Source organism: Cuculus canorus, chromosome 5, assembly GCF_017976375.1.
Source record: "Cuculus canorus isolate bCucCan1 chromosome 5, bCucCan1.pri, whole genome shotgun sequence".
Lineage (NCBI taxonomy): Eukaryota > Metazoa > Chordata > Aves > Cuculiformes > Cuculidae > Cuculus > Cuculus canorus.
The window spans coordinates 31,738,054-31,810,142 of NC_071405.1; the positions used below are offsets into that span (position 1 = coordinate 31,738,054).

The 72,089-nt window shown below is 41.4% G+C and overlaps 2 protein-coding genes and 1 long non-coding RNA gene across 4 annotated transcripts; 2 read left to right on the forward strand and 1 right to left on the reverse strand.

The window, feature by feature from the left end:
* The first annotated feature begins 11,244 nt into the window (after window positions 1-11,244).
* On the forward strand, window positions 11,245-21,904 carry LOC128852374 (uncharacterized). Its single transcript, XR_008450184.1, has 4 exons — window positions 11,245-11,346; window positions 11,550-11,767; window positions 13,158-13,336; window positions 21,797-21,904. It is a non-coding gene; the product is annotated as an uncharacterized LOC128852374 (long non-coding RNA).
* Window positions 21,905-24,667: 2,763 nt separating this feature from the next.
* C5H14orf180 (chromosome 5 C14orf180 homolog) lies at window positions 24,668-33,857 on the forward strand. Of its 2 annotated transcripts, none has more exons than XM_054068406.1 (4): window positions 24,668-24,897; window positions 27,141-27,267; window positions 29,172-29,198; window positions 31,942-33,857. In XM_054068406.1, the coding sequence occupies exons 1-4, from the start codon at window positions 24,844-24,846 to the stop codon at window positions 32,139-32,141; spliced, it is 408 nt and encodes a 135-aa protein (XP_053924381.1). In that variant the 5' UTR covers window positions 24,668-24,843; the 3' UTR covers window positions 32,142-33,857. The 2 variants fall into 2 exon arrangements, with proteins under 2 accessions (XP_053924381.1, XP_009557409.1); XM_009559114.2 differs by having other exon boundaries at window positions 24,670-24,897; window positions 31,939-33,857.
* A 2,180-nt stretch (window positions 33,858-36,037) lies between these two features.
* TMEM179 (transmembrane protein 179) lies at window positions 36,038-54,617 on the reverse strand. Its single transcript, XM_009559113.2, has 4 exons — window positions 54,217-54,617; window positions 50,445-50,582; window positions 48,911-48,989; window positions 36,038-46,708 (listed from the first exon to the last, which is right to left on the reverse strand). Exons 1-4 carry the CDS (start codon window positions 54,516-54,518, stop codon window positions 46,529-46,531), a joined length of 699 nt encoding a protein of 232 aa, XP_009557408.1. The 5' UTR covers window positions 54,519-54,617; the 3' UTR covers window positions 36,038-46,528.
* Window positions 54,618-72,089: the final 17,472 nt, after the last annotated feature.

Consider the following 72,089-nt stretch of genomic DNA (forward strand, 5'->3'; position numbering starts at 1 on the left):
ATATTATGTGTTAATCAAAAGATTCAGCTTTGGATCAATACCTCATGTCAGAATTGCACCGCAAAAATATCTAATTTCAGGGCAACTTCCGCAATCTTTGTTATTTGATCAGCACTGATTGTGTACATTATTGCAAGACAAAAAAAGCAATCAGTCAAGGCTTTATCTTTGTTCTCTTGCTCACATTGTTATCGCTTTATATCTCAGTGCTTTCATGGCCCTCATAACAGTAGCATGTGAGCATCTCATAATCTTTAATGTATGTGTCTTACAATAATCCAGTAAGGTGTGACAACATTATTATTCCCATTAGAAGACTAAGCACCATGCAATGAAGTTTCATATCCACCAAAACTGTTTAACACCTAACACCTGATAGCTTATTCCCTGGAATAACAAATATTACACCATAAGGAAAGTAATATCAGTGGGACTTACTCTGTAAAGCAGAAGTCAAGTGCCTGAAAACACTTGTGGTTGCAGATGGACATGACTCTTCCAGGCTTCAGCATGAGGAAGCCAAGAATCAGCCCAATGCCACATTCCAGGTCAATGTCTTGTCCACCCAGCCATCACTGGAGAGAAGGATTAGGAAAATGCTCCAGTGTGAAGGAGAGGAGACGGGATGTGGCACTTGCTGTGCTTCTGGTGACACCCAGGGCTGAAGCAGCGTCAATATTGCCCATGATTTTAGTTAAAGACTGATGATCAATTTTTGCCCAGCTAGCATTCCTATTTGTGTGAAATCTTTGGAGGACAAAGGAAATTTCAGCAACTGTCACCATTATTTTAAAAAGTCTCCTCCTGCTCTTCCCGAAGTCTCACATTGCCATACTGTGCTTGCAATGTTGCCACTTCACTGCCTCACTCTTCTGAGACCATTTGGTTTCAGATGTGAAGCAATTATACAAACTAAGCACCAAGGGAGGGGGGCACAGGAGCAGGGAGCAAGTTCAACAAGTCATACCTGAAACAGGAGTACAGATCCTCATTCCTATAAATGAAAGGCAGCAGGATACTCATCTAATGGGACACCAGAGCTACCTTAACCCCCAGCTAAGCACTGTTGTCATGGTTTGCATAAACTAGCACGGCAGAGTAGCCCAGTGTCTGTCCCAATTATTTGTATGGCATCCATTGTAATCGTAACTGAGAAGCCTCATGATCTTTCATGTATTTGTCCATATAGCAGACAGTTAAAGAGGCCTAATTATGCCCCCTTTTTATAGGAAGGAGTGCTGAGGATAAAGGACATTGAGAGTAGGTCTCCAGCAATAGATTCAACACACAGGCAAGTTTGTTTTTTCTAAATTGGACCCTTATAACTATAATTTCAGGGGTGGGGGTTTTACTTACTGAAAACCTACCCAGCACTCCTCGTGGAAAATACATTAAGATTTATGCTTGGATGTAATGCCAGTAATGCGAGAAGCATGGAAATACCTTAGTTGGATAGATATTGGAAGAGTCTCCTTTCCAGCAGGCACGCTATTAGTAGAGCCCATACTGTTACAGCCACCCAGAAGAGATTAAATCTATAACATCCCTAATCCACCTCCGACTGAATGGAACAGCAGTTTGCCCAGGACAGAAGTAAAATTTCCAGTAAACTGGAGAATTGTTTCCAAAACTTCCAAAATGCCCAGACACGTACTGCATCTCAGCAGAATCAGGCAACATTCAATCCCTTTGCAGCTGAAGATAAAAAATCCAAAAATATTGTCTCAAGTGTTCCAAATTCTTCTTGCCGAATGAAGGTAGATTCTTAGTTGTTAATTATTTACTAGATATCTAGTCCAGATCACACGTCTGGCCTGAACATTTCCCTTAAAGCTAAGCTTGAATACTGTAAAAATACTCAGGTCTCCTTGATTGAGCTATATTGTTTAAGGTGATAAAATGAGAGTAAAAGATGTAATTAATGGGCTGGTTGGTTACATGAATATTCCTCCCTGAAGTATTATGGTGACATTTCTTCCCTTCATGCTTGAATGATTTTGTTGAAGTAGTTTACTATTGTCTTATACATTAATTTGAGGCTCGAGGGATGAAAAGAAATATTACAAAATTAAATTGATTTCCCATTCAGGGCCAAAAAGCTTCCTGCAGCTGCCTTACCTGCTCTCTGAGGACTTTACAATATGCTGAGAAAAAAAAAAAAACCACATTTTGAGGGAGTCTCAAGTATAAATCCAGGCAGTATTTCACTGAGTTTTTATAAGATCTTATGAGGAAAAAAACAGATATGAATAGGGACAGCAAAGTTCTGGATGAATATACCAGGACTATAGCTAATCAGTTCTGCACACATAAGATGTAAGCATCTCACCAAGCTGGTGCATGTATAGAGTCCAACCCTAATTAGCTGTGTGAATTCTGGATTACTGAAGAATCACGTGTTGTTAATTTAATAAATCTTCATTAATGTTGCAAACAGCAGTGACCACCACAAGAACCATTACAAATTGACCCTTTTCAAATCTTCATAATCTTGCACTGCAGAGATATATCTAATAGGACTCATGAAAAGTAAGCATTGATTGGCAGGACCACTAGAATCCTTAGAAGGGCTGTGTTGTGGAAAAGAATCACTGGATTCCTGATCTTCAGAGCAGCAGCTGATTGTTTGTTGCTTCTGCTATTGAGAACAATACTAGCAGGAAAATGTTTAATATCAAGCAGTGCATAAGACAGCAAGGAAGAGTGTGAGGGTACATTTGCAGGTAAAGGCCTTAAATATGGCACATTCCACAGTCAGTTCACATTCACTTCCATGTCACTAGTGGGGATTATACACCACATATAAATATGAACATAAAGGAATTAAAGAACTTTGAGCTGTGACTGACTCTTGTTAAGACTTTGGGGTTGTTTTTCTAATGGCTTATGTTTTGTAAGTCATTAACACCTGTGCCAAATGAGTGTAGGAAAACACAGGCAAATCAACAGTGTATTACATACGCATCAGTAATTACATTACAGTGGGGAACTGGGCCTTGGGATTTTTCAATTATTTTCTGTTGCAAATGATGTTCAGACATCATCTGGGAATTCATGTTTTGGTCAAGCACTACGTATTTTGCTCAGTGTGGGTCAGTGTTATAGAAATAATCAATTAATATGCATTTTTCTGGTCTTAAAAAAAATCTACAATCTCTAATTCTCTATTTCTGAGTTCAAGCCAAAAAGCATTTTATCAGCTCACTACATAACATTAACATCATCTGACTGGAACACCTATGTCACTGTGAATGCTCAGATATTTCCCTGGACATTTCATTCAATGCACATTTTTCAGTATGTAGTTTGACTGCTTATAAACTGAGTTTCCAGTATTTTCTTCCATAGAATGGGTAAACCTATTTAATCTTTCTGTATTCAAGAACTACACAAGGATATAAGCAGTTAAACGGCATCTAAAAACCCTATCACATATCAGGGGAGTTCTGGCAACAGTTTACCTGAGTGTTTTAAGGTGCAAAAAAATGTGACCTATCGTAGCTCTCTCAGCAATAAATAAATTGAATTATCTCCCAGTTGCCATGATCGGGGGGAGCATAAAGAAGTCTATACTCTGTACTTGCCAATGTGCAGTCACTTGCCCACCTGCCAGTGTCTGAGCCCTTTGCTTCAACTATTACCTTTAGTTCTCCTGCACCAAAAAATCTCTTCGGTGACTAGGAGCCACAGGAGGTTGTTTCAGTTTGTTCCTCCACTGCTTGCTTTGGTTTGTCATGGATACGTGAAACCCAGATGCAGAGACATTACTATGCAAGGATACAGGACAGAGGGCAAGCACTTCTGAACGGGCTGCAGCAGAAGTTTGGGAGGCTCTTCATGGTTCTTTGCAGTCTGAATGCGGTAAGGAAGCATATGTGTCAAAATAGATTAGTGTGTCAGTGGTTAAAATGATTGTGGCATGAAGGAACTGAGGGCTGCTGAAACCAAAATAACAAGAAAGTGTCTCTGAAGGCACTCCAGACGCATCATTTTGACAGATGATCAGCGCCTTGTTAACTGTAAGTAACAGGGGAGAGTGTGCTCTTCCACAATAACCTCCCTGGCCTGGGACTAGGAGTAGATTTAGAATGGACTGAGCAGAAATTTTATTTAAAAACAGCTGCCTTCCTCAGATCAGAGGAAGTTTTTGGCAATTTGAGGCTGCACCAGTGCAAGCAAAAGGGATGGGACTGAACATGCAAACAACATATCTTCTGCAGCTTTAGACCTTAGCAGTCCTTGTGGGGCTGGATACAGGTGACCCTGTGACCTTCAACATACAAATTCCTGCTCCAACACACTGACAGAGGGTCTGCACCCTCACTGGAAAATACCTTGATGCTCAGATTGCAAGTCTAGTCTTTTATCAGTACTTCATAGACCCATCACAGGCACCTGCTAGAGGCCAGTATTCCTTGGCTCCTTTGCTGACAATGGAGGAGAGATTTATTTGGAAGACAGTTCATTTCATTGTCTGAATTCAACCTTTTCCTCCCATGCTCGCATGAGGAGCACCAGGAGAAACAATTTCCACCTTCAGCATGCAGAAATGTTCCTCCATTTCTGCTTTCTCCAGTTCACTGCCTTCCCAAGGATCCTATTCACAGCTAGTATCAACTTTGGGCCAGGCCTACTTCTCTTTACCACTTAGTCTAAGAACTGTGTTTGACAGGGGCTCATCTGTATTTCTGCTGCATCTCCGACATGTGCTGTACGTTCTTCTACTTTTCCTACCGCCACCTACCTGGCAGATAGGCTCTGGTTCATTCACCCAGAATGCAATAGACTTGAATGTCAGCTGGGATAAATTCCATTGCTCAGACAAGCGCTTTGTGGGAATCTGAAAAGGAAACAGTGAAAAAAAAAAGTATACACAGTTTGTTTTTATTGTGACTTGTGTTTCTGTCTGATTTTTTTGGAGTTGGTTTCCTGACAAAATAGAGTGAAACCACTACATTAGATGTGCAGCATAGCCTGTGCAGTGCCTGGACTGCCTGCTGCTTCATATTTATTAATTGAGAAATCCTTGGGCAAATTGCCATTCAAACCACAACATTGTTGATAAATTCAGCAGTTGGCGGTACTCCAGCAGCATGCAAAGAAGCTGAACGTGACTGATTAGACTGCACAGCTCTCTCTGCAGAAGGTTGATTGTATGGTTTGCTTCCTAATTAAACATCTAAACATCCATTTACTAAGGAAAGGGAAATTGAGGACTTGTCATTTACAGCAGCCTTGTGTGGAATAAGGGAGCCAATGTGAAAATTCCTGGACCACAAACACATTGTGTTGGCTAAGACATCCACAAAAATCTGGTTGAAGCTCACATGTAGTTCGGTGTAATGTATATATCTTAAACGTTGTCATTCTTTCATAAGCAAGAGTGAAATGAAATCAGGTGTGGAAGAAGCACTAAAATCAACTTCTGTCACAGCTTCTGGTACAGACCAGGACAGAGCTGTGATCACGAGCAGGAGATGCCACAGCATCCTGTCTGCTGGCATCATCACAGGGACTGCTCAGAAAGCGGCAGTCGAACGGAAATATCTGTTCCAGTAATTACTCCAGTCAATCCTGAAGGACTGAGTGCAAGAATCTCACCACTTAGAGGAGGAGAGGTAGGGGGGGGGAGAATTTCTTTCGTAATGTCTTTTTTTTCTTGTTCCCTCACTACCTTGTCTCTCCCTGACACTGAATCAGACATTTGCAAGCATACCCAAACACAGAAATTAACATATGGGCTCAGCAGGATATCTGGGAATGATTTCCTCGTTACAGCTACCCATTAGGTCTCATCCTGATCTTTAGCATTTGACAGCATTATTTTTGAAGTGAATAATTAAAAATCAAAGTAAAATGGCACTGCAGTTTCTTCTCTGGAAGATCTGTGGAAGATAAAGGATGCTGCCATGAGAATAAATGGCTACAAACTAGACATCAATAACTGTAAACACGTTGATTGGAAGAAGAGAAAGTCTGGAAAAGGTTTCTGATGGATGCTGAGCACTAAGAGTTACTATGCTGTTGTTTTGTGGAGGCTGGTGCATTTATAAATAAAAATTTACTATGTGATTGCCTCTGACAGCAGACTGGACATAATGGCTAGAGCATCCTTTTTCTTCTAGGTCACCATTCAGTAGATTTCCAGATTAATTTCTTCATCATTGATTTTAAAGACTGTCATTTTGAGGCAACACATTCTCTGTGATTGATGTTAATATTCTTTGTGACCCAAACGAAATAGGGAAAAAAATCACAAAAAAGTTTAAAAATAAGAACCAAAGCAATCTTTTGTTTCATTTTTACTTCACTTGGATGGATGCCTTCCTTGGTATTATTATTTTTTTGTCATTGTTATTATTACTAAGCTCGGCTAAGTCACTTGCACAAGCATAGTACGATTGATGAAAATGAGGGGAATGGTTAATGGAGAGAAAGGCTGAGCAGGATCAACATCACTGATAGTCATGCCAGGAGTGAGGGAGACATATTAAAGAAGGAGTTCGGAGTTCAAGGCAGGACTGGATGAAGGAGGCAGGTCCCGAAGGTGAAGGTAGTGAATACATTTAGGGTGAAAAACTGTTCTCCTGTGCCTTCCATTCCATTGGTTGCTGAACCGCTTAAAAAAATACATAGAAAAGACCCAGAACACACCCTACAAAGCCTGAAACTACTTGATAACTTTCTTCTTGGGAAACAGCTGGTTTGTTTTTTAGCTTATGCCCATGGCAAACAGAGAATGGGTGCCTCAGCCGGCTACTCCAGCAGACTGTCACCCTCCCCACCAGCCATTGGAGGTCAGCTACTCATGGTATTCAAGTCCACAGTCTAGCCACATATTTAAAAGTCAGTTTTCCTCCTAGTGTTTCTGAGATCATATTTATTCCAGTCTGGACTAGAAACAGAAACTTTGCCTTAGCCACTTTCAGAACAGGTTGGAATCCTCTAGCAGACAATGCCTTCTTTAATTACAAAGAAGGAAAACTGCTTCTCCATTGCACTTTTTTGAGTTGTGTGCTTATTCTGTTTTGTGATCATACTCCATTTCACATTTTGCAAGATGGTCTAAATTAGCGCCTCTCATTGCCTTTAACAAAGCTGTGTAGCTGAAGCCAGAAGAGGATTGACTGAATTGCTTCTCAAAAGCCCACCTCTTACTTCAAACATATGATCTAACCTCCATTTTTCAGATAGTTCTTTGTCAGAAAAAAAGGCTACCATATAAACGCATCCCATTATTAGAGTCTCTGTGGTACAACAGATGGTATTTGCAAAATTAAGGGGCAATAAAAGCACCAAGTGATTAGGATAAGGCACAATGACTTCACAGGAAATGTATACAGTTTAGCTCCAAATTTAATGATGAGAAGAATCTGTTGCATATGAGAGATGAAAGGAAATGACAAAAATAACAAAACAAATTATATAGCACTGGATTGTTAAATATTATTACCCTACCAGGAGCCCAAAGCAAGTAATATTAAGAGCGGATTATATGTGGTTTTCTGTAAGTGAAAAGCATACGATTTAAATGAAAAGTCACTTAAAGTTATCAAGTTTATGTAAATAAAAAAAAAAACCAGATACAATAGAGTTTTAAGAATAAGCTTCCTGAAGAATAAAGAAAGCCACAAATGATTCAGTAATTCCGAAGGAGCTGATCAGAACTGGTTGTGCTGTTTAAGCAATATGTCTCATAGGTGGCTAATGTGAGTGATGGTCTGACTGCTGCATTTTAAATTACCACTGCCAGCCCATTGGTTTATATATTTCTCCCTCTGAATACAAATATTTATTCATAAGTAGCTGCTGTTCAGTCAGTCTCCTCCCCCCTTTTTGGAACTCATTAAACAGTACATTTCTTTAGTCAACTCATACCAAACGTGCCCTCTACAAACTTCTGTGAACTTTATTGAAATGTATCAACAGTGTGTCACTATTGACCTGCAAAACCTGAGAGACAATAAAAAATCAGTCACTAAATGTTGCAGTTAGTCACCAGACCTCTGTCAGGAGCAGAAGGGCTAGGGAGTATTTGATAACACTCTGGCTTGAGACAGGCTCCTCTCCATGTTGAGGGCTCAGGTTGAAAACTGTGCTTGGGAACATGGCTTGGTTTGTCGTAAACTAGTGTCACAGTGTTGTCACCTGCATGCTGTGAAATGCTGTTATTCAAGGTAATTTCCTGCATTACAGGTATCACTGACATCATTAAAAAAAAAAAAAAAACCACAAGAAGGCACAGCAAATGAACACCCCCAGTGAACGAATGGATGCACTGCAGAGGTAACTCCAAAAATGCCACCAGAGCTGAACACATTGAAGCCATCAGCAAATAATTTGCACAATGTTAGTGTTGTAGGTAGCAGTGGTGTCAATGATGCAGAGACACTGAGGTGCGGGATCTGACCACTGTCTATCTCGATGCAAGGGCAATGTACACTGTGTTGAGCCCATGGACCGGGAGCAATGCCAGAGCACCCAACAGCAAGAAGACACATCTTCCTCACATAATTCACCAGGCAAGGGAATAAAGGTGAGAAGGACAATCCATCCCTCTTTTAATGATAAGCATTATAGTTATGAGGACTGGAAGGTGATGAAGTAATCACACTAGTGACAGGATGCTGCCAGGTGGTGTTTGTAATTCTGTGACACCATACCCAAATGTGAAAATTTCATTTTGCAACACCATCCTCAGCTGTGGGATCATATCAGGAGAAATAGCTCAGATGAAGAACCTCGCACTGAAAAACAGGGATATGACAGGTCTGGTAAGACTAAGGATTAATGCCTATTTGTTCTCTCTTTAGCTTGCCTCCTGCATTTGAAGAAGAGCTGAAGGCTTCGTAAGATGAAGACTTCAGCATACAGTGCAATTCTGCACAGAGTTATTACCTCTGGTGACTGGAGCAAAAGCATCCCTTGGGATGTTTGACAGAATATAATGTTTGACTTCATGATGGAAACAAAGGAAGTCCTCTCCATGGCAGATTTAGATGCTTGAATTTACTGATAATGCACTCTCCTTCAGTAAATCAAAATCCCACTTCACCCACTCAGATGTCTGTTCTATACGCTGCTGACACACACGGAAACCCAAACCTCCAATAAAAGTAAAAGAAAATGTAAATTATGTTCTGTTAAACAAAGAGAGACTTCAGAAGAGAGGAAAGCATCTTGGTTTACATTTAAAATTAACTTTCTGAAACATAGTAACAGAGATTGAGAGAGATATAAAGAGTTGCCAGTGCAGGGTAGTTCTGCACTGAAGCTTCCATATGGGAGTTAGTTTACACTGGTAAGTCCTCCTTACCTTTTGCCTTGGAGCCAAATAAACTCACATTCAGTGCAAGGTCACTCTGAAGAGATCTCCACGTCTGTGCCTCCCAGCAATACTTATTAAAACGTCATCCCGACTTTCAGGAAAAAAAATTCTCCCCTGGAACATAGGGCAAGTGTGATCCACATGGCTCGGTGAATACTAGTCCTTCATGTTAAGGGGAGAGGAATAGGCACCTATAGGACACGACTCATCACAACATTTAAATTAAGGTAGATGAATTGTCCCTAAAAGTACTTCTTTTTCTCCCTTGATTTCTGGGAGTCTGAGGTGATATACTGAGGTGGAGTTGTCTGCAGGGCAGCAAACATCTGAGCAGCTGAATCTCAATTTTACTGTTAGTGAGAGAAACTCTGCTCTTAGGGAAAAAAATCTTGCGCAGGGTGAAAGCACTCATGATTTTGCTACATACAGATGAACATGGATTTGCTGCTGACTTTGCCCCTTGGCTGAAATGAAGAGTTGAAGCCAGACCTTTTCCATTTTAGGCTGGTGAGCATGAGAAGGAGCAGAAGAGGGATGGAGAGGGTGCTGCATTTGCAGCACAATAGCCCACGTGTGATAGGGATGGCAGGGAATAAAAGAGAAGGCCTGGTCCACGTGCAGTTCCCCATGTGGCACAGCACTTGAACCCCTGCAGCCTGTGATTCCCAAGGCAGCTGAATCTGGTGTGCACTCAGCAACGAAAGCACAGACACTGACTCCTTACACTAACCCAGTCCCACTCACAGGGGGACCCAGTCCACGTGCCTTCCCAGCTGCGTAAAACTCAGGTAGCTGATATAAGGCAGACACCATGGCTGCAGAAATCCTGTCCGGGGGCTATTAGTTTGTCTGGTTTAGAGCTCTTAGGATGGGTTAACGGCTGCTTGGGAACAGCTACCTCTCTTCTGGCTGCTTATTCACCCCATTTACCAAGGAGGACAAATTCCTCTAAACAAAACTCCAAAATACTGAGAGCAGTCTGAATTGCCCTAACTGTTCAAAGAAGACTGAGGTAAAAATTAGCCCATCAATCCAAAACAGAGCAATCCTTGCTTGGCAGTGAAATCTTTTGTCCCTTCGTCTTATTATAGCTTTTGCAGGGAGCTCAAGAGGTAGCAGGGGTTCCCCAGTGCTCAATGAAGGGGTTCTGGAGCTGGAAGCCCAAACAAAGAACACAGATTGAAGGAAATTAGGATGCACTAGTCTAACATGGAATCTTGGCTCTCCCTACATCAGCAGTTTGTACAGTCAGCCACAGCCTGCCTGCACATTCATATAAATCAAACCCAAACAAAATGTTGACAGACAAGCCAAGTTTCATGCACTAATTCAAGAAGCAGTCTGGGTGAAAGGATGTCGGATTAAAGTACCTCCTTCCTCCACCTCCCCATTTTACCCAGCTTTCCCATTCCATCAGCAAACTGAAGCACAGCCAAACTCTCATAACACAGCACACAGTGTGCGGGAGCTGGGGTGATATGTGGACACAGACTGCAGGCCAGACACATACATCCAAAATGCAAAACAGTCATCCCCTCTACGTGCTTGCTTCGTGTGGGAGAGGAGCTGTCGTGCGTGACAGATGAGAGCTGCAAAGCAGGCAGGTCAGCACTCTGGTGAGGGTCAGTGCTATTTCGATGGCTGCAAGGTGCTCTAATTATAGTGTTGGGGAGGCTGGAAGCTGCCAGATTCGATACGGGAATAATGTGGCACAGGACCTGTGGAGTAAAGATACTTGTTGTTTTGTTCTTGGTTGCTTAACTCAGAGACAAAGCTTTTGAGGAAGGAAAAGAGACTTTAAGGTTATAATTGAGCCTCAGGAATTCTGGGCATATATATAATTAGATACAGAAAAAAAATTAAGGCAGCCTTGTGTTTATTGCGCTGGCTCCATCTCCTGTGCTTTTGGCACTGTTGTTTTTCAGCAGAGCTTCAGAGGGTTGACTAGGCTTTTAAATATCCTTCACCAGATAAACAGCTGGGGAAGCCCTGCAGTTCGTTCAAGAGCAGTGCCTTTGGTGGGTATTGCTCTCTCAGGAGGGTTCAGGCAAGTACATGGGTTTATGTATATTGCAGTATTCCTCTCTGCTACCTGCTCCATACTCTGCGCTGCCTTGCTACAAAACTTTTGCAGGGTTGCTCTTCAGTGTTACACGATTTATAGCAGCATTTCCCACGGTTTTTATGCTCTGATTATTTTTGTTGTGCTTTCCCTCAATAGTTGTGAGCTTCACAGCCTGCAGAAGCCTTTGGTTGAAGCATCTCAGAACAGTCACCTGTCCTACTATCAGGGGATTTTGTATGAGGTGAGATGCTGCTGCCTTGCTGAGTGCCCTGGGTCGAATCAACCTGATGCCTCGGTTTCCGATCTGAGAGATGGGAAAACCAGCACAGAGGCAGTTGGGTGAAACACTCCCAGAGGCTTTGATGAACACAGCAGTAAGTAATGGGAAATGAATTCCTCACTATCACAAATGATGCTGGGATTGCTGCCCATTCCTTGCCTCTGCCAGCTTTCCACATGTCTTACTGCTCCTGGGTCTCCCTAACTACTCTAGAGATCCCCATACCCCCACGCCCTACCTCCACTGCTTCTATGCTTCAGCAACTTCTCCTCCAACTAATTCAGAAGCTCAGAGGAACACATTACTTTCATTTTCTTTCTTTTTTTTTCTTTTTTCGCCTGGAAATTCCACCCCTCTCCACTTTCATACCAGCTGCTATTTTCAGTTTGGGCATCCTGGCACTCTCTCTCCTTGCCTGTGCCCACCGCAGCAGTCAGGACACTGCCTGCTCCTCCTGGGCAGCTGTAAGGCTGGGAGTATCAAAGGGTCAGCTAGACCATGAGCACATCAAGTGTCAGATCAGTCTGTGATTTTCCCTATCTCTTCCTGTTTGGGAGAGAGAGGTTCTATTCACCATTTTTTTATGTAGTTATACAAACATTCACACCATGCACTGGGATGATTTTGGTTATTTTTAATTTGAGCGATAGGAAGGAGCTGGGAACCACTATCTGACATAACTCCGGAGCATTGGTGAAGCATTATTAATGTATTTTGATCTATTTGCTCTAATATTATTTGTCAAGCAAGGATCTATCATGTTATATCAGAGACACTAAACAATATACAATAAATGCAGCTAAAATCAAATACACTGATTATCCTTTAATTTTATTCAAGACAGGGTTTAGGCAAATTTATCCCAGCTATAACTCCAGTAACAGTAGTATAAATTGCATCGAAGAGGTAGTCAGTCCATTTTTTGTTCCTCACTAAAAAACAATGTATGGAAACTGCAAAATTGTTGATGCAAGCACTAGTGCAAGAGAGGATGCATATGCACAGCAATCCCTTCTCATTGGTCTGCATGGCTATTGTGCTTTTTTTCCACTCTATTTACAAATTATCAAACATTGACCACAGCTTCATATTTTGAAATCAAGAAAATAAAATCTATTTTTATTACTTTATTAACCTTTTTTTTTATTTAACCTGGTAATAAAACCACTCAACTGTGTGGTGAAATTTCGATTAAAATTTGCCTTAGCTCCAGAAGCCACAGAGGGAAATGCTCCAGTAGTTATCTAAGTTGTTTCCTGTAAAAGCTTTGCTCTGCTATCAGATTCTGTTATGCGGTACATAGATCCCTGCTTTACAGCCAGCATCATTTCAGGAGGTAGTTTGAAAGCTTTCAGGCTCTCTCAGTGACTGCTTTGCTTTTCTTTCACAGCAATTACAGTCCCTTCATTTAATTTCAATGGAAACTTTAGTGTTTTAGACCTTGCCCATGTAGCTGAATGCTCATCTCTGGATCTTATTTCCAGTCCTCAGGAGGACCGGTTTTGATGACCTCGTCTGATTACAGCATCTTTGACAGCTTTAAAGGAATTTGCTCCAGGGAAGGAGACAGCTGCTTCTCTGATGAAGGATTTTTCTGAGCAGGCCTCCCAAGTTAGACATGTCGGTATGAGATGCTGCCTACATTTTTCATCATGACCTACAGGTATGTTTAAAAAAGATTTTGTGTTCTTGCCTGCATAGGCCGGTGTGGAGTGAGTGTCTGTCATAAAACCGCTTAACCTGCTTCTGTCAAAATGCTGTGGCTTCTTGTCTTCTTTTCCCTTACATTGTGTATCCAGCCCCTCTGGAAACTCTGGGCCAGCTCTTTAGTCTGGTGTTAACTGCCATTGCTCCTTCAGGTTGTACAGACTTCAGGGCAGGAATAATCTCTTTACCAGTATCTGTAGCTATTTTACAACTTAGTCTTAAACAAGACTTATGAAAATGAGCATATTATTCATGATCAATAATAACCATTATTACGAGCTGCAATAAAATCTACTAGCAGACTTCTTAGAATTGAATCAGTATAAATGCAATATGACAACCTGTTCCTCTAGAGCCTGTTTTGCCATTAATTTTGAAAACAAGGTAGACAACATTTCAGATCCCGAACAACCCAGTTTACCTCCAGAAAGGAGGTCTGACCTGCTTTGTGCGGATCAGGAAAGATCTATGTTCCCTTCCTCCTGCCATTGTCAAATCCAGGTCCACTTTGCTCATATAAAGGACCTAGAGTGAATGGATTATTATTCAGAAAGGAAAGTTTCATGATAAAAGGTTTACACAAGTTTCTGAATGTACAAAGTTTTCTATATACATCCTAGAGCAGCTACTTCACTTTTTGAGGAGCAAATAAAGCAAAGATTTCAGATAAGAGGGGTTTGGTTGCACATGCCTAGGGCCAAAGCTACTGCTGCATGGACTGTTGGGACAGAGATAAGATTTGGGGGAATTAATCCCCAAGACGTCTCCAGCCTTAGTTTTGTAAAGGAGACTCCTATGTAAGCAGATAGCTCGAAGTACTGAGAGCTGCTTGATACACTGGTGTGCTAGCTTCTCCTCTCCAGGGCCAGCCCACTTCTACCACTACACTCTGCCCCAAAATCCATGTCTGAACTGAAAAGCAAAAGTGACAACCACCAGTTCCACCTGCTCCAAATTCTCCAAATTCCTGTTCATTTCCCTCCTCTCTATTATTTTATTTATGTTGCACACCCCCAGAAAAAAGGGAAGCTTTGCCATTCTTGAAGATCTGTATTTAGTAAACACAAAGGAGTTGAAGACAAAATTAGCCAAATGCCTTTCTGAAGTAGCAGTGGGGAGCACAGAACAGATGGAGTATCATGACCATGCGAATCCACCAACCCTGATTAGGCCGGCACTTACCTGGTCTCCATCTCCAGCACTGATGCTGGTTTACGCTACGTTTTCCTCAGAGACACAACAAAGTGGTGGCTTCAGAAGCCACCCTTCTATGGGTTGGTTTGAGGAAATCCTCTCCTCTTCTTGTCTCATATGTGCTTTTTGTATGTGCTTTAGCCAAGGGACATGTTTTGCATCCAAGGAAAATTTGCAGGCTTCACATGTCTTTCTCTATGTAGCCACCTATCTGAAAAAGGAGAGGCACCCAGCACCCAGTTCACCCATCAGTCTCTGATAGTGGGCTGCAGTCAGTTCTGCAGCATTTTCTGTCACCATGACTAATGCCAGATAAATTCACCCAGCACAGCCCAAAGGAACCCAAGCTAAGGGGCAGGTAAGGACCAGGCTGGCCACCGGGCTTAGAAGTGGGAACCAGCAGTCTTTGTGTAGAGATGGGTGTATGTGAGGAAAATTAATTTAAAGAGAAAGAAGTGTGAAGCAGACAGATACCTTTTTCGCTCATGTACTGCAAGCAGAGTATATTATTTAGAAGATTATACTGTGTGTCACTGCATCAGGAGTGCCAAAATGCTGACAATTCACCAGTTGTAATAAGTTAGTGATAGCAGACAAGGCAGTGGGAAAGTGACAGATGAAATTACTTGGCCTTTTTGGCAGAAGCCAGCAGAGCCATAGTTCAAGACAGCAGAATGCCCATCTTGTAGTCAGATTGTGCCCCTCACAGTAAAACAGAGGAAAAAAGAAATTTCCTCTCTGCCCCAGTCTCTGTACTTCATATTACTTCATTTAACCTAAGAGCAAATGCCATTATGCATGCACTAACTAATTTCCATTTTCTACAGTATTATTGCAGGAGTGTTAGTAGAAATGTAGCTTTACCCCAAAAAACCCTAACAGAGGTGAGTTTTGCTCATTTAGTGGAGATCTACCAGTCTCACAGATGTGAGTGGCAGAGGTGGAATCCTGTCTGGGTTCCACAGGTAGGATTTTTCATTGTAGTCAGTGGCATCCTTTATAGTGGAATGGGGAACAACCAGGTGTTATTCTACTTTCTTTTAGAAATGTTGCACAAAAAAACACTCATACAGAAAATATGTCAGAAAACAGAAGGCAACTTTTGATAAAAAAGTCTTATAGCATTCCTTCTAATAAACCTTTGATTTGGACAATCAAATATGTCCATCAAAGAAGCTAATACTATTTTCCAGCTCTGACACTATCTTTGCAGCAACAAAGCTTGCCAAAACCATGAATGTCAGAAAAAGGCATATCAGTTCTACAGCCTCAGAGGAGTCACAGAAGCAGAAGAGGTCTTCTTCTGAGACAGAGGAGAGGTAATATCACCTTTCCATCATTATCACTTTAGAGCTGGAAAGAGCCTTTTGGACCAGTGTGGGCCAAAAGGGGTTTAGTTTTCTCCAGCTCCCTGATACACAGGGAGAAATGCTGACACTAGGTAGAGAGAAAAAGAGTACTTCAGTCTCAATACTTCCACCAGAAATGGTTGGTAGAGTGGGTGTAATGCATGAAAGAGATAATGCAAGACACTGAACCAGCTCTCTACCCAGAGGCTTTTCCTCTCTCAGGGAACAGTCATACAGCCACAATCATATGATAGACCAAGAGCTCAGCTTCAATTCTCCTTTCTCCAGATGCTATTAATTCACTATCTCCATAGTTGTCCTGTGAAGCTTATTCCTTGCCTTTGCATTTGTCTAGCTTTAAAAGAAAGGCAATGTAATTTTCATTACTTCATTGAGAAGACTGATTGAAAGACCCATACATCTGAGATGATGAAAAATATGCTGATGAAAATGCCTCACATCAGAAAAAAGCACATTTGTTGAAGCAGAGGTGACTTTGAGCAACATATTAATTTAAGCCAAGAGGTTTCCTGGTCCCAGACCAAATTTCCAATAAGAATGAAGGAGAGAGGAGAGGAAAAAAAGATAGAGGACTGTAACTGTTGCAAGGCAGCTATTAATAAGCTGCCTCCTACGACCATAACATTTTGGGGATCTGATTCAAACCTGCCAAGGATCAGAGCTGGACCCCAGTCCCAAACAGTAAAAGCCCATCCTGCTCTCAGCTACCACACTGTAAGATACAAATTGTCTTGACATGAACAGGACCCTCCAACACTTCTGCAGGCACGCCAAAGGATGTTGTCCTTTGGAACAAAACCATAACTTAAATCTTCAGCTTGCCTGTGCAAACCATAACTGGCTTTCAGTCTATTCAGACATTCTGTATATCCCAATGTCCACAAGCATTCTTTGATGTGCTGCGTGAACTTTCCCTTGCTTCATTTCCTCACCTCATCTTGAGGTGACATTGAGACGTAATTGAATATAGGGCTCTAGAAGTACTCAGCCAGTTTTGGAAATGGTACCGATTACTTTAGTTGAACCTACTTCTTTTAGTCTGAAAACACCAGCCTCCAGGGCTTGGAGAGGTGGAGGAGAGAGACTTATATATGAATTACAATAAATTAAATCCAGAACAAATATTGGCATTAATAGACTTTACATTAATGTAAAGTGGCTGCCAATGACAGCAGGATTTGTTACTTGCTTTTCATATTTTTCATCATCCAATATCACCATCCTAACTCTTTCCAATTCATGCATATTTTACTCATCTGGGTTTTTCTCACACTTCAATCTGCTCTATTCTCCATTTTTCTGCTCTTCTTTCATGTCATTAATCTAATCTAATCCTTTCCCAAGGTGACACTCCAAACGGAGCTCAAGAGCATTTATATTAGTGCCTTCAAACCATCTTATACAACAATGCCTGCATCCAGGTGCTTTATGATTCCCTTGGCGTCTTCCCCTCCCATTGTCATCAGGCCCACTTGCCGCCCTTCTCAGGACCAGTCTGGCATTAGTGGCTACCAGAATTCTAAAATCCATTAAGGGCAGACAGTGGCTCGCAGAAGTCAACAGGAGCCTTTTGATATCTGGGATTTAGACAAGACCGCTAATCCCTTTTCAGCCTATACCCTGCAGCAGGCCTAGGCTGAATTCTCCTCAGACTAAAACTCACCTGGGGTAATAAGGTATCATTACAGAAAGCTGTGATCAACACAACAGAGAGTACAAAGTGATTACTGCTAAAATGTAATTCCTGGAGATAATTCTGTTTTGCCTGTTTCTGAGGGATTTTTTTTTCATTTATTTTTTGTTCCCCTTTCTGTTTTATGCCAGCTCAGCTCTTGCTGGCAGTGGGTTTGTCCGTCTCATTCATCTCATGGCTGATGGCAGATGTGCCAACAAGAACAGCCTTGGTGCTTTGAGCCGAGGTTTCAGCTCCACTACTTTCTGTTCCTAAAATACAATGAGCATGTAATAAAAGCTGACTCAGAATAACTTCAGTCACTCCAGCTGTATCCAACTCCTACATTGCGCATCAACAGGACTGGCTGATGTGGAAACAGTAAGCCAACAGCAGATATTAGCATTTGGTTACTTGGTAACCCTTACTTAATCAATACATGCTTTACATTTTAGATCCCAGTGCCAGGATGAACAGAATGAATTAGAAAACCTCAGGTGGAATAAACCTAATGGCTTATGGGACATTTCCAAAATAAAAGGGCAAGTTTAATGACAAATAATAGCTTGGCTGTAATCTCAGGAGTCTAATTATGAAATGGATGTGGAATCATTCTGTAATTATTTAGAAAGTTCATTCAGCAGCCCAGAAATTCTCTCATTTACTATATATCATAACTAGTACTCCGTGGTTATTTGTAACATCTGCTCAGAAAGATATCTTTTGTAAGTCAATGGATTCACACAGGGGATGAATTGAGACCAGGTTCCTCGACAGAGTTAAGTTGTTTCTAGCTAGTCCTAACAGAGAAGAAATCTCTCTGCATTGCAGTGGAGATGTTCTCACCACGATGCAAAACCCTAGTACACATTCTGCTCACTGTCTATGTCTTAGTCTTAGAGTAAAACAAAGTTCAAAAGCAGTACAACCCCCTGCACATTGTAGATTTGACACTGGTGCCAGAGCTCCAGGAAGATGATTGTCACTCAGAAGTACCTTCTATAGCCACAAATAAAGCCAGGGCTCCACCTTCAGAAACCAATTCTGTTGTACTGGATCGAATGGCTGCAGGTGATATTGCCATTTCTAGTCTGATTTTTACAAATAGAAACGATCCAAGCCTGCAGTTCCTGCATGGATGGATGGCCCCAGTTCTGCCTTGCTGAAGCAAAGGGCATCTTATAGATCTGTATGATCCTGAAAAATTGCAGGGCAGGGAAGTCATATATAAAGAAAGAAGAGAAGGTCTCACTGGGACAATAACATTCTAGGTCCTGCATGGAGCACTACAGGGACTGTCGATGTTGGACTTTGCATTGAGCACACTGCCCTTCCTCGGGGGCAAAGGCACCTGGGTACAGAGGTCTCCAGCCATCACAGGAATTAACAAATATACAGAAAGGAAAACTGATTGTTTTCAGCCTAGCTGGCTACATAGGCCAAGCATTATCCAACCATCGACCCACGCATTGCTCTGTCTCCATTATGCTCTGTTGTTGATCTCCTTTTTCCCCAGCTCCATGAAAATGCACCATTTTGGAATGATCATCAGACAAGAGGGTCACCATGACCCTTCTGGTTGTGGAATACACATTGAAACACGTGGTCCAAAGGGCTGATTTTTGTCTTGAGACTGGGATTTATACAGTACTGTCCTCCTTGGAAGGTCTAAGGAGCAGAAAAGGTGCTGTACAGAACCTCATGGCTGTCCCACAACTTTCAGCCATAAATCGGCAGAAAAAGGGAGAAGGCACAGAGCTAATTATGCTCTGTGGGGTAATTTATCTTTGTATTTCCCAATGTATTCCCTGACTGGTGGAAAATCACTCTTGGCAAACACAAAACTTACATTGCTGCCAAAAGGTGTATCTCTAAATTATTAATCAAGAGCACACAGAACCACGAAAGGTGGAATATTGAACAAAGGCTCAATTGACACTCTGGAAGTTGAAGAAGATATGGAAGACTCCCTTCTAATTTATTTATTCCTTTTCTGTTCTGTTATCCTGATACGCTGCTTCCAGTTACCACTGCACCCCACACTGTATGGTATTATGTGATTTTGTTTTCAGATTGTTGGAGATAAAGTTACTTCATCATTAATATATATGCACTGTGCATATCCATAAATATTGAATATATACCTGTGTGCAAACCTACTGGAAGTGTTAATAGTTAAGATAAACTAAGCCCATTACTGCAATGAGTGACTATTTCTATGACCCTATTTGCAATAAAACCAGATTCAATGATATGAGAAAATTGCTAGGTTTCAAAATAATTGAACCAGGCCAGACGAATCCCCACAAAGGCATCATTTACAAAGTACTTCTCTTGTCTAAAATATTTATTCCCACAGAAGGAAATGGGAAAAGAGTTCATATGGTTACACCGCTATCTTCTGAGCATAAAATTGTTTTATCATGTTATGTTTATTTCCTAGACATTTTCCATTGGGGTACTGCAGGAAAATACTGGCTGTGCAGTTAATTCCTTTGTGCGGACTGTTCATATTTATTCACTGGGAAGTCAATCATGCTTTCCTCAGGCTTGTTTTGTTTTTCTGCTGAGCAAGCACTTAAGCAACCCTTTTCTTGTAAGATCTTATTCGCATATATAACATGTACCATTCAAAGTCAGCACTACACAGTTGAAACATCTTTGCTTCCCCTCCTGTGTGCCGTGGGAAGTAGTGGAGTTCTTCCTGAAAAATACTAGATTTACTCATTAAGACGGCAGTGTATTGTTTGTGCTTAAGGACTCTATAAGTGGTTTGAAATATTTTTACTTTGCCTTGCATTGAAATCCTGGATAGATTTTACTATTAAATGTTCACAGCAAAAGACTTCTATGCCTTCTGCAAAGAATTGCTCCTAGCAATTATCCACTGAATAAATCTGAATAATGAATATGTTCACAAAAGTCACTATCTATTTGTGAACAATTAACTGAAAGAAATAGAGGTGACACTCATCAGCTAAATAATTAATTTATTAATTCTTTGGCTAGCTTTGCTTTTGACATACATTGCATGAATTAAGATCAAAGCTTAGATGAAAAATTACTTTAAAAAGAAGGGCAATATTAAGAGAAATTTTCCCAGCTTCCAAAGCAGAAATTATCCCACTGTTGTAAATATTATTTATTACCAGTGATTTTAGAGACTAGTGAAGTTATTTGCCTGGAATCTTTCTCTTCATGCATTAAACTGTGTTTTATTCCTAATGTATACTCAATTTTAGGTTGTTAAAATGCAATCAAAAGCACTTAGTAGGAATATATCTGTCCCTGTTATGAGATTTGAACTCCTGGCATCTTTATCCACTGGAATTTGAGTGCTCAGGTAACTACTAATTATTCAAGCATTTACAACCATTACCATAAATATAATTAGCACATTGTGGGATAAAAGTGAGAACGGTGCTATGAAATGATCATTCCTAACATTTGGACGGCAATCTTTCATAAAAATATTTATAAGCTGACTAATTATTTTTCAATCAAATAAACAAAAAAAATTGTTTACATTTAAGGAGGATTTCTAGAACTGAAAAGAAATGGTTGCTGGCATAAAAAATGATAAATATTGTCTCCATATGTCCATTTCTATAATATAACAAACACCCTCGACTTTTCTGCTGTATTTTTTTAAAGTAAATACCCAAAAGCTTTGGTAAAATAAACCCATAAATCACTTGTTTAGAAAAATGTGAGATTTCTATTTCAATAGAACCAGATTCAGTCAAAAAGACAGGAACAAGATGTTTTATTCTTGTCTAAAATCTCACGAGCTCACTGTCATGCTCTGCAGGAATAAAAGGCTGCACAAAACATGTGCCTTGATGGAATGATACTATTAAAAATAAACGAGATAATTCACATAAAGAAAGTCAACGCTAGATGAAGGGGAGAACTTGACTTCCTTTTTCCACCTCCATCAGTTTTGCTGGCCAAATTAAACAAGTAAATTCCTTCTTATATTAATGAGTAGAAGGTGATTATCATGATAAGAGGAAGGAGGAACCAGAGGAGAAGCTAGGGAGCGTTGTTTGGAGCACTTTATCACCGTTTTGTCTAGGATCTATGATAGGATACTATGAGCGAAATTTTTAAGAATTACTTTTTCCCACCAAAATCTCAGCTTAGATATTCCAGAATAACTGCTGTGAAACACTTGCAGGCCATACCAGAGAGGGGATTTTGACAACGTTTCACGAATCCTGCAGCTGTGAGCCGATTGCAGCATGCGGAAGAGTCCTTCATCACTCCAATGTACAGGAAAGAGAAGGTAAGTTGACTCTCTCCAGGTGGCTTTTAGATAAGATACATTCAGTGAATATCCCCAGAACACCAGGACATGTCCTTCTGCATGTTTCCACCATGTTCATTGCTGGAAAACGAAGGACTTCAGGACAGCAGCCCTTGCAAGCACTGCAGATCCATGCAGAGGCTGAGCTGCAGGAATGCAGCAAATTCAAAGGGCCCTTCTAGCCCCACATCAGCCACAGGTGCTTCTCCTGTTGTGCTGGCCCAATTTTCTCAGGGGGAGGATCCCAGCTCTTTCCATCTACTCACTTACTTCCCAAATCCTTGAAAGGTAGATTAAGATAGTGAAACCCCCAGAGCTGCTGTGGTCTCTGGTTCCTAGTGCCAAAGTAAACATCTTGCAGCCCTTGGTCCACTGGGTAGGTGCAAAACAGGCCAGTCTGAGCATGCCATGGGATAATTCACCCAGCTACCCAGAAAACTACACAAAACTTGAGTACTTTGGTTAGAGACCTGCTTGCCCAGCTAGACACCCACAAGTCTATGGAGCTGGATGGGATCCACCCAAGAATATTAAAGGAGCTGGAGGGTGTGCTTTCCAAACCCTTTTCCACCATCTTCCAGAGGTCCTGGCTGACTGGGAAAGTTCCACTAGACTGGAGGCTGGCTGATGTTGTGCCCATCTAGAAGAAGGTTTGCAGGGAGGATCCAGGGAACTACAGACCTGTCAGTCTGACCTCAGTGCCGGGGAAAGTCATGGAACAGGTGATCTTGAGTGCTATCATGAAGCACATGCAAGAGAACCGGGTGATCAGGCCCAGTCAATATGGGTTTACAAAAGGCAGGTCTTGCCAAGCTAACCTAATCGCCTTCTATGACGAAGTGACTTGACTACTGGATGAGAGAAAGGCTGTGGATGTAGTCTTCTTGGACTTCAGTAAAGCCTTTGACAGTTTCTTACACCATTCTGCTTAAGAAACTGTCAGCCTCTGGCCTGGACAGGCACACACTCTCCTGAGTTGAAAAGTGGTTGGATGGCCGGGCCCGGAGAGTGGTGGTCAATGGAGTTAACTCCAGCTGGAGTCCAGTTACAAGTGGGGTTCCTCAGGGCTAAGTACTGGGTCCAGCCCTGTTCAATGTCTTTATCAATGACCTGGATTAAGGCATTGAGTGCACCCTCAGCATGTTTGCAGATGACACTAAGCTGGGTGGAAGTGTGGATCTGCTGGAGGGTAGGGAGGCTCTGCAAAGGGATCTGAACAGGCTGGACCGCTGGGCTGAGACCAATGGGATGAGGTTTAACAAGGCCAAATGCCGGGTCCTGCACTTGGGGCACAACAACCCTATGCAGTGCTACAGACTAGGAGAAGTCTGGCTAGAGAGCTGCCTAGAGAAGAAGGACCTGGGGGTGTTGGTTGACAGTCGACTGAACATGAGCCAGCAGTGTGCCCAGGTGGCCAAGAAGGCCAATGGAATCTTGGCTTGTATCAGAAACGGCGTGACCAGCAGGTCCAGGGAGGTTATTCTCCCTCTGTACTCGGCACTGGTGAGACCACACCTTGAGTACTGTGTTCAGATCTGGGCCCCTCACCACAAGAAGGATGTCGAGGCTCTGGAACGTGTCCAGAGAAGAACAACAAAGCTGGTGAGGGGTCTGGAGAACAGGTCTTGTGAGTAGTGGCTGAGAGAGCTGGGGTTGTTTAGCCTGGAGAAGAGGAGGCTGAGGGGAGAACTTATTGCTCTCTACAACTACCTGAAAGGAGGTTGTGGAGAGGAGGGAGCTGGCCTCTTCTCCCAAGTGACAGGGGACAGGACAAGGGGGAATGGCCTGACGCTCTGCCAGGGGAGATTCAGGCTTGACATCAGGAAAAAATTCTTCACGGAAAGGGTCATTGGACACTGGAACAGGCTGCCCAGGGAGGTGGTTGAGTCACCGTCCCTGGAGGTGTTTAAGGGACCGGTGGATGAAGTGCTGAGGGGCATGGTTTAGGGAGTGTTAGGAATGGTTGGACTCGATGACCCAGTGGGTCCCTTCCAACCTAGGGATTCTATGATTCTATGATTCTGTGATTCTATGATTCTACTTTAGACGTGCCTCAGCAAATAAATAGCTACAGGAAAAGAACAAAGACAAAAAGCTCAATTTTGAGCTTGTAGAGACAGTAAACTGCCATATTTCATCAGTCATGGCAGGTATTTCTGACTGAAAATAGTATATCTGATAATGACCTGACTCCAGCATTTGACAAGGGACTGTTAAAGCCTCTTGAACAATAAATCACCACTCTTCCTATCAATAACCTTATTATAATATCTGCAGGAATGTCTAATGTTAAAAACCCACTTTATCACTATAATAATGGATCTAATTTGTAAAACATATAAAGTGAGGCCATAACTGTACTGGAGGGAGATATATGTGATACCACTACATCTATATCAATTCCTGATGGCTTTACCTACATATTTTGAACAAAATAATTAAAAACAATGCCACTCACAATATTTTTGAGCTTGGGGGTGGTTTCTGGAAAGATCAACATGACCGTGGAAAAATGGCAATCATGATTAAAAAAAAACAGCCTTGACTTCATGTTTGTAAATATAAACATGTGTGTGTTTATCTGTGACTTACTCCGTTCAGCCACTTTCTAGTTGCCAGGAAAGCCCTGCTTTCCAGCTGCACAATCGGTATTATCACTATGTGCTATTTTTGGCTACTGAGTACATTTCAAGTAGCGTCATCCTTCCCAAGCCAATGCTGGCATGTATGGGCGGAAATTCTTCTTTCCACTCCTCTGTCAGTTGCTGCTGCTCCCGTCTGCTCAGGGGCACTGCCTGCTCAGTCCTCACTGCAGAGGGATCTTCAGACACTCTCCCCTGGTCCTTCTCATTTACTTGAGCGAGTGGCTTTCCAACTGAAACTTGGTGTGGGAGGCCTAGTGTTGGCATCCAGAGTACATGTCCCAAATATGTCCAGCCACACCTTCTGATCCTAGTGCAGAAGAGCTGCCGGTAAGTAATTTCTTCATGGGTGACAGAGTCCTTGTGTCTAATGCCCAGAGCTTTTCACAACTGTTTTTTTTTTTAAGGGCATATGATCTCCTGATTAGCATTTTTGTTGCTTTCCAGTTCTCTTCACAGTCTGTTAACACCCGGTTTCTATCTGAAGGGGAAATGCATCATTTTTTTTCTGACACGGTATAGCTTTGATTTCCACAGGCTGTTTAAAGCTTTGTAAATACTGCAAATACCACTTCCTTTTTAAGGTCCTCTTTGGCCAGGTACCACCATCCAGCTGGTTGTTTAATGCTTTTCTTTTGTGATGTATTATGACTGTTAGGTGTTTGTAAGACTTCATATGGATGAGAGCGGCACTTGGAGATATAAATCTCTTCAGACAGAAGGTTCAGTTTCCTTCTGTTATGTCTCCTTAAACCTGTTCCTTTTTACACAGAGAAATTCAATACTCATTGTACCTGAAAGCGTGTATGTGTGTGTGGCTATAGCAGAGTCATTAGTGTACCCATCTGGTAGATTAGAGACCTGTTCCCAGTGACTGCTCCAATGCATATTTAAGTATTTCATGTTAAGTGTTCATTGGAGCAAGGGTAGGAGCAGACTTCCCCCAGCCCCAAAGGATCACCCAAACATCATTCTGTAAAATCATTTGTTCATTCATTCTTTAGATCAATGAATATTTAATTATTCAAGGTCAAAGAAGATGGCTTCAGTGGCTGAGACTAAAATTCCCTACTCCCACATGTGCACCATAGCCCTGATGATGAGGTTGTGCATATAGGAGATGTCAGTTCATATTCTCTTGGAATTAGAAAGAAGTGGAATCCAGGTTTCCCATTCTCTGGGTGGGTCTCCCAGCTTCTCATCTGCTGAATAAAAAAAAATACTGTCCACAGCCATGACACAGAGGTGGTACAGGTTCCTGTACAAACCCAAGCTCAGAAAAAGCATCTTTATCAGTGATAAATTAAGCCAAAATCTCATTTACAAATGCCTCAAGAGAAGGTATCAAAGCTGAAGCCTCCTTCAGCCTATGGTAGTTACGGCTGGCTGTCTTATGCTGAGATTATCCAGAGTACGATTCCTAGGGAAATTCATACTCTGGGATATGACACCCCCAGGCTGTAGTTCATGGGACTTAATCATGCCTCTGTACTCCAAGGACTGTGGGAGGGGAAGCATTCAAGATGTAAAGCAAGAGTATATGAGTTGCATAAGTTGCCGCCATTGAGGAGAAGAAAGATTAAAGCAGGAAATAAAATGTAGAAGAAGGAATATCCAATCACTGAGTATGAAAGTGACATGGGGAGTGTGTGGGGGGTGTTATAAAAAGAGCATGCATAGTGACCAGCAGGAGCAAACAAGCTATCTAATAAAAAAATAAACTTTACCTAGCAGAGGAAGGGATGGAAGGCAGGGAAGGAGTAGAGAAGATTATTTTGAAAAATAAAATGTGGAGAATCTCTGCCACTCAATTAGGTCTTTGAAAAGTATAAAAGCTGACATCTGCTCTCCATTTTCAGAGGGCAGTGCTCGTCTCTGAATTGAGATGCTTGGGATTCACTTTGGGGGGGTTGACTGTGGAAGCATTCCTACACAGATGAGGGATTTATTATTGCTGCTCTCTTTCTTGTCATTTGATAGAATCCACAGCAATCACATTCCATTATTGAAGACTGAATGTGGCTTCCAAGCAAAAACCAGAGCAAGATAATTGTGATATTGAAGTGCAAACAAATTACTTTCTCACACCCATCACGATAGAATCCGAACCCAAGACTGATGAATAGTCTCAGTGGTTGAAATGACAACATTGCATTCAGAATGGAGTTGCTTAGCTCAGAACAACATTTCAAAGATCCCAGTGGTATGGATCATATATTGCATACCACTTTTCTGTTCATCTAGCCCAGGGTTGTTGAACAGCCTCCATGAATAACCGTTTGCTCCACTTCAGAGGAATCATTTCCTGTGTAATGGACACTTGGCTGTCCATTACTTTAACCAAACTTTTTCCTGAGAAGATAGTTTTAGAGTACTGAAAACTTATGACAAGGAAGGAATATCCATATTGCCTTGCTGTAAACACTATAGCGGTCTAACTATACATGTCATAACAGTTGTGTTTTACACCATGTCCTTTGAGGCACATGGTGAAAACATAGCTCAAAGCTTGACCAAAATGCGTTACTTGAGTTTCAATGGCCATATGTTTTGTGTTTTGATCAACTGTTTAGACAGATGACAGTAGATATCCTCCTTCAATTCTGAGGAAAAGGCCACCTGTGGAACAAGCTGTGGGAGAAAAGCGGAAAGCAGAGAGAAGGGTTCGATTTCGTGAGCCAGAAGTCGTCATTGAATATGGTACACTCAAGCTCTAAAGCCTTTTGGCATGAACTGTCTAGCTTTTTAACATTCACCCTGCCTGTCCACATCAGTTTCTACCTCTGATAATGTCATTTGTGGTTTTGAGCTCAGCACAGAGCAGGGGAGAGACATTTTTTGCACTCTGCTCTGCAGAATTGCATCTGGTCGGTTTGTCTGCCTGCCCCAAGAAAAGGAAGCCTCCTGGGATAAGTTAGAGCAGCCTCAGGGTTGTTCTTGTGGTGAACTCCTGAGTCAGCCCCCACAGAGACCACTGTAGACCATGGCTGAGCTCCAGGTCTAACCCAGGACAATGCTTCCATTCATAGAAGATCATCTCAGATGGTAGACAAAATTTAACGTTTACATCATTCTCAGTAGCTAGGATGTAACGGCAAGGAGAGAGCCAACCATTTCATAGTTCTGAGTGGTGCACATGCCCTGGGATACAACAGTAAAGATCTGAGCCTAGCTGAACCATGGGGCTAAGAGGCAGCCAGGATGTAACCATTTCTGCCAAGGAGGGCACCCAGGGAATGATACAGCTAACATATCCTCTGGTCTTTCATTCATGAGCCAAAGTAACAGTCTACAGGTCAGTCAGCATGGAGTGATCTTAAGCAGAGGTATAGCACAAGGATCTACCTTGCGCTTCTGCACATGCTATAGACAATTCATAATCAAATAATAACTGTAGTTTCATTCTGACTTCCACAAAATGACACAACTAAGAAAATATGGTATTTATTAGTATGGAACTAAAATTGCATGGATTGGGTACATCAGTCTGTAAAAATACAGGTGACAGAATGGTAGAATTTCTGTGTTAGCCACCTGTTTGAACTGCAGCTCAACTTTTGAAAACAAGGCTTGTCATCTGCTGATGTGTTTGTATTTTGCAATATGTTGTTTCTGGTGCCTCCTACTGCAGGAGTGAAAAGCTGTTCCTTGATAAGCTTGTTGACACCACCTGGGCTTCCCCATCAAAACAGAACTCCTGGAAAGACTCAATGAGTCAGGCCTAAATTCTTCAAAGCTTATCTGACTGCTCGAGAGCAGGATTTTTATAATATATAACACCTCCTTCAGCTCCCTGCCAGTCCATGACCCCAGATTAGCACTGGCAATCCCATAGTCAGTCCAGCCTCGGGGAACAAGGTTCATCTCCCACTGACTCAGTACTCAGTACAGCCATGCACGAGCTCAGGGGAGCTGCAAGGACAGAGAAGACTCTTTTTTCCATGAAGACATGAGAAATGTCCTAACTCAGAATTAGTATTCTGTGTTGCAAACAGCCAGTGATACAGATGATTTACCGTTTGCCCACACAACTTCATTAAAATAGAGGCTGGTAAGATGAAGGTTGCTGGCAACACTGAAATTTTTCCACTCTCTGGACTTTACATCCTGGATTGTATCCAGGCCCCAGCTGCCAAGCAGAGGCAATTCCAGGATATAGTTGGATGAAAGATGAATCTGACAGTGGGCTTTGCTTTCCAGACTTTCATTCCTCTCCCAACCTGCTCATCTATCTCCTTTCAGTTCTAGAAATTATTTGGATAATAAATAAATAATTATTTGGATAATAAAGAGGAGTCAGCTCTATTTACAAAAGCTGACTCCTGGCCTCCCTGCAGTAGCAGTAATCTCTGTCTCCAAAATACCCCATACAGTAATTTTTTCTCACTTTCCTGAAGTATATCTACATCTGCATGTTTGCATGGAGTGGGTAGATCCTCATCTGGCATAAATCAATACAGACAAGAGTGGTGTAAGATGTGACACAGCATCTACAAGGCAAAAGGCAATTTCAGAGACACCACTTAGTGCTTGCTTTCTTATTCATCTGCTGCAAAGAAGCTTTTCCAGACATGTAAGAACGTTTTCATTCTTTTTTCTTCTAGCCATTTCCTACTGTGACTACGTAGTGGGTAAGTCAAAGTTTCATATTATAACTGTGAGCCATCCATGGCACTAACCTGAGTTTGCTTTGCATCTGCTGGTATGCTCTGTGCAAATACATCCTCCGTATACAAAATATTTCATACTGTCAGTGGCTGTTATTTCATCTCAGCATATGAAGCACAAGGTGTTCATGAGGTCTGGTGCAGTATTCTAAACAAGACATCTAGTAAGACAAATACTGAAAACAAAAATGAAATGCCTGAAGCTATTTTTAATTTAAATATAATTAATTTATTTTATGGCAATAGAATAAGTACAGGTTTTTCACTGAGATACGCAGGGAGAACACCCCAAGCAAAACAATGACACTCCCTGCTGAGTTTCATATGTGGGGAAGAGACAATTCATTTATATTCTGGCAGCAGGGTAGAAATAATAAAAATAATCTGGTTTTTTCTTTCTTTTTTGTTTGCAAGGATGTTTGAGGCCAAAGAGCCTCACAGACTCTCAAGTAAAATGTGTGTATCCAGATGTTGTTATGATGGTGAATATTTCTAGAGGTTCCAGCCAATGCTGTATGCAATGTAGTAAGGGGGAAGGTCCATGTATATGCATATATGTATACACACACACAGAGCAATAGTGTTGGGAGGCCAAAATGAAGCAAATGTCCCCACATCCCCTAGTAGTTGCTATTGCCCAGCAAGAGGAGTTATATGCTCATGTCATTGGCAGCATCAGCTAAGGCAGGTTATTGGGCTATGAAGTCAGTACTGTAGTCAGGAAAGAGCCGGGAGCAAAAGGAAAGACCAAATACCCCTTCAGTGACAGCAAAAATGTGTGTCCAGGGCATAAACTCTACTAAAATCTCATTTGTCTCAGTCCAGTGCTTTTCTCAGATAAGTCATTATTTTCTTAGACTGGGCACGTGGTTGAGTGTGCTGTTCAACAAGCAATTTAAGTAACACATTTAAGCATTAGTTTTCTGTGCATCATCTAGAAAAGAGCAAACTTGCATGTAAGCACATGCTTGTAGCAATAGCCTGAAGCTGTAGTGAGCACAGCTCATCACTATTTTGTGGGTGGCATTGTTCTTACACGTTAATTTTTGTCTGTTCCTGGTCTGAATGTACTCCTGTATTGAGAAGACGTAAGGAAAAGCCAATTTTGTATTTGAGATCACCCAGAACTTTCACATGGAAAGGAACGTTTGTGAGATTGGAAAAAGGTTATAAGCACTTCATAAAAAAGTGTTGATGAGAAGGGATAAAACAGGAAAGTTTCACTATTACCAGGTATCCTCCTGAGACAGGTTCCGTGCCTTGAAAGGCGGGTGGCCACCTAGGCAAGAACTGTGTTATGCGGTGTGGGAGATCACACAAGGGAAATAGCAGGTTCCAATCACAAATTTCTGCAAAGGCAGAAAGTGGTAGTTCCTGGGCTAAATACCTTCATATAAGCCATTCATAGAATAATGCCAAATAAACAAATTTATAGGAATTGAAGTTTGCCCATGGATAATTTGCAAGCAGAAAGAAGAGCTAAATTCAAATGGATAAATGATTTGCTGCAAATAATTCACTCAGATCTATTATGGGACACTGATTTGGTTTCTATTAGCTATAAAATGACTTCCTATTAACATTTTACCTTTTTCCCATATGATTTTTGATACATTATTATGTGTTTCTTGGTTGGTTTTATGACTCTTACCTTCCTCTCTGTACATCCGTATGACAATTTAATTGACTGCTGTGTATTCCAGGGTTTGTAGTAGAAGCTAATTTAAATACGCTGCAGCTAATGTTGGCCTTTTACCCATAATAATAGACAATGCATTTTTATCTCCTTATTGATTATGTGCATATGGTAAGAAAACAGCCGCACACTTTGGGTTTTTATTCAGGCATGAATTTGGTTTTATAGTGCATATTTAATCCTCAATGTGCTTTGTAAAATAATACTGATTATGCAATGGCCACACAGTCAAACAGAGCAGCCAGATCTGAATCAAACTGGATCCTCAGTGCAAGGGCTGTGGCACCACCTCTGAGGACTTGCACGGATGTCAGCAAGCTAAATGTAGCCTACTAATTTCCACATGTCCTGTGCCTGACCTATGGCACTTCAAACATCCTTGAACTATATGTTAAGGGCAACAAAAATATTTACAGTGCCCTCCTTCAGAGCAAGTGCTGAGGGTATTCCAGTGTAATGAGAACACCTAACACTTAGAGAGAGGTTAAACCCTACAGAGCTTTCTAAATATGCCTCTCGGTTAACAGTCGCATCTCAGTTCCTACTGTAATTAGCAGTAGCCCAAAACAAGCTGAGTCTCCACAGAAAGGGACAGAAAACTAAGTTTTTCTTCTTTATGGAATGCTTGTGAGCATTAAATAATTTGAAAAGATAGCTTAATATTCTCCTAGTGTTTAACGTAAGATTTAGCTTAAAGGTATAAAAAAAATTGCTGGAGGGAAATTTGAGATCCTGCATTAGCTATGGTAATCCTGTTCTTATTGTATATGATTAAACTCTTTAAATGCTCCATTAGATGACATCTTTTATACTCACCGCCCTCCATTGGAAGGTGTGACTCACTATCACTTAACTGATGCCTACAGAAGCACTCATGACCAGAGTGTAGTGTACCCTGCTGTTCCCAGAAAAGTGGGACAAAGGCATCAGTAGGGGTTCAAATTTGGGAAGTGTTTAAGATGACACTAAAATAATGCTGCTTTCTCTTTTCTCCTTATCACTGTTCAGTAGATGACAGGTCATCATCTGGATTGCCTGTGCTCCTGTGGCTCTCATTTTGTGCCATGCTCATCCTGGCTGTGAGTCTCTACTATACCAGCATGAAGCAGGATGTCAAAATCCTGGAGGAATTTCAGTCCCGAATTGTTATCTTCTTTCTTCAAATAAGACACGTTGCTCAGAAATGCTGGACTTGGTTTATGAGGCAGTAGCAATGTCCTCTGACCTGACAGACATCCCAAACCACTGCTAACCAGCATGTGACAGCACAAAGCTCCCAGTCTGTTCCTGCCACATGCAGAGAACACACAGGCATCCAATTCGAAGAGCAAGAAAATCACTCCTGTTGTGCACTTTTCAGCAGCCACTTGTTGTCCTTTCTTTTTTTCTTTTTTTTTTTTTTGTTTTTCACATTATTGGGGAGTCCCAGTAGCACCTAGGGGGTCCCACCTAACTCATGCTCCATCATCCTGAACAGCAAACAAGCATCTGGATTTTATCCCCCTAACAGCTTATAAACTGCATATAGGAGGAGCCGAAGTAGAGAAATACATTGATCTGTGCAGGCAACAGCAAGCTCTGAACAAAAGTCTCCTGAGTCTAAGGTCAAGGCTTTAAATACCAAACCATCCTTCTCCTCAAGTCTCCTAAGAGCTATTCTGCAAAAGTTAAAATAAAACTGAGCTATTGTGCAAACACTGCTCTGGTGGCCAAAGGCTTGGCAAGCTGCTATATTTATGTACCTGAAATGATGATTAGTAAAATCCCAGCAAATGGCTTTCTAGTTTTCCTTCATCCATTTTTCCCTCTACAGGCAAAAGCTGTTTCTTAATGTTTCACTGGACTCCCAGGTGTGAAAAAGAACGTGAAATCTCATTTAAACAGTAAACAGTTTATTTGCTTAACATAATAAATAGCAGCATTGAACCCCAGGTTAATTATCAAATCAGCAATTTAATCTTCTGGGTTTGATTCAGTCCATAAACCTCACAACCTGAGCTTACAAGATTTGTGGTAGCGCTTGTACTCAGCCAGAAGTTACGATTTTATGCCTGGACATTCAAGGCCTTACACAATTGTAATACATACAGTTTATGAAGGCATGGGAGGCAAAGCCCCTTTATCCCTCCACTGTACCACCATAGTATGCACCCCTCTGAAGGGAATCTTTGTGTTGGAAATCTTGCAATAGACTGGAATGCTGCTCTGAGTGTCAGAGAGGAGAATAAGCAAGCTTAGGAGCTTCAGCTGCTTTCTTCCTAGACAAAACCAGCACAACTACTTTTTAAGGCCTTAGATTCTTGTGAAGTAGCACCTGATGTGTGCTTGGGTTTATTTGGTGTAATAAGATAGACATCAGTATCTGTAAGAGCTGAAGAAAAGGAAGAAGGAAGAAAAAAAAAAAGGAGAAAGAAAACACTGCAGAGAAGATGGAAGAGATGCCCACAAGACCTGGGCTTGAATTCCCCTGCCATTGCAACCCACTGAAAAGAAAACACGGTGCTTTATTTTTAATTGTTTTGTATTTTTAAAAATGAGGGCCATACCTCTCTGCCCAACAACCTTCTTCCAAGCAGCCCAAGGACTGTAACCAGGAGGAAAATAAACAGAAATGTGTTATGCCACCTTTTCTCAAAATGAGGGTAGGCAGCAATTTGTTTGAGAACAAATCAAAACAACTGCAGTCCCAGACAGAAAGAAGTGACTTCAGTGGCTATTTCATGCTCCTCCTAACATGTCAAAGACCACAACAATTGCACTTGATACACTGTCAGTCTGGGAAACAGAGATTGCTGCAAGAGGAGTGTTTAGCTCAGGGGCTCTTTATGCAAACCACTCGGGTACCCCAGCTCAGAGGGTAAGTTTCGTCACTTCTTCCCTTCCCTTTCCCCTATCTTAGCTGTCCTGTTCATGTAATAAAGATGAAAGGTTCTAAACTTGTGTGCTGATGAATGTCTGATGAAAAGTTTTGAGTTGGCATATGCACGGGGCAAGGTTGTCATTACAACTTCTGTTTTCTTTTGTAATGTTTATGATCTTTTGAATGGTAATGTCGAAACTCTTTGGCAAGTCAATGGTATTCCTTTTTTTGGCTCTGGACTGACATATTTGCCTCAGCACATAGCAACTAGACCCTTCAAAACAGTAGCCTTTTCTGAAGGGATGGTTCCCTCACGATACGTCATGACACATTGCAATAAGAAAGCAAAGCCTGTGCTGACAAGAACTGAGCAATCTCAGAAGCAGCAGAGTGAACTCTTTCAGTATATTAGCAACCTGCTTTCAATAACTTTAAAACAAGCCATAGAAACTTCTCTTAGGACTGTTAGGGAAGATGTGGAGCAGTGTGAAATCCATATGTGTGCCCACCTCCCTGCACAGCTCCCCTGGAGATGGGCATGGGACCACCTTCTCCCCAGGTCTGCTTTAAATGGAAAACAGCCACATTCTCCTTGCTGGTGCCCAACATTATCAGTGTGAGTGATAACAGCTATTGCATCCAGACTGACAGGGAAATTAAGCAGAGGAACATTTATTTTTGGCTTCTACCTAGGCTCTAGTTGGCAAAAGCAGTACTTGAGTCGTCTATTGAGGACTTGACATGCCCTTGCAAGGCCTCCAGGCTCAGAATTGTTTACTGCCAAAATAAGTTTGCTACAAAGCCTGAACATTTGAAATATGTAAAAGCTAAACCCCATCCCTGTGAGAGTGGTGGTTCTTTGCAGGTGAAGAAAATGAAGCTGAGAAAGCCAAAGCATCTGTGCGAGTGAATGAAACAGGTCAATAACAAGGCTGGGAATAGGAGCAAAAATCCAGACTCCTGGGCCTGCATTTATTTACTGCTGCACAACTTCACTGTGGACTTACCTGTTATATTGCCTTTTCAGCTGAATCTCTATTCCCATTCATCCCTCCTGCTTACACACACAAACACACACATACATCTTTTTCCCACTCTGCCTCTTCTTTCTTTTCTTTATCCATCACACATCTATGCTCATTCCTATGAGCTAGATGGGATTTCCTCTTGTTCAGTTCTGGGTTTCTAGGTGTGACATTTTCATGAATCCATGAATTTGGAAGAGCTGATAGGAGCTCTGAAGCTACCCAAGATCAGCTACACTGGGTAATATTTCCCTTTCAGTCCTTGCTGGGTAGTATTTCCCTTTAGTACAACTTCAAAGAATTGCCCATAAAGAGGTTAAAAGGAAGGAGTTCATAATTTATTACAAGTTGTTGAGATGTTCACTTGAATTCACCTAAACAGGTGTGAATGGAAAGTGTGGTGAATGGCTTTAAAAGCCAAAAGTCCTGAAGCCAACTAGCTCTGAGCAAATTATTTAATTAAGCTTGGAAATGGTCATGTTTTAGCTTTAAAGGGCAGAAGGAGGAGTCATGGAGAACAGGACTCTTGCAGCAATTTTTGAAGCAGACAGTGAGTAGGTGGGGTTCCCAGCTGTAGTGTCTGGGGTGGCAAGCGTCAAAGGGCCAGAAGCAAGTAGGATGAGTTCTGTGCATGAAAATGGGCCAGCGACAGGGCCTAAGGGTAGAAGTGCTGCCTCATATCTCTTATGCAATGGGTATTAAATTAATGCACAACAGAAATCAGCAGATCACAGCAGCATGGGATAAGCATTGTTTTGACAGTGTTCAGTACATTCCTGCTGCAGGAATGGAGGATAGCTGCCAACACCCTCTTCAGGGAGGCTCACCATATCAACAGCACCTGATTGCACTAGCAGGCTACCCATATCCAATTAGAGGAGACAGAAAAGGACCCAGTGAGATGACACTAGATTTTCTTTGTGTTGACCTTTTAATGCACCCAGCATTAGCACTGGTAAAATGCAGCCCCAAAGACTGCTCTTAGATCCATTCTCTCCCTTCATCTTTCCAAGTTAATGGAGCAGAAGAAGCCCATAGCAGCAACTTTAATTGTCATTTCTGTCATTTGCTACTTTGAAGCAAGCAGAAGGGCTGGCAGCATGTGACTAGAAATAGGGTATTACCAGCTGACCTTAAGGCATAACTCAGAAACCTCTAAGATAATAGCGTGAACTTGTTTCGCATTAATTCCTTGTTCCAGAATAGCTGTTGAGAACCTTTAGGCCCATTTCTAAAGATAAAGGCTGATGTTACAAAACAAAAATTAACAAATTAGCTTTTAGAAAATTAACCTGCCCATGCTGCCTGTGGTCCCTATCTACATCCAGTAACACGCTGCCTTTCAGGTTTGTGCTGACATGTAAGCATCTTCTCCTTGACTGCTATGACATTAGGGTTCACTGCTGGAAGACAGTACCAAAAGGGCTCAGGCAGCTTAGGATGGCTGGCTATATCCTTAACTGTACAAGCTGCACTGACTACACAAACTGGACATTAACACTGACTTTGAGAACTATTTTTTATCTTATGCTGCAACAAATTAAATTCACCTTCAAAAAAGAGACACAGAAATATTGACTTTTCAAATAATTTATTTGTATATATCGCCAAATCATAAAAAGGCAATGCACTGTCCAGCAAAAAGCATCAATATATAAAACACATTAACTCATTATCAGTAACACTAGAGTGTACACGTATACTGAACCCATTCAGCTCCTACTAAAGCCAAAGGAAACTTAGTCAATGACTCCATTAGCAGAAGGATTGGACTCAATTTTTATTTGCTAACTGTTACAAAGGGCTATATTAAAATGCTAGTAAAAAGCTTCTGAGACTGTATCAAAACAATAATAAACCTCACTCCACTTCTGCTCTGTCAAACGCATGCAATTAAAGCCTCAATTCAGCAGTCATTACACTGCAGAAGAACACACAAACCAGGAGAGATAATATCCAAAATAAACCAGGCTCTACCCTCTGTTTGTGTGGACTGGTGCGTCTCCAGCACAGCTCACAAAGCTAAGCTATATACATCAGTAAAGGATCTTCCCCTCTACTGCTTTCAACAAATAAACAAATTATGAAAAAGTGTTTAATTTAGTCCCCAAATACCCATGATGTGGAGACCTCATTAGCAGCATAACATAATGGTTAGTCTAGACTCATGTAAAATTTTCCCAGATGGCTATAAGGAGAGTAGTTCACAAATGCATAAGTCACAGGATATACATTTCAGAGAGGCTGAAATGCTTTCAGGCTCTGCAATGATTTATAAACAAGAAAGGTCACCTTCAGATCTTTGCAGGTGATACCACACAAAAACCCCAAACCTTTTAAAACTATGGGTGTTAATGAGCTCCTTTCAGAAAGAGCAAGAGATTTGGGAACAGACTTTTCCCCACACAAGCCACAATCGGCACAGGGCAAAGGGCCAGCTGTAGGGTAGCTGAAGCTGCCAATGTGGAAAGAAGAGAGTTCCAAAGCAGCCCCTCCAGACCTGGTGGCAATGCCAGCCCCTTTAAACCAGGTATCTGCACAGCTGACACAGGTGGTTCCCTCCAGAAGCTGAGTTAAGGCAAACACATACTTCGAGATACTCTGCAGTTCAAGGAGCAACATTAGCAGGCTGGGGCTGAATGGGCCAAGCAAAGGCTGAAATCAGAGTCAGCCCTGACAGTGCTTGGATTGCCATGCTGGATCCCTCCCATCACAGCCTGAAAGCCAAAACCCATCATTGGAAATGCACTAACAGTTCTCCTCACTACCTGTTCCTGTTGTGATTTATGCCACTTTTCTGTCACCCTCAGCACTTTTCTGTCCCTGGAAGGAAGATATGTGAGAAGTAAGGGCTGATCACCTTGATGGCAAGAAAACTCTCAAGAAGTTTGCAAGAATATTTTTGGAGATGAAAGGATCCAGGGCAAGAAGATGTTAGTGAAAGTATTGGAGGTTTTGCTGTTTTGTTTTGTGTATAAACCTTTCAAAATCCCTTAGCAGTGTACTTCAGGTTATAATATCCTGATTTCTCAATTGTGTGGCTTGGGCTAAAAAAAAAAAAAATCAATAGTTTTATTGAGAGTGTTTGACCAGAACTGCTCTCATACCATCACTCTGCACTGACTCTGGACCGCAATGCAGTGCTTCTCCCCATGGAAGGACACTGTTCAGCACAGAACTTCTCAGCATCATTTAGAAAATGGACTGTTTGCAGCTCCAGAAGAGTGTGGTTTAATAATATTAGGAAACTGTTAGCACCTTCCAAAGCCAAATGTTGAACACTGTTCTAACAATGACAGTTAAAACTGTTGCAGCAAGAACAAGAAAGTGGAAAAGGATAACTGGTGAAATGCTGATCCAGTGTGGTGCAGGAAAATATGCTGTATTTCAGACACAAACTGTTGGACTTGTAGTGTCAATAGGAAACAATAATTCCCTCTGCTGCAGGAGTGAGAGGGAGAAGAGCTCTGCACTCTGTTATGTGGAAGACCACGACAAACAATTTTCAAACATTTCCCATAAAAAATGTATGGCTTAACATAGCACTCACTTAACTCTGCCAGATTCCTCAAGGCACTGCTGGCATCAGCCTCGGGAACTTCTTAGAGCAACATGTAACCCAAATCAGGCCTGGTTTATGTAAAGGGGAGGGTTTGACGTCATACTCCAGAGAGCCCATGTGAGAACAAGGGAACATCTGTGACACTTTATCTTATTTTTTTGACAAAATATAAAGTTTGCCATAGGAGCAGCAATTTTTCTCACATTCATTCATTAATACTCTTCAGAACCCATATACAAACTGGAGTCAAACTTGCCCAGATCTAGGGGGAAACAAGGGAAAAGTAAGGAAGAGTAGTTTTGTCATAAGAATGTTTACTCATTTGTGTGAGAAACCACCCAAGATATCAACAGCAACTATGAATCTTTATTCCTGCCTCCTGGCAGGTTGTCTCGACACTCAATTTACAACATAGTCAAGTGGAAAGGAGAAACAAAAACTTCTCAAATTGAGTTTTCACCACACACAAATAATTCAAGCTATTTCAGTGAGCAGCTCCTGCTGTCAAGTACTTTACTTCCTTGATAAAACACAGGACCAACAGGCCAAACAACTGTTATTTAGGAATTTCAAGACAAGTAGAAGGGCTCTAACAGGAGGATTTGAGGTGGTTTCAGGATAACGCCATGGTGGAAGCATGGAGATGCAGGCTTCTGTCTCCTAAGGCACAGTGGGAGACTACACCTCTATCTCTTAGTTACCTGCTAGCTGGGGAAGACTGGGACTGTTAACAGGCATGTTAACAAGTAGCTCACTGCTTTCTTCCACCTTTGTGAAATGCTACTTGACAGGTAAGATATAACCTTCCACATCTAACAAATCACAGTTGGTACTTTTTTGTTTTGGTGAGAAAAAAAAATGAAAAGAATACCCAAATCAAAGTAAAATAATCATTTGACCAATCAAAAGAGTGATTCACATAGCCCTTCTTGGATTCCTATGCCTATTTTTTTAGGAATAAGGATCTGATAAGGAAGCTAATAAGATTTAAACCCTAAATCTTTTAGCCATCTACACAAACACAATTTAGACTCTTACTAACACAATTCAGGTCTGTTGACTATTGTGTGCAGCTACAGCTCAAACAGTTACAGCAGCTATGAGAGGTAGAAAAGTTTAAGCACTCAGGTGAATACATTCATGTTAATCTATGTTTGCAATGTTAGTTCAATTGCACTCTTTGGCATGGACAAACGAAACTAAAGAGAAAGCATTGCTATGTAAATAGTCTTCCCAGCAACAGAGTGAAAAGATGCTATCAATAATGTGCCTGCACTAAAATAAGCAGTACTTGCTATATATTAAGTAAATTCCTGTCTAACCTTTCAGAAACAAATGTTAAGTTTTCTGAGACAGTGCAATTGTGTTTTTCTCTTTTATGTCAGGAGCGCATCCAAGTGCCATCTTCTATATTGTTGTTAGGTTCACAAATTATTAAATGGAATTTTGTCACTTAAAAAAAATTTGAACATCTCTTACACGTCTATTTGTGCATATTAAAATACAGCTCAGGTTAAGTTTTCTTAACCTGAAGACAAAAATAGAACCATGCATTTCGAGGTATTAGGACCATGAACAGAAAAAATTCTGAAACAATTTCAGTGCTCATTAACCTATATGAGTGTTTTCTCACTGCATGCAGATGCAGAAACTAGCCAGGCAAAAGCTGCCTCTCTTCCCAGACTGCTTAAGCATAAGGAAAGGACATTTTTGGTCTCCAAAGCAAACTTTCCAACAACTTAAAAATGGGCTATTTCCATGAGCAAAGGAAATGGTCTGAGATAAATTTAGGATCTGGATACAGACAGGATTCCCATTAGCTCAAGGATGTTCACACCCAGGCCACTGATTTAGAAGAAATGGCAAAAGTTTTGTCAAAATCCAAATCGGTTTATCATTAAATACTCTTTGAGTCTTGCCGGTATGAATGACTGTCTGAATTTTTGTTAAATTTATCATTTAAATAATCATTCAAATGTTAATATACATGCAATATGTTGGGGACAGGGGTGTGCAGCTTTGGAGAAGGGAGATGATAAAAGCTACAGTCACCCAAATGCTAGGTATGCATGTACATTCTTACACTGAACATTTTGTAGGTGAGATCCATTCCGAATCTGAACATTTGATATTGCATTTTCTGAGATCCATCACATAGATCAATGTGTGATTTGAGGTTGAGCAGAAACTCTTTCCAGCATAAAACCTATACACCTGAGGCTCACATTTCCCTAACAATGTGACCCACATTCTGCACCCAGATCAGCCTGGAAAGACTTCTGTCCCCCAACTTCTCAGGGGATTGTAATCAACCATGAATCTAGAGGCTAAGGAGCATGAGGTGTGAACAACTGAGGTTGGACCAATATGTCAGACGAAAGATTCTGAAGAACAATGAAGGTGAAACATGGTTTTGTAGCTCTTTGATGAGAGCCTTCAGGTGTCCAGGGGAATCCTGAATGTCCTCTCTGAACCAGTCATGCTTTTCACATGCAGTAGCCATTGCACCAAGAAACCCCAAAGCCTTCAAACCAGCAATCAGCTTGTCCAGTCTAGCCCAGCATTTTAAAGAATAACAGAGTCTAGGGCACTCTAATCCACCATTTACACTGGGGCTTAGAAGAAACGGGGCAAGTGCATGTGTTTTCTTAAGATGAGTTTTCACATTGTTTTAAATACAGAAGGTTATCTTGGTTGCATTCTCAGACACCATAGATCATCTTAGTCCTTCTGTCCCTCAAGAGCTACACACCAACTTGCTAGACCAAAGATCTGCCTGAATTTATTCAGCCATTAAGACAATAAATAGAAGATGATCAGAGGGATAGAACACCTCCCATATGAGGACAGTCTGAGAGGGTTGGGCTTGTTCACCCTAAAAAAGAGAAGGCTGCCGGGAGACCTTATAGCAATCTTCCAGTATTTAATGGGCTCCTACAAGAAAGCTGGGAAGGGACTCTGTTAGGGAGCGCAGTGATGAGGCATAGAAGTTCTAAGCTGAAAGAGGATAGATTTAGATTAGATATTAGGAAGAGACTTTTTACTGTGAAGGTGGTGAGGTACTGGCACAGGTTGCTCAGAGAAGTCGTGGATGCCCTGTCCCTCTAGGTGTTCAGGACAAGGCTGGATGAGGCTTTGAGCAACATGACCATGGCAGGAGGTTTGGAACTAGATAATCTTTAAGGTTCCTCCCAACCCAAACCATTCTATGATGTCTATGATTCTATGATCTAAACACACTACTAAATAACTCTATTACACATACATCTTTTTGCCCCTTTTTCACCTTCTCTTCTCTAACAGCAAAGAAATATTTACAAAAAGACATGCTGGCTGTTTTGAGCCAGAATACCGTATTGTGTTGCAGAACAGTGTGGTTTTACAATGGAAAGACTGACACTTCTATTAAAATATGTTTTGTTTGATGCCTGGAATTCTGTATTTTAAATGAATTAGTTACAGGACTATGTTCATGCCAAGGTCACTGGTCATTTAGGAATCTGTAGTGCTGTATTCCTGAAACAGGGGAAAAGTACCCCTTGCTCATACAATGTAACTGTAAAGTGTGTGCTCCTTTTCCTCACAGCTCTGTTTCCATCCTGCATACTACGTATATTAAGTCAACGGTGTTTTGTGTTAGTGACAGAAGACCATCGAGGGAAACGTGACTCTGTTCCTAAAGGACTAATACGAGCTAGTACCAGGACATTATCCAGAGACAGGGAAGCAGTTAAAACATCAGCAAACCCACAACAGAAACTCATCTTAACCCTTCAGACAGTGTGCACCGGGCAGTGCTTTCCTACTCCACTCACATCGCATCCACATCCACCTCTGGGTATAATAACCTGTCTGTCATTGCAGAGATCCTAATACTAACTAAGAAAAAGGCAGTGTAGAAAGTTAAAGCAACCTCACAACTACTCCAAACTAAGCTACCTGTTAAGCAAAAAGCCTCTATCCATATCAGAGAAGAACAGTAAAATTATTTCTGGCATATATCTGTGTACATTGTGCATACACACATACACCAACTCCCTGAATGCTTTCACAGATGCTTTCATGACAAGGCCTATGTACTCAAGCATCCGTCACTGGTTATTATAACAATCACTTTTCTAAGGGACCATAGAAACATTGCCATAGCACAGATGTGTCCTTCAGATTTTAAAGTAAATCATCATGCTGCTATTTTTACAATTCCTATTTAAGTTCACAGTTGAAAGATGTCTCATGAATTAGTAGGATAAGAACTTAGGAATATTTATGCCCTCATGAGGAAATTCTGTTCCAAAAAAACTGGCTTCAATTGTTTCTCCATTATAAAAATAATAATAAACAATATAATAAAAAGCTCAGATAGCACTTGTTAGCTCAAATTTTTCTATGCCAATGTGAACTGCTGGCAGGGAATTGGCAGAGAAATTAACCACAGATTGTAGCCTGGACATGGTGAATATACTCAGTATAAAAAAAATAATTGAGTGGCAACACCTCGGTGCCTCGGAAAGCAGCATCCAGTTACATTCGACCAAGTAAGGCTCTCCCTGCACTACTAGCAGCTTTCATAGGCCAAAACAAAGACCATCTGATTGTTGTTTTAGCATCATAGAGAACACAGGGACCTAATGACTGCATCCCATGTTATCGACTAGAATGGCTCACAGTTTTGCTATGGGCAGCAGCAGGAAGGGCTGTGTGGCCAAAGGCCACGAGGCTTTTTCCCCTTCCACCATGTGACAATAAATAAATACACATATAAATACCACACAGGGTTCTATTTCTTTGAAAGCACCTCTTGCTGGAGTGTTACCAGAAGTTCGCTTTTGTAGATGGCAAATTAAAGAAGTCATTGAAATATCATAGAAATGCAACATTTGACTCTGAAGATTGCAGCCACATTTTGCATTGATTTGCAATAGATGACTAAAAGCAGAGGTCAGAAGTGTACAAAAGAGAGACATGTTTGAGAGACAGCATAGGTATGTATGTATGTGTATTTAAATAATGCTGCTATTCTAACACATTTTCAGCTTGGTATCATCAGGCTGGCCTGAGTGAGCAAGCTTTAGGAGAAAAAGTTGGAGAAAGAGAAATGCGAATGAGAAAGCTCAAGCAAGAAAGCAGGTCCAATAACTGAGTGCTGCAATGCCCTTCCTCCCTTCAACTCAGACACAGTGTGTCTCACTAAATGGTCTACCTTTGCACCTGCCCAGGAGCTTCCTTCAAAACTCGCTTCTCTTTTAAATATTGCACATGCTTGTAAGCTGCATGCCAGCCTCAGCCCACTCAGTTAAGTGAGGGAAGCTGGTGAAAAGAGACTAGGATGCATGTGAGACTCTAAGAAAAGCCTCTGCCTCTTTTCAGTTAATATGAATTCACCCAGGTAAATGAATTAGAGAGGCTGAGCTTTGATGCCAAATTTAACAGATGAGTCTGTATATGCACTTGTGTTGAGCTGGACTTCCCAAAGACTGAAATGAGGTATTTCATTCCTATTGACTTTTACTTCAAGGTGGGAATCTGGCTGCTCCAGGTGCTTTAAAGATCCCACTTTTTGTCAATCGAGCTGCAGAACAATGAAGATAGATAGTGTCAGGGAGACAGTGTCAGGGTGACAAATACTACTGGAAATGTTAACCCCAAAAGTCAACAAGACCCGAAATCCCAGGAGCAGTGTTTGCTGATTCTCATGAAACTGGAAAGGAGAAGAGACCCTAAGATGAGTGAAAAGAGAATTAGAAGAGAGCATGAGCTCTGGACAACCTCAGCAATGAGGAGTATCTTCCTCCTCCTCAGAACCAGAGACAAGTCTTAAGCCCTGGTATCTCAGGGCAAGGATGAGGAGGAGACGCTTGCTGTATCTTCTGCCTCTTGGTTCTTCAAACCCCAAAGCAAGACTGGGAATGGTGGTCACAACCCACGTTAATTCAACCTAAACTGGATTTAGCACGTACACAAAATATATTATGCAAAGCAGGATCGTGGTTCCACGTGAAAAGTAAGGCATGCTTTGAATTAATTTCTGGGAAGAGATATCACAGTTGAATCTCAAATTCAAAGTGAGATTGGAAGAAGAACTAGTGTCTTTTACAGTTGAAGAAGCAACTGGCAAAATACATGAAACAGGTTAACTTTCAGGACCCAAGCTATTTGTTACGGTATGAAGGGGAAGTTCATAGCCTGGTAAAGGCCTTAGATATCTGCAAGTGTGTCTCTCTTATTAAATCAACTGAATAACAAAAGGCACTCTAACAGTCCTGATCTCTGAATATGAATTTTATATTAACTAACTTGATCTCTAATTCTCTCCTCTGATGTCCATTCACAACTACAAAAAAAGCCACTGAGCTTTCAAAGGAATTGCATTCCCTTGTGGGCAGAAATTATACTGAAATACTCTCTATAGACAGCTGTGGCCAGCTGGGGCTATTAGTGATGTTCACAGGGCTGGCTCATTGCTTACAGCCTATGGAGGGATTTTTCCCTAAAAGTATAAAAATTTGGCTGTTAAAAGTGTTAGATTATATGCCCTAAGATGCTTACAAATTCAGGGATTTTTTACGTCTTTAAATTCTGTTTCAACCTTATGCTTAAACCACTACTTAGCTTTAAGCATCAGATAGTCCCTAGAAGACAACAGTAAATCTGCATGGTTGTGCTAGTCCCAGGCTTGAACTCTGATGAGCTGGAAACCAGCTTGCTGCCTTCTCTCCTCTCCTTCTTCATTACCAGTCAATATAGTTGTGCGTGCTTTGCACTCATATTGCAATAAATTCCATCTCAGCTCAAACACAGAAGTCAAAGTGTTCTCCCGAAAAATCTTCTTCAGCCTAAACTTGACTGCTTGCTTAAGTTTTCTGCTGAATCAGGGTCTTTTGTGTAATGTGTACCCAAGGATAATTGCCTAATTCTAGTACAACTTTACTTCTCTGACATGCAAAGCCCACAGTCATCTGAGTGACACTTAATTATCACATCTACTTCCTGTCTTAACCATTCACCTTATTTGTCGAAACACTGTCCAAGTAAAACTGAAAACAACATCCAAGTCATTAATGAGCTCTGTGAAAGTAAGAGTTCTTTTCATAGCAAAATTTATCAGCCCTGGTATTCCTGCCCATGAGTGGAGAGAACGGACACTGAAATACCTATAAAATAACTCAGCTGTTCAAGTTCCTTGCTAAGTTTACAGATACATAGAGTCACCTACAATGCAAATGTTCACAGTAATCTTGCATACCCTATATGAAATAAATATCATAAGTAAATTCTAATACTCAAAACTGAATAATATACGTTAGGGACCAAGTTACATTTGTAAACGCACAAGCATTAATATTATCTATGCAGCCTCATTTCTTAGTATGCAAGCTTCAGCAATTGCTAGCTACACTACAGGAATCATAAAAAATGTTAGTCATGCCAAAATCTAAGAAGAAAAAAGAGCACAAAAATTTTCCACCATCCTTCCCAATAATGATACACAGCTTTTTACAGATACTGTGATATTAGAGAGGTTTCATGAAATTCATTAACATGGTCTGATACTAAACATCAAGTCTGGAACACAAGTATCTGTTCTAAATGGACTCAAAATCAAAGCAGGAGCAACAGGCTTGTCAGCGCTGTGTCCACACATAGCAAAAGCAGAGGCAGCAAGAATCTGTACCTGGACCAGAGTTGCAATTACCCAGATTAAGTGAGAATAGGGGCAACGTTACTGGCAAAAAGGGAGAAGAGGGAGAGAAGAGAAATTAGACACTGTCCCAGTTACAACTGTTGCTGCAGAACAGTTTGAAGAAATAGCCTAGGCTCTGTAACCTGGTCTTGCCAGCACAGTCCTCAAAAATAGCCCCTGCCCCAAAAGCCAGCGATAGCATACAGGAGTTCTACTAGCAAGAGCTGGTTACAGCTTGTGCCTCCACAGGACAGAAACTTTGCTCTGCCAATGGCACGTGGGGCTGCTTATTCTCTGTAACCTAATATAAGTATTCCTGCCAACAATTTCTCATGGAGGAAGCAGGGGATTCACAAGTACACCTCTTTTCAGGAAAGGAAAGATCTCACACACTCAATACCCTGACTCAACTTCAGCTCACACTACTGAATAATAAAATCTAGATCCTGCTCTGGAAATTTGTGTACACTTTAGATCATGCCACTTTTCTCATCTTGCAAAGAGGTTCGTGAAGAGGATCTTCCTAGCAACAGCTCCTTCTCATGGATCAGACTATCTAGCAGGTCCTCCTGTCTGTAGTTGTGATAAACCTTCAGGAAAGCCAGAATGGTAATTGCCAGCCAAGTCAGCCAGGCAGCCCAGAGACCAAACTAGAGAAGAAAAGAAAAGAGGTCAGTACTGTGTTGCAAAAACAAAGTCAACTCACCAGGTAAGTATCAAAATCTCAGTTTGGCCAAGATGCATGAAGTCATGCCAAGTTAATCCAGAGAGATCCTGACCCCACTGTTCCTCATGTCTCTCAAGTTATTTTTAGCTTAAAAGGAAAAACTCTTTATGTACTAGTAAAACTAAGGCAAAAATGTACCAAGCACAATAATGAAAAAAAAGAAATCTGTATAACCCAGGTGCATCCATGGAACTTCCTATATTTGTCATTCTCGCCAGCCCCAATTTCTTGGGATTATTTCACTTTTGTTACTTTAAAACTGCAATATATTTTAATACATTCCCCAAAGCTTTCTTCCCAAGTCCTTCAGGACCCCCACTACCCTGGGGAGAAGCATACATTTTTAGGTATTTCTATTCAATATATTGTTGAGAAATTCTTACCAATTGAACTAGGGTAACTGGTTCACATTAGCATGAACTCAAAGAGCAAGAGAAACCCACTCCAATCCACTAAAGTTCCTGGTGGACTAATTATATCTGGCATGAGATACTGGAGCCTCAGATCTGCAACAGGTTTCACTAACTTGTCAGTCTCTCTTGCTTAACTTCATAGATATTATCACACCTTGATTGGTACAGGTACTCTAATGTTGGCCATCCCATCTCAGAAAAGGCCTATTTGTAATAAGGCTTTCCATTTTAATTCTACCATGCCTTTAGACAAGAAACAGTATTTGAAACCCTATATTTCAGTTTTGGCATACTGCATTTTGATTTGAAAAAAATCTCACAACAATTTACACACTTCTAGACAGTGAAACAGCTGTTTACACTAACAGTCAATTTAGATAAGCAAGTGGCACTATTTTTAAAGAGAGTTTATATTTCTATACATCTTATGCACTTTGTAAATTCTCTTAAGGATTTCTGCACATACCTACAATTACCTCAGTTCACCTGTAAAGAATATTTTTGAGTTATTCTACAGATCTTGGAAATAAGAGATATTAATTTGGCTTTATATGATCATATCTGAAGATTTTGAAGCTTTGCATTAATTCCTTTAGCACCACTTCATTAATGAAATATTATCCTTAAGGTATTCAGACATCTGCTACTGCTGTAGTCTTCTCAGGATATCTGACACAAAAGAATCTACACAGATTTGGCCAAATTCAGTGAAACTCTCAGAGTCACTCTGATGTCCTGGAAGCCTCTGAATGGAGGAAAGCAGACAGAGACAGGGTCTTCATACATGTGTCTGTGTGTTCGTACACACACATATACATGCACCAAATATCCAAGGCTTTAGTTAAGCTGCCTGTTATTCCATTCTGGATTTTATCCAGAGCCTGTATTTGTAGTTCTTAAATTGTCAACAATCTTGATATCTCCATTCAGAACACTGCTTCTAAGTAAAACCTGCTGAAGGAAATTATTGCACTTCTAAGAAAATGCTTGATTTAACCAGTAAATCTACTCTGTTCCTGGATTTTTCATTCCGCTCTTTCAAAGAAGCTTATTTGCCCTCCATAGATTGACTCGTTCTCATGCCTTCATCCAACTCTTCCTACTGTACCCTGGATATCAGGAGAGATGCTGCAGGATTTCCTTCTGTGCTTGATCTTTCTTCAAATAGTCACACTCAGGATTCCATTTATACTACTGGGTTCGGCTTCTGAGGCTGAATGAATTTTTCTTGGCCTGGAGGTGTTATTTTCCCAGGTTCCTAGTACTTGGGCGCTTGCAGAGCTTAGTGGCTGCACCTTGCAGACTAGCTCTACTCAGGAGCATCTGGAGGGACATGGATTCATGTGGGGAGCTGCATCCAACAGCTCGGGCTGATCCTTCTATGCTATGACATATTAACTCTCCTCCAATTTAAGTGCATGGATTTTGATTTTTTAGGCATAGCCTCCTGTTGGAGAAATGCCTTCTCCTGCTGTCCTTGAGTAACAAGATCAGTGGCAGAGTCAGTTTTTGACATGTCTGCATTCAAAATTATCTGTTTTGAATTTAAAATGCAAATGTGCCTGTCATTATCATCCTGATTCAGCACTTGCTGAAGTCAGTGGAAATGTTTCCATTGATATCAGAGGAATGGTAGTTCAGCTCCAGGAACCCTAGATCAATGAGCAAATGGTAAATGAACAGGAACAGAACCATGATCTGGTCTGACCTACCTGTGCAATAGCAAACTGGTCATAGAAAGCAGAGTTTTCTAAGTTCAGTTCAAGATCTATATCCTGTAATTCTTCACAGCTACTCAAGGAAGGCAGTTGAAGGGGAAAAGAGAAAATTATTTCAGATATTCCAAACAGGCAAACCAAACAGAAAATGAAGCAATATCTTATATGTGTTTCAAACAGTCACAATGGCATGCTTTTATGATATTGCAGTAACCACTTTTCTTGCCAATCTTCTTTAAAACTAGGCTAAAAGACGTACGTAATGCATTTCATTAAAAAAAAAAAAAAACCAAAAGTGTATAATTACGTAAGCAATAACACCAATCTTCCATAAGTGAAACAGTAATAAAAAACATTCTTCTCCCACTACCCCCAGGCCTCCCACATATACACATTTGGAATCACCCCAACGTGGTTGTTTCACCCCTCAAGGAAACAAAGTGTATGAGCCTCAGTTACCTTTTGACTTCATCAGGAAAAGCTTCAGAAGAAGGGATTGTGTGGGTGTTTTTGTTTCGGGTGCTCCAGCAAGGAGACGATACTCTCATGGTAAGACAGAGGCTGCCTACAGATTTTACAAATAACTTGGACTTTTACTGATGTGAAAATAATCCCAGGATTTTGAGGTTGTCTTTCTATCTCTTGGTTGATTTCTGCAGCCTCTTCTCTCTCCTTTTCAGTGCTGTCGGTCATCTTGGGTTCTTATCCGAATATTCGATTAGTCATTTTTTGTAATTGAACTTCTAACCGAATATTCAAATAATTCGATTAATCGTTGCAGCCCTAAACAGAACATTTACTATGGCATTTTACAACATATGACAATGCACAACATAAATGTATGTGTTAGGTAGTACATTTATTTAATATCATATGACATAAAATGTCACCTTTTCCTCTGTCTTCATTGTTATTTTTTTGGCAGAAAAACTCAACCTCAACTTATCACGTTTTCACTAAGGAGCATAAGCATTGTGGGATACAATAGACCATTTTAAGAGCTGTATATTTTGTGCACTGTAAGAATCAACCATACTTTCCAATTTTCAGCCCTCAGGGTGTCCACATCACCACTATGAGGCCAGCATCTTTATACCAGTTTTCGGATGATGGTCTGTTGTGGCACAGGCGTGATGACTGACTTGCCCATTGCCACACAGTGAGTCAGCGGCAAGGTCAGGACAGTGAGCTGGGAGCCCTGACTCCCAGTCCTCTGCTCTGCCTTCAACACCACACTTGCCTCATTTTCAACATTTCCAAATCTATCCTGCCTTTCGCTTATGATTGTGACTCTTAAAGAGACCACGAAACTCCGTGGAAACTGTCCTTTTCTTTGTGAGAAACTAAATGCAAACAAAGTTTTATTTGCTGGTTTTGTTCCAGATGAAAAAAATCTGGACTTCCAGATTAAAAATGCCTTCTTTCCTTTCCTCGCCTTGCATACAATAACTACAGTCTTTAACATCACTGTTCATCTGTGCATATATGAAAAAAAAAAAAGGAAGAAAATGTATTCTTCAATACTAACCTGTTCGGCATGCTTCCTTTTTCAGTAATTGCATCACACCACATGTTAAATCCTACACTCACAATAGTGCTAGCAATAAATGTGATAAACATCACAAAGGCGCTGATCAGCAGATTCAGGAAGACATAAAAGAAAGAGCTGCAATAAAAACAAAGAAAAATGTAACTCATAAACAGCTGAAACACAACATCAGCACTCTCTCAAAGTAGCCGACATAGGGCACAAAGATATCAGTTTTCATTTGAATCACATCTGCTTTAATTAAGAACACCCAATGCATTGAAAAACTATGGATTGTGATTTTGAGTAGCATTATCTTCATCTGTAAGTGATTTTGATTTTGAATTTTTTTTCACCATAAGAGGATAGATCTTTAAACCATAAATACTAGGTGGCAATTGTTCATACACAGCGTAGCTTTCATTAGCTGTAATGATGAAAATCACCACTGTTAAAATAAATGTCATTAGCTCAAACTGTATAGTAACTGGAGCTAAAAGTATTTCATGACTAAAGTGGTAATTGGGACAAAAATTGCCTGTGAGAGGGAAACGAAAAATATAATAACACAGTAGTGATAGCTATAGTCATTTTAAGCAATGTAACACAAGGTACTGCCATCGTAGGACAAGCATCTCAGTTTTATGGGCAATTTTCAGAGCAGGCCACCTTCTCATGGGACTTCTCTGGCTTCAATGTCAGTATGCTATTTCTGCCAGCTGAATGTCAATTTACCTTAGCCCCATTAAGTCTGCCCAACCAGGGCAAGCCCTAGGCAAGTTTGGAATGGTATAGCATAGGATGCTCAAAGTGGTCCCATAAGATCAAGGGATTGTCCACTCATTTCCCTGCCCTGCTGTTTAACTCATCCCCTTAATTCTAACCAGTGAAAACTTTCTAATCATTTTCTCATCTATCTGACCAAGCTCTACTCTGCTTGAAACTGTTCTAGGTGGCACTTCAAGTCTCATTATCAAAAAAATGGACATCTACTCTAGGTTAGAGAAAGACTGGCAACTCCAGGTGACAGGTCCGCCTATAGAGGTTAAGTGGTAAGGATACATATGACGAATTTCCCACAAGTGCCCCTCACACTATGCTGGGGATAGGATGAGTCTACTCACCCCAGAAAACAAAACGACAGTGATACGTTTTCCCTGGTAGCTCATTAAATGAAAAGTCAAGAGGCTTTTTGAGTCACTGTTTGAATCTTGGGAAGGTTCTAGGTTGGACAACCCTAATTTCTACAGGTTATACATCATGAGACATATGAGTCCTCAGGAGGACTTCTTTAAAATAAGGTGACAAAACAAGTACCAGCAGGGTTAGGAAGTTTGTTCCTGGGTTGATGTGGCCTTAGGTTGGCTGTCTAGGTTCTCTCCAAAATGAGTTGTCTTATCCCAATACTGACAGAAAAGAAGTGAAACAAATCACCTTCTAGGAGGGTCCTTACAGACTGTAGTGGGGTCTAAGACACCTGACATCTAGGCGAACATTGAAACGAATCCTACTTTTGTCCTTTGGCTTCACTGGACTTGGTGGACTAGATTAGCTCACATCCAGGGAGTGCCAGGGTCACCCATACAGCAGAGGGATCTGGTGCAAGCACACCACGGTTTCGCATGTTCACTGCCCCTGCCCTGATTTTACATGTGCCCTGAATTTCATCTTAAGTGTTGCTAAAGCCATATCCACTGGGTGCACCTTAGCATGGTACGATGGCCTGAGAGGCAGTAAAGACTTGAGCTGTCCGATGAATAAAAACAGAGTTGACACCAGAATTAGTTGACAGCTCTAGAAAAGGCACAGTTAATCAAGATTATTCACTTGAACATCACCAGCCCAGGACACCTAGCCTTCCCTCTGCTTCCTACTGTGTAGTATAAGAGGTGTCAAGGTCCAGACTCTGACCTTCCACTGCCAAAGATGGACTCAGCTTTGCACTGATTTGCACCAGGCCTTCATTAACCATCACTATGTGCTGGATATCCAAACACCAGGGCAACCTGGGTGAGAACTGTGCTATTTTGACTCCTTACCTCACCTGTTTCTCTTCTTAGATGATAATTTCAAGCTATACATTCCAGTTTGAGTGAATACCGTGTAACAATAAAAGCTTGCATTCAAAGTGGAAGTTGCTTTGCAGTCCTAGTAGTGAAGTATCTGAGTTGTACCTCTATCTTACAGCTGAGCTGAATTAGTCCCAGGCCCAGGGCATGGCCAGCACTTGCTTTTCCTACTCCTGCAGGCAGCTTGAGCTTGACCTGCGTCTGAGCCAAGAGGTACTTGAAAACCTGTTAAGAAGGATTCTTAGCAATCCTAACTATCTGACAGCAATCATTCGAAGCCATTTCACATAAAACTGGTCACCTTGCTAGGATGCTCCTTACTGCATCTGTGCAACTTATTCCACAGCTGGCCAAGCCACAGTGATCCTAAAGGGACAATTTCCAGAGACTTGCCCAACATTTTTAATTAAATAACCATGTTTGGAAGCAGGCCAAAGAACCCATCAAAATTTCATTATTAAAGAGTTTTACTGCTGGTTTCTTCCAAAAATTAACTAGCTCTGGACTGCAAAACTGAAAAAAAGCATCTGGATTCAACTAATCTTCTACAGATATCTGATCACCTGAGGAAGTTAAATTCAAATGTATTAAGAAGTACACGGTTATATTTAGAACTTGTAAGGTAAGTTTTAACATGGAAATAAGTTTCTACTCTATACTTACTACAGCAAGTTTTAATATTAGGCAGCTTAAGAGCAGTTGGAAAGATCCAGAGAGACCACGCCACTATCCAGTTGCCACTATTAACAACATCGGGGTAGTGCACAAGCCCAAATGGCATAACAGCAGCCTCGAGTCCAAATACACCAGAATATGAGCAATTTATCCTTGGCATGGTCACTAAACCACGGGAAAGTGGCTTTCCTAGCCTAGCCCTGGCTCCTGCCTTCCCACCTCTGTACGTCTGGATGCTTGGAGGGCCCTGGTCCCGTAGCACCTGCTAGTTACCCACAGTTACCTATGCCCAGGGCCCTACCCAAGGTAGAAGGACAGGCCACTACAGAGCCAAGCACAGGGTTCAGAGCTCCCAAGCTTCTGCCTGGACCACTAAGCCTCTCTCTATACCTCCTGGCATCTGATCCCCTTTAGTCTGTCTAAACACGGCAACCAGCTGCTGTAGAGAGTGCTCAGTGTTGCTCTCATGCTGTAACCAAGCAATAGTTGTTCTCTGCAATAGTTGCCATATCCACCACAAAAGCAGGTATAAAAAGGGGGAGGGACGAGGAACCACATCATCAGTTGTTCTCCTCTGACCCCCCACAACCAACCATGTTTTTTCAAGGCTTTTTACACACCCAGTGTATATCTGGGCAAGGCCCCCCTTTGTAGGGACATTTAGTGGGACCATGGTAAGGAGGTACCTGCGAGCCTCAGTCTATGGTATCACCATTGCCCCCAGCACCCTCCGTGACCACCACAGCAGAGCTGGCCAGATGCTGTTCCCAAACAGCCAAAGAGCAGTGGGGGCACAGCAGTGAATCTAGACCCCCACCCCTAACTCCCTCAGGGGAGCATCCTCCAAAAAGGGCCCTGGGCACAGGTGGGGGTGTATGTGATGTGTGTGCAGACGGATGTAGGCAACACATGGGCTCACCCCAAACCCCTCCGGGGGCACAAAACCCAGTGCTTCACCCCCAGGTTGTTCCCACCTGCCCCAGCCTACAGGACGGATGGGTGCCCCTACCCTCCCCAGGGGTACTTACTCCTCATGCCCTTTGCAGAGGAAGAAGAGGGTCCTCCATGCCTGCACTGTGGCCAGCAGCAGGGAGAGGAGCCCGGTGAAGATGCTGAAGCGGCAGGCAGCCTCAGGCCCCCACTCCTGCACGGTGAAGCGCTGCCTCTCCACCGTCAGGTTGGTGTTGAGCCACATGCCCTCAGTGAAGAGCAGGCACCGGCCGTGGAAGTCGTTGCCATTCTCGGAGAGAGGCACCACCACGATGAAGCTGAAGAGGAAGGCCAGGAAGTAGCAGATGCACTGAGCGAAGAGGAAATTGCTGAGCGCCATGGTCGCGGTTCTGCGCAGGCAGAGGAAGGGATGGGGGGAGGGATGCAGGAGGGAGGGATGCAGGAGGGAGGGATGCGGGGAGGGAGGTGTGGGAGGACGGATGGATGGATAGATAGATGGATGAAAGGAGGAAGCCTGCAGCAGTAGGGGGTGGGGAGGGAGGATGCGCACTGCAATGCAAGGCAATGCGATGCTTCCTCCAGGCGCGGTTTATCCCTCTACCGCATCCCAAGCTGCCTCCACCGATGGCTTCAGGGACATGGAGGCGAGTGGAGAGAAAGAGCTATTGCAGGGGATCAGTATTCTTCAGGAAAATCTGGCTGTTGATACAACCTAATGCCGAAAAGGCTAATTTAGTCTGTGCCTCCCCACCGGGGCTGGGTACCACCGGGCTCTCAGTGGCGCATCAGCCTAATGACACAGGACGTAGACATCACCCATGTTGCTGGCCGTGACACACACCCCCCTCCACTGCATAAAAATAAAAACAGTCTCATCCTAGCTGATGGGTCCCAGCAAGTATTGGCCCCACTTTCCAAAAATCCATCTGCCTGCCTCAGATGGTGACAATAAGGGACAGGGTGAACAGTCACCCCAGAACCTGCAGGTGGGCTGGTTTTGTTCCTAGCACAGCTGTTCATTCCCCCAACAAGATATTGCAAGTGGCAGCAAGGCTTCACCAGACTTGGAATAACTTTTTTTGAGCTTTGAAATCAGTTAGGGGCTGCCCAGTGTTGGGATCACCTGCATTGTCCCCTGGCTGGCCGACGGAACAGGGGTAAAAGAAAATAACCCTGAACACTGTTAAGCAAGAGGTTGAGGTGAGAATGAAATCAGCATAGCAATGGTATGTGTATGGCAGGGACAGCAGTCACTCACTCATTACCAGGGGTAAGCATCCACCCTGCTCTGCACTGCCAGATACCAATCCTGCACCAGTCTTGGAAAGACAACAGAGCATCCCCTCAGCTCTAGGGCCCCACACCGCATGGCCAGGATGCAAGAAAGCAGAAGGCATCAGAGACATGAGTGTGACTTGTGCTCAGTCCTCCTTCTGGCACAAAGTCCAAATTAAACTGACCCCAAGTTAGAGTTTCCCCTCAATCCCAATTTCACTTTTCCATCTAAACATGAATCCTCTTTTCAACACAAGACACCACAATTCATCTCCAGTTCATTTCCTCATCCAATTTCCTAGCCATATCCAGTCTGCAATCAGCTGCAGATCTTGGGTCACTTCTTAATCCCAGGGTTGTTTCTGCTCGATTTAGGCACTGTTTAGTGTTTAGATGAGCAGATGAGGATCTGGGATGGGATTTCAGGCTTGTATTTCCTTTGGGGAACAAAACATTTGTTTTTCTGTGCCGTGAAGATGTTATAGATACCATCCTGAGGCAGGTGCTAGGGGATTCTCTGAGAAAACATTAATTCAGCTTCATTGTAAATCATTTGTAATGCATATGATCTTGAAATCTTGCCCTAGTCATAAAGGGAAAGTATTTTTTCTGTAGATTCTGCTTCTCAAATAAAAACTTTTGTCAATATATATTAAATGTGTCAGGCCAATTTTCTGATCTTTACCCAATTCTGATCATCAAAAATTGTATTTCAATTTTACAAGATGATTTATAGGGGACTGGCCTGGCCCTGTGGGATTAAACCTGCACTCCTAACAAATATTTTGCTGATATTTCAGTCTGGTAGTAAGGACGGAAGCTTATTGCTTTTAACCCTGCTTCCAAGCAGTGTTGGATTCCCAAAGGGTTTCGTCCTTTATCCAGAAGGAAATCAGACTTGGATTGGGCTGAAAAACTCTTTTCTTTGAAGCCTGACACATCAGATTTACCAGATAGTGTTTTCTGAAGTTAACCTGGGAGGTCAACACCAACATAAAAGCTCAGTTATTGCTTACACTGTAGCCCACAGAAGGGGCCAACAGATGCCGAGGGCACTTTGCTGTGGGCAAGCCCAATGCTCAGATCTTACCACCAGCAACCATGGAGCTCTTTCATAGAAGGGTTATTGCAAAGGTGAAAAGTAAGGGTGAATTGTATAGTGTATAAAGCTGTCTTTGCTAATGAACAAACTCAAGCATTTATAGGAGAGTTTCAGAAAATACTGTTAGGTATTTACAAGTGTTAACAGATGTGTAAAACACAGTGGCACTCAGGAGGCTGGCAGCTGCTGAAATGCAGTGCTTGGTCGGATGAAGCGACCACACACTGTAGTGAGCAAAGAGGTAGAAATCAAACTTGTCAGCCATCACTCATTTGGCAGCTGCCTGGATTTCTCGTACTCTTCTCTCCTGTAAATCCTAAAAAAAAAAACATTACTCTAGGCTGGAATTAGGTCTCTGAAATACACAGCTGTTTTAGTGGAGTAAATGTAGTGGTGTTTTACAAAGAATACTTAAATAGGCTTAGTTCCCATAAAATTATGAAACTGGGGGAGAAAGGCACAAGGCCAGGTGAATGACTATTCATTCTTTCCCATATGAAAGGCAATGAATGATATCAAATACACAGATCAGGCAGAAATTTTAAAACAAAAACTCCAAGTCCACAAAAAAAATCAAAAGGAAAGTCCATTGGAAAAGATGCACATATTGCACACAGCACGCAGTTATTCTGTGGCACTTACCATAGGGCCCTGCAGAGGCCAAAAGTAAATATCAGTTCAAAAAGAGATTAGAGAAACTAATGGGAAAAAATGTCCATTAAGGGCCACTAAACACAGAGCTGGGGAAGTAACCTTCAGCTCAAGAAGTCCCAGAACAGCAAGTTGCTGGGAAAGGAAAGCCACAAAATGATAACTCTGCATTTGCCAGAATCCTCCATTCTCCCCTAAACCAAGCATCTGCTACTGGCTGTCATTAGAGATGGAAACCCGAGTGAGACAGTTGTTTAGTCTCACCAGCCTTGGCCATTTCAGGTTCTTATTACAACCACTGCCTCAGCTTTGCCATCCAAGTAGAGAGGGATCTTCTTCCAAAGCACCTTTCCATGCCTTGGCTTCTGTAAGCAGCTTTAGAAGAGGATTACCACTGAATCAAACATGTGGTTAGCATTTGGTCCCTTTTGCGCTGTGGAGGAACTCAGTGGAGTAGTACTTGCAATTGCCCAGGACAGAAAGAATATCTCCTGCAAGGAAGAAACTCCAAGGAGATCATGTGCTGACCTGAGATTGAAGATGATTTACCCAGCATCAAGGAGGATGAAGACCAAAGCTTGTAAATTCTATTTGTGTGGGAAAAAAGTCACAAAAACCCAAAACAGGCTGCAGGGTCGACCGCTGTTGCCATTTCAGTGATAAGCAGACAATCAGCCTGGATAAATCAAGATCAGAGGTACTGTATTTGCCTGTATTCCCTTCAGCCCCATATCTCCTTCCAGTTGCCTGGCTAATTCTCTGTAGATCAAGTAAAACTGTGTGAAATGGACTGTTGTGGAATGACTGATGGGGACTGTGGGTTTGGCTGTGCTGCTCCACACTCCCTCTCAAGTCATTAATTATGCCATCTGACATGAGCAGTGCTCTCAAGTTGATATTTGTGAAGTAAGTGATGAATTTTCACTCCTCTTGATAGCTCATTAGGACATGTTTTATCATGGGAAAATTTGCTGAGGAATTAATTATTCAGGCAAAAACATTTTTGTGAGCGATTTTATTTATTTATATATTTATTTTACCTTGGGTATTTCATTTCTGTGGTCCAAGAAAAATAATTGCTGCACGTCATGAAGGTGGCTACCATCTTGATACCAGTAATGTGCTGTTTATTTCTGGAGAGGAGCACAGAGTCAGAGCAGTATCTCTGCAGAAGGATGCCCAGGGAGCACTAAGTCTGTATTCTAGGCAGAGAAAACTAGTCCAAATGGCTGCTTTTGAGCAAACCCAAAGGCAAATTCTCTGTGAAGCTCAAACAAATGCCTCAGCCCATTCTACCAAATGGTTTAGCAAATGCAGTTTGCCCATTTAATACAGCAAATCAGCTCCAGGCTCTGGACCCTATTTTATGCAGATTTTCTGGTCTGTTTTCTTATTATATTACTCCATTGTTATTTTTGCAGAATTCTTGACCTGTGGTATTTGTCCTCTGAAACAAATAGAAAGAACCCAGACATCTTGCATATCATCTGGTGGTAGTTGCTGCAAGTACCACTTTTTGGGAGAGTGTTCTCATAATGATCTAAGAAGGTGTCTGCCTCTAGTTCAGAGGGATTATAGGTAAAGTACCTAACTGTCAGCCACCTGTCACATCTGCATTTCTTCACAGCTACTACTGTGGCATGAATCTCTCGGGGCATCTCATCAGGGAACATCTTGACATTCTCACTTTTTTTTTTTTTTCATGCAAATATTTTTTAAAGTAGCTCCATTCTACAAGGAAAGCTGTCTTGTCTGCGAAGAGGTTATGGGAGAGAAGGTGCCATGCTGACAGGCATTAATGGAGCAGTTATCAGGAAGCAACTGAACGTCATTAATATGTCCAGGTACAATAACCTCTGTATTGTGACACCCAAAGGAAAACAAACACATTCAAACCTTTTTGCATTCTGAACTGAACAAGGCCAGACCATGGCTAAAATGCAAATTTAAAAGAAAAAAGGGTGCTTGAGCTTTTCAGAGTACCATTAACCCTAACCCCACCTTGCAGCCTATGATAGCTATAACAGCTAGCAGGTAGATGGGCCCAAAATGGCACATTATTTACTCACTTTCCTCTCCTGTCCTCTATAAGAGCACAGAGGTAGTGATGAGAGTGTAGGACAAACTCAATCAAAGCCCTGATCCCAGGTTCTGCACAGGTGAAGAGTGCATTAAAAGACAAAGTTCAGGAGTGAATGTATATTTTCATCTGGCATCAAAAAGGTGTCAGAAAAGCATAGGAGATACAGACACTGCTTAAAAGAATAAAAGGAATGAAGGAGGCAGGAGGTGAGGGGCAAGATGACAGAAGAGATATCAGCGAATTAGGAATCCATGGAGTTCGAGCATTGAAACCCAGCCTGAGGAAAAATGTAATTCTGCCACACTTTAGATTAAATAGGATCATTATACATTAAATCAATATCTTACATCTGCAGCTTAATCTGTAACTGTCGAAGACTGTAATATCACCAGATACAGAAGTCGTGCAATCACTGAGGTCTTGTGCATCTGAACAGTGCTGGTTCTGCTCAAAACTTCAGAGCCTGTGCTTTCTGTACTTACAGGCAGCATCCTTAAGCCCTTTGTGTTCATATAACAAAGTCTGTATCAGTGCTCTGCTCTGTGTGAACTGCTTTTTTCCACCTGGACAGTCACACCGTTTCCCTCGATAAAACGGCTGTCCTGTGCCTCTTTCTAATATTCCTGCCTGCTCTCTAGAATGAGTGGCACCAAACAGAATCTACAGATAAGGTTGTGGCCTCACCGGCCACACAGCAGCAAAGCGCCTTGTGTTGTCCATGTCCCCTCTCTGTTTCTACTTCTTGCAGAAGGTGTGTTTAACAGGTAATTCTTATGATATAGTAGTTTTGGGGAAAACCTCTGAACTGTTTTCTTCTCAGGCCTTTACTGGCAATTGACACTTTGCAGAAGTGAGCCTGGCACTCGGGGGCTGGTGTAGGGGGTACCCAGCTCTTGCAACGCTGATGCTCTGACTCTAAGCCTTACGAAAACAAGGTTCAGGGTTTTTTTTTCCTGAAAACATTTCCCAGTTTTAATACAAATTTGGAGAAGAACTTTAGCCTTTGTTCATCTAGGTTTTCATTGTAAAAGCATTTTTATGTGCAGTCACTTACTACTTTGTATCTTAAGATGAAGCAATTCCTCTTTAAAATTCTCAAAGGGAAATTTTCAAGGTCAGTAATCAAGAATCCACCACAACAGCAGCTGAAAAGCAGAAAAAATTATCCCTCTGTAAACCATTTCATGTTTTTAAATGAGTCATCATTGTGATGAAAAAAGTTTTAGATTGAAGGGGGCGTTGTGTTACAAAGTATCTCTGCTGGCCATTCTAATTAAATGTATGTTGAATCATATTTTAGAAGACAAAAAAAAGCATCTCAAACCCCTGTTCAAGTAACCAGGTGCTACAAATAAGCATATCTCAATTTATTCCAACAGTGCTGCACTCTTTTATACCAAAGGAGGTTCTGACCCACATGTCCACCAGTTTCCATTCTGCTTTCATAGGCATATACTAAGAGCATCCAATACATAACATGCCAATTAATAGCATGTAGTTGTTTTATGTGTGACATATTATACCATGCATTGACTTTTAATCTCCTCAAACTAGCATTTGTCATGCAGAGTGAAAGTTTGATGTGAGAAATAGCCTCTTCATTTTCTCTGACAACTATTAACAGTGAGCTAGTCTTCAGAGCTCATGCTGCAGGCAACTGTTCCTGCCAAAAATAAATGCAAAGACTGAGGAGAGAGATCATTTGCAAAATTACATTCTGTCTCAAAAGTGAATAAATCAGGACAGAAAGGCAAATCCTTAATTCCTAGAGAGAGGAGAAACTTCAGAGTGACTATTTACCTCTAATGAGGCAGTGAGAAAAACAGAACTCAAAACATTAAGATGGGACTTTGCTGCTGTCCATAGATGGGACAATGTGGCTGCAATTGGAGAAAGTGGACTCTAAAATTATTCTGGATCCATATACTAAGGGTTAGACACAATTGTGGCTTCTCTGCCACATAATCAAGTCACAGTCTGCATTCAGCATCCTGAAGATAAGGTCTGTCAACCAGTGTAAAGTCCCAACACCAAATGCATATTGTGGAGGTAGCTGTGAAAGCTAAGAGCCAGCCGCAATAAAATACAGGACACAAATACTTAAAGGGAAATGAGGTGAGTATAGCCCTCAAATAGCTCTGGAGAGTATTGTAGCCTCATTAGTCACGTTGCTCATATGCGGAATAGAGACAAATGTTCCTCAGCTCACCTTCTTAGCTGAAGGCACTGGCACTAACAATTACAGCCAGCAAGAAGTCTGACCTGGTACATCTTCTCTCAAGGCCACTGAGAAAGAAGGAGAAATACATTTTCAAAAAGAAAAGAGTCTCAGATCGTCATATTCCTGGCTTGGTGCCTTTTTCAGCTCAGCAGATGAAACCACATAAACCAGGTGGTTTTGCAGAGCTCCATTTCCATATTTCAGTCCAAATCAAAGGCACCTGCCAGCTAATAACACTGGCTGGCCCCAGTTTATCCCATGCATGGATGCTGGGTATGCCCCAGTTGCTGTTGCTGGAGTTAGTTACTTGTAATCAACTGAAAATCGGATAGATTTACTTGATTTTGGAAACAACAAACCCATGGGCTTTCTGAAGGTCAGAGGACTCCCAAATGTTTCAGGTCACTATTCCTCTCTTATCATTACCCTCTCCTGTAATGTTACAAGTTGTTTGCAAAATGTAGTCCCTCTGAGGCTTTGGAAACATAAAAGGCTTGACTATGTATTCCCCTTCTCATTACAGTGTTATTTGTTTGCTGTGTGCAAGAATCAGTTATACAATGATGTGGTGGACTTTGTATTTAAAGGCCTGTACAGGGAGGATAATACCAACTGCTTGGATAAACCCTGAGGTGCCCACAAGTTACTGAGTAGATGAGATGTAGTTGTATTATGCAGCATTATTGCTAAGGGCTTCAAATGTTCTGTGGGATGCCATCAAAAAAAAAGAAGAAAAAATGGTGAATAAAAAATTGTAAATAAAAATGGAGTAAAAAAATGGTTAGCAAATCAGACATTCACATGTTAGCTCAAAATTATCTACTTTGGAGGTTCAAAGAGAGGTCCCATGTTGTGTCAGGGACACATGCATTTTACATTGATCAAAGCAGAGCTTTGAATACTTGACATAGGAGATGAAATATAGATCTGTGATCTGCAAAGCAAAAAGACAACAGCAATAATGAGACATCAAAATAGATCTGAATGTCACACTCCTGGGTGCAACTATAATGATACCTTATCCTGTGGCAGAGATGAAAAGACAGGGAATACAAGCTCATTATTGCAACAATTACTTTAACAAGCATGTAGAAAGGGGATTTGTTGGGAGTTTTGCTGTTTCTTGTCATATTTGGTATTCATTTTCCTTGTGATTGATCAACAGTTGACAAATAATGCCTTTTACTAAAATGCAGAGTATGAGCAAGATTTTCAGAGGTGCCTTGTGATGTCTGGTTGTCCCACCAACACTTTCCCTACACAAACAGTAACTAGGACATGTTACATGGCTCAAAGAGCAAAGGTAGATCTAACTAGCAGAGAAATTCATGTCTCTCTGCATCCTTCTCTGCTGCAATATCCAACGCTTACCCTTCAGAATGGGGAACTGAACAATCTCAAAAAAACACCCAACCCTTGTAGGAAGCTCAGGTTGAGAATAGAAGAACGCAGCACCCTAAAAATCAATCATGTGGCCTCAAAGATTTCTCTCCATTCTTTCAATAGCTACCAACTTCAATGCAACCCAATGCCTGTGGGACCTCTGATCCTCACCCCTCCACAAATGCAGAAAATACTGGAGGCAACACTACAAACAAAACAACTAGTAATGACTGTACAGTAGGAGGTCTAATATATTCACTCAACATCACTTTCTTCTGCTGCAAAGGCGAGACATGTCCGTTGACAGTAGCAGTTTCACATGGGCTTATTAATTTTCTGACAATCTCCCATGTAAATTCTTGTTGTTTAAGAATACGCTCTGCACCCAAAAAGTATAAAATTTTCTCTTAATTAGGAAGTTTCTGCATTCTGAAAAAAATGCTGCATAAATGTGAAATATTTCTATTAACATTTTAAGATGAATTGAGTGCTATATTGACATTAGAAAATGGACTGTATTATTTTTATACTGTGATATGCAAATATACTCATTGTTATTGCAGATTAGGAAACTGAATTTGCTAATGTTTTCTAATAATGTTTATTATATTTCTCTAACAAAAATACCCATTAAAATACCACTTAAAGAGCATAAAGACAGCAGACATCTGAAATTAATTCTGATTTTTTTTTGGTAAGCAAGTTTTAAAAAATCAAATCTGCATTTTTCTAGTTTTACAAATAGCCCACCAAATCAATATTTCAGGAGAGTGAATCAATATTTCAGTACACTGTGATATAAAGTAAAAAAAAATTGGTCTATTAACATCTTTTTATTAGCGTGTCAATTGCAGTGCACAAAATTTGCACATATGGGTAAAGAAATTGTTTCCTGAAAATGTGCAAATTGCTACTTCACTGAATGTAAATGAACTGCTAATTGCTCTTTGCAAACAATATTTATGCAAATTATACCCTACTATTACATGGCAGTGTGGAGTTTACATTTACATTTTTCACATTTTTTTTCTCTATCCATTTGACAGCGCCTGGACATCAGGACTTGGGTTATTACTCACTTTCTTTTCAAGACATTTTATGGAGACATGAATGGGTGAAGAATGGAAAAGGACCTGCAGATAGCAATATATCACGACCTAGAGGGACAGAAGACCTAACTCTGTTCTGTTATTCTGGATCACCACTCACTAAATGCAATAAATGATTTATAAAAAATTTGCCTTTTATTCTGTTTGCCTTTTGACCCACTATATGTTTGGAATTTATCTAAAAACAACATTTTTAAAAAAAGACTGTACTTTCAAATATACAGAAAATAACTTAAAGTAACAGACATCATATGACAAAATATTTAATTCAAATATATACATTCAGACCTGGAGAGGTGTTTTTACTGATGTTAATCTCACTGTAAGAGATGGCTCCTTTCCTTTTTTTCCTATTAATGTATCGTTAATTTGGAGAAAGCAAAACATCTGATCTAGAATTTCCCAGCCATAAACAAGAAGTGCATTTAATCACCTAAATAATAACTCTTTGTTAATATTCATGAACACCAACTGGAAATTTTCATCTTGAAGCCTTTAAAATTCCCTGTACACTTATCGATATTATGTTTCCTGAAGTGAAATGCTTCTACACTTGATATTAGTTTCCTCACCAACTTCAGCGGCATTCAGATTAACCTTGCATAGTGTAGTTTCTTAAAATTTATTTTCTTTGAGACACAGAAGTTGTGTCAGACACAACCCATAGGCAAGTGATGGGTCTCAATGGTTGGTGCAGGGGACAGAAATAAAGGCAAGTGGGGTGCAAAAGAGTGTGGGGGCATGGCTGTACAATGACCCCTAGTGCAGAGGACACCTAGTTCTAATCCCAAGGGAAAGGAACAATAAGCAAGATGTCCTACAGATATGAAGATAAGCACCTATTTGAAGAGGAAAGCACACAACAAGCAAGTTGCACCAGTACATCAAGAGATTGCGCTGGAGTATCTCTGAATATTTTTCACTTTGATCAGCTCTCTGTCTTTGTGTGCTTTCACACACAGTCACTTTTTTTCTCTCAGGAGAGATGGAAAACAGCAATCATCTTCCTTTTTCACAGAGCTTTCCAGGATGGGATACTTTAACTTTGCCTGAAGAAATGTATGTTTTTCTGTGTTGTTGGTAAAGGGATCCATGAAATACAGCTCTTACAAGAGGAGCATAAAACCTCTTCCTCCAGTCTGAGGAATTTCTTCTTTATCTCCAGTGCTATTCAGTCATCAGGTACTTCCCAGGGGAATTCTCAAAAATACCTCAAATCCAGCTCTTGGTTGGCAATTAGAATTTCCCAGGGCTTGGACACCTGACTGAGTTCCTTAGTGAGTTACCTCATCCCAGATGAGCTGCAGCAACTGCTTCTGTTTACACCATGAAATGTCTTAACTCAATCACACTAAAATCTTTTCATTCAAACTTTCTAGAGAGAGCTTTAACCTAATGTGGTTTATGAAAAACAAATCTCCTTTCTTCTTCCTGGTGCTCTCCTTTCCAATGCCAAACACACTGCTGCGCTTTGGGACCATAGATAGATGCTTGACGTTTAGCAGTGACTTGACTTCAATCTTCGGTAGCTGCCTTCAGCAAAACCAGTCTGCACAGGTTCTTCATAATGATGACGTGTAATCTCCTTGCACCTCATCAAACCTATATTGCATGAATACGAAAAAAGGAGTTAAAATTCTGCAGTTTAACTGACAGTTGAAATGGGCTTGGCATCTCGCAAGTAGTTTTCCAATTCCCATTTCTTTAGTTTTCTTGAAAGATGCTCCCCTGCTGCTGGAGTTGAGTCCTCTAGTAACACATTTTACCTTCAGTGAATCAGACTATGTTTATGATCACATTTTTAATTACTCCAGAGAACATCTGTTAATGCTCATTCATCTTCAGATTGCGGAACATTGTGAGAACCATATGGTTCCCATCTACAGAGAGGGAAAAGGTGTGTCAAACTCTTCCATCCATTAGCTCCTAACAAGATTCAATTTACATCGATGGTTGGGCACAGCTTTTGTGCCAGCAAGACAAGGGCTAGGACCCACAACCAGCACAGCAGGTACATCCCTTTGAGCTTCATGGCTCTCCAAGTGCATATCATAGCTGCAGGGTACCACAAGCCCACTTAGTCTTCAGAGCCAATCTTCTCTACTCCTGACACCTAACAGAGACTTGTCAGGGATGATAACAGCAACGTCAGTGTTTAATATTTATCAGTTCAGGTGTACTGAATTGCGCATCTTGTCCACAAAGGTAAAATCACATTCTCAACAGATTAATAACATTGATGCAATATTACATCAAGTAACAGTGAGGTAATAATACATCCTTGTCCATTCTTATTTTAAAAAACAATTGGTTTGTTTCTGTTTTTCTTTTGCTATTGACGAAGACCTAACACAAAGAGCCATCTGGGTTCTGCCCTTCCTCAGGCGCCCAGGACAGAAGTGCTCGCAGGATTCCTACTGATCTACTGATCACCTGTGCATAAAGTGATTGTAGAGGTGTCACCAAGGGCACACTTTGATCTTCAGGTTTTTATTGCTGGTGATGACATATGAGAAGACAAGGATGTTGTTTGCCCTCAGATCTGAGATGGAATTTCTAGTGCTGGCAATTACAGAGGGAAAAACCCAAACATATCCTTGGGAATACATGGCATCTCATATAGCAACCAGGGGAATACAAAAGCATATTGCTAGTTTTAAAGAAGATTTTTCTGAGTAGAACTGCAGTTTGAAATCCCTAGCGCCTACTAACACCAGTCTCCTCCTGAAGCAACAGCTTCCGAATAGTTTTGGTAGAAGGCATCAGATTCACTAATACCTCTCATACTGGCATAAAACCTGAGTGCAGTACACACAGACACACACCTCGAAGTTAAATTAGCTAGTTGGGTCTTCACTGCAGTCAGCGAGAACAGCGCCCAAGTGCAAGGGAAATACAGTTCCGAAATACATTAATATTTCATTATCCCATGACAAGGCCTGGACTCTCATCACCAAGGAGCAGGGGGAATGTCAGTCTCCCAGTATATGCCAGCTCCTCAGCATCATCACTCCTCTGCTGCATGCTTCTAGTATGGAGAGAGGAAAGATCTCGGAGATGGGGGATTATAAATCAGATCCACTTCAGAGGATATTTGATCATGCTTCACAACTAGAATTTCCTGATACTCTCTCTCTTTTTCTCTCTGAGGGCTACCTGTGCAAGGTGCTCTCCCTCGCATGCACTGCCATCTGCTCCCTCCAGTGCAACAGAACAGCAACATCAAACCGAAGCAGCCTCACATATTTTCTTGTTTTTTTAGTGATTCAAGAGAAATCAAAAGAAGAACTAGGTATACAAAAGCAGACCCCTAGTGACCCAGAAATTGCAAGGGAAGTGTTAGATGCCCAGACAGCAGTGGGGCTATGTACTCCACAGAGAAGCCAGTGCTCAGCGCCTAGGGATAATTAAGCAGGGAGGAGTGGGATTTCTGAAAGCTGAGAGTATCAAGTAAGAAGATGTCTGAATGAAAACAAAACATCTTGCAACTGTTTGCTGTTGTGTTAATTTCTGACCACTGGAGCAGAATATATGGCAGGGTAGAAACCTCCTGTCACCCTGGTCAAGTCTGTGCTTAATGGATAGCATGGGTGCTGCAGTGGCTGCTTGCATTGCCTTTCTTTCCCCTGTCAGGCTGCAATTCTATTGTTTTGTTTGACTTTGCAACAGAAGCTATTAGCAAAAATATGTTATGAGGAGTGCTGCTTTGCTGATGCAACTCAGGGTCTTCAATCCAGTGATAACTTCTCCAGTGCAGGATATAATTTGGAGGCCAATGCTGTCAAAACCCAGCTCACAAAACTCCAAAACATCGTGTAATTAATATAATTCATGCAAATGACAAATTAGGCTGCAGGGTTTTAGTTATTCCAGTAAAATCTACCTCTTTTCTTCATTTCCATTTCTAAGATGTAATCCTGGAGAAGTTTTAAAACAAATAGATCTCTGTTCATAAACATCCACCAAAAGTCAATGTTTGCTTATTTTTTTCCTAGAGCAAACATACAAATGACCCAATTCCAAAGGAAGGTGTAGCTTTAATTAACCTCAAATTCTAACATTTTACATAATGTTTTTTTCTGAAAGCCACTGTTTCTCTTGTAACCTATTGTTAGGAATGGTTGGACTCGATGATCCAGTGGGTCCTTTCCAACCTAGTGATTCTATGACTCTATTAACTTCCAGCTTATAATTGTAGGCCAGGTCATGTTCCTTAGCTCCTAAACTTTGTCTTTTTTTCCAGTGTATTTAGTGACACTTGGATAGGGTCCCACATTGCTCCTTTAGAGGAAAGTTTGATCTTCTCTCCCAAGCATCTCCAGGAAATGTTTTCTGTGGCAGGCAAAGGCCAGAAACCTCAATAGTGCATCTCTTCTCAAAGTCCTTCCTCTGCATCAAATCAGCTCCACCTCAGGACAGTATTACAGTGTCCCAGGTGTGGTATCCTCAACCAATATTTTCAGTTTTTCACATTTTTCTCCTCTTTACGGGGAAGAAAGTGGAAGGGGGGAAAACCCCAAATCATTTTGTTTTTCAAATACGTAAGCTAAAAGGACTTTTAGTGGCTGTGGGCCAACATATCTCTGTGGGCCAGAGATATGCATTAGATGATTTGCCTTATAGAATCATGTGGGTCATAGACAGAAACTTGAAAACTTGCTGAACTTCTCTCTCTTAGCATCCTGCCTGATTGCACGTTTCTATTCTCCCCATAATAGTATATAGCTGCATTTCACTCCCACTTACGGAACATTTAAACAATTTCAATGATGATTTCTGTTGGCTGGGCTTTATGTTGGATAATTTTTTTTATCTCCATAGTCAACTGCTGGTGGAAGAGACAACATTATTCAAACCACAAGATGTATTCAATTAAAAATACCTCCCAATTGACCTGGGGAATTCATTTATTTGTTTTATATTTGGTAATCCAGGTATGTAGACATCAATCAGTCATCTCTTTTCCATGCTAAAGAGTCTCAGACTATTTAAATGTTCCTCTACTCACCTTTTTTTATACTTATCTTCCTTGCTCCCTAAGGTGCAGGGCACACATATAAAACATTTTCAAGTAAAGTAAGACAGCTTCAAAGCTTGTTTCTACCCTCAATTCCCCAGCAGTGTGGCAGTAAAAGCTCCCAGCCAGGAGACGAAGTAAGGAAAGAGGTGAACAAGAGCTTTGCATTTTCAGAACCTCCCTCACCTTCCCCATTTTCAGGGAAAATTTCAGAGGCCTTGGTAACACACTGTGTCAGAACAGAAACATTGTGAATAAGAGTGAGTACCCTTTCCCAATCTGTTCTAATAAGCAGCTGTGAGGTAACTACCTTTGCTAGTGGGGGACTGACTTCCTAAAGTCCCTTCTCATACTCCTGGAAAAGCAGCAATTTTGCTCTCATTGTTCCTGCAGCAGGGTTCATATAAGAAATGCTCAGCAGGCTGCCTTCGTTTGAGTTTGATTTTGTACTTTTTATGGCACTGAGTGCCTTCATTTCAAATAAAAACCATTTTAGCTGAAAACATGTAACTGTTTTTTTTGTGTCTAGGAAACACAATGCTACAGTCCAGTCTTGGGCTCTAAATGTGCATCTATAAATATCTTAACCAGGCACTCAGCAACATGCTATTGTTCCTCCTGTAGCAGCAGATGCTGCCTCGAATTTGAACCTTGGAAGCAAGGAAAATGTGAAGTGGATACAGAGAGGGGACATATTCCTCTTCAGCTGATAACTCAAGGTTACTTCTCAAGTAAATAATGTGTTGCTAAAGAGATTTCTCTCTCTCTTTTCTGATAATAAAGTTGCTACATGCTGAATTTGACTGCTTTTCATTATAGAAGAGCTGATCAGGTCAGAATGTGGGCAGGTTCAATTTGTTGTTATGGTGTGAGCTTTCTGTTGTGCTGAGGGAGTTAAACTAACCTTCCACCTCCCCTAAGTGCAAACCACACAGGGAAGGTTTAGCAGAAAGCTGGCAAATTCTCCAGGCTTTCATTTCTGCAAAATATTACTGTATTTTCATGGGATTGAAGAAGGGATTGAATATCAAAACTTCAATATGCCACTAGCTGTGGTATCTTTACAAAATGAAAAAACCTCTCAGAGCCAAGGTCATCTCTGGTAGCGCAGGGCAGCTTCAACATACAATGCAAGTATAGCTGAGGGCAGCTGAAGATCCCAGATCCTGTTCCAAGCTGCTGGGCAGCATCTGACTGACCGACATACAGAGTTTCTATTGCCTCTGTGTGTTGATGGTGAAGAAGTACAAGTAGCTTTCTTTAGCATCCACCACATTCAACAGGTGTCACACTGCTACTTTTTTCTTTTCCGTTGGAATTTGAAGTTACTAATGAAAAAGAAAATTCAAACTAGCTTGACGAATTGATTTTACCCTCTAGGTATAAGTACCAACCCTCAAACTGGGTACTGAGTAGCCCATTACAGAAGCAGAGAGCTGCCTCCCACCCTCCAGATGCCTGCCCCTCTGCTAGATCTCCCAGCTTCATGCTAAGTGTCCCTGAGTTGTACCTGTACCCTTAATTGTTCAAAGGTACATCTGGACTGCTTTAGCAGTTTACTGCCTTGGGAAGGGGTGGTCCTGCTCTCTCCACCTCATTGCTTCTTGTCTCCCACTCTCCTTTCCACTCTTCTGATGTTTTCTTTCACTTGCCCTGGTCCTCAGAGGACCTCTCACTGATCTTGCACAGCTGACAGAAAACTAGGATAGCTAAAAATTGGGCCAATTTATATATATAAATAGAATATCTTTATATTTCTTTTCTTCCAGATGAATAAGTTATATCAGCTCAGTGAAGAGTCAGAGAAGCACTGTATCTAAGCCAAACAAGGAGCAAAGGACACAGGACTAAGCCTGAGGGTAGAAGAAATGAAACAGGACTGGCTCTGCCTGTCTTTAGGTCAGTGCAGACCTACTGGAAAGCCATGCAGAAAATGTCCTTTGTTAGTTAGGCTAAAGGAGCCAGGAATGAAAGGAAAGAGGTCGATAAGGACCTAAGCTGCTGGCTAGAAATATATGCCTCTCTCTTGGAAGGCAGCTGCCTTCTCCACTGCAGGTCTTAAGCGATCACACTGTGACAGTCTGGTTCTGCAAGTGGCTCATCCAGCAAGGTCTGGTGCTAATAAAAGTCTCTGAAATGGGATAATTCCACTCAATTTCCACAGAATTGCCCTCTTCTTGCAGGGCAATAAGATTTTTGGTGTAATGCAGAGGTGACACCTCATGCGGGAATTATCACCTGGGAGAAGAGGAGCAGAGAAGAACGCTGCCATGAGGGCATGACATCCTTGCATAGTGGATGCTGCTACAGCACTGGCAATCCTGGAGTCACCAAGACAGACTCTGTCCTTTGTGCTTCCTTCACTGTGAGTCTTAGTCCTCAGCTCCAGCACCGGGAGGAGGTGAAGGACTTTGCCATTAGTAAAAGGTCAAACCAGGAATGAATATTATGCTTACGGATAGAACTGAAATGGGGAGAGGCAGGATCACTGGAGGTCACAGAAGTGGAATGAACAATTTCTAATTGAATTTTTTTAAATGTTCCTAGGCTGCATAGAAAAAACAATTAAGTTGTATACTTGCACTAATATTTTAAGTTTGCTTTAATAGTCCTTTACATCATTATGATCAGTGCTGTGAGTGCATAAATATCTCCATCTCTTCAACATTTTCTTCTTGACAGGTTAGTTTTCTACCCGCAGAGATATTGATGAGACACTTTTGTGTTCCAGATATGTGCATTTTTCTGCATTTTCAAATAGGAACCACTATTATCTTTTTGCAAGCTGAATATTTTTTATACATCATTTAGTAGTGACTAATGTGTGCTTCAGCCGTGGGCTCCAAGGACTGTCATTTATCTTCCATAATGACCTCAAGTTCTTAAACAACCAGCAACACACTGGCTGCAAAAGATGATCACAGAAGGCTTAGTTACAGCGAATGGAAATAGAGCAAAATGTATACTGATACATTTCACTTTGCCAACAAAGAAAATCCTTCTTTCTCTTGCATGAGATGCAATATAAAGTAAAAGAAGGTTTTAAATGACGTAAAAACATACATTTTTATTTATGTTTCTGAAGTCTGTTTGTCATTTTGGGGAAAAA

Coding starts and splice junctions, on each gene's coding strand:
- C5H14orf180 (XM_009559114.2), top strand. CDS start 24,844: ATGTCCCAAATATGTCCAGCCACACCTTCTGATCCTAGTGCAGAAGAG. Junction 27,268..29,171: donor AGAAGTCGTCATTGAATATG/GTACACTCAAGC, acceptor TTTTTCTTCTAG/CCATTTCCTACTGTGACTAC. Junction 29,199..31,938: donor CTACTGTGACTACGTAGTGG/GTAAGTCAAAGT, acceptor ATCACTGTTCAG/TAGATGACAGGTCATCATCT.
- TMEM179 (XM_009559113.2), bottom strand. CDS start 54,518: ATGGCGCTCAGCAATTTCCTCTTCGCTCAGTGCATCTGCTACTTCCTG. Junction 48,990..50,444: donor AAAGGAAGCATGCCGAACAG/GTTAGTATTGAA, acceptor TTCCTTGAGTAG/CTGTGAAGAATTACAGGATA. Junction 46,709..48,910: donor ACCAGTTTGCTATTGCACAG/GTAGGTCAGACC, acceptor TTTCTTCTCTAG/TTTGGTCTCTGGGCTGCCTG.